The sequence below is a fragment of the Sceloporus occidentalis genome, unplaced genomic scaffold (genome assembly GCF_023333645.1).
Source record: "Sceloporus occidentalis isolate IW3139 unplaced genomic scaffold, rSceOcc1.0.p SCAF_10, whole genome shotgun sequence".
Lineage (NCBI taxonomy): Eukaryota > Metazoa > Chordata > Lepidosauria > Squamata > Phrynosomatidae > Sceloporus > Sceloporus occidentalis.
Window position 1 is genome coordinate 11,400,651 of NW_028316990.1, and position 72,089 is coordinate 11,472,739.

Consider the following 72,089-nt stretch of genomic DNA (forward strand, 5'->3'; position numbering starts at 1 on the left):
AGAGAAGGTCAGAAAGGGCATGCCTCCGGTGCTTTAGCAGGCTTTATGAAAAACACCAACTCATCAAAAACCACCTACACTAAGGAGGGCTGATGATAAAAGCCTGGGAAGGATGCCAGAGCTTTCATCAGAAGTTCTCTGGAGAAAGCACCTTGCTTCCTGACTCATTACTGATTTCTCAGCTTGACCCTTTGGACTACGGACTGACCTGATCAAGCTGCTCATCTGGAACCCTTGACCTGGACTGCTTGACTTCACTCTTAACTTGACCCTTTGGTTTGTGCTCAGACTGATTTCTGACTTCGTCAGCCTTTGCCTGTTCGTCTGCCTTTCGAGACTGATCTTGCTGCATAAATTCTGAATGGAGTCACTTTATAATCATTACATTATGATTCCACTTTAACTGCCATGGCTTCATCTTATGGGATCCTGGGACTGGCAACTTAGGGAGAGGCTTTTAGAATTCCAAGATGGAACATCCCAGTGACTACCAAACTACAAGTCCCAAGATTCAATAGCAGTTAAAGTGGAACACTAGTGCTACAGTAGATCTCTGCTGGATTTCAGTTCTGGAGTTGTCAGGTCTGAAACTCAGGCAAACAATAACAATACCGGACTCAACCAGGGCTATGCTTTCTAAGGATCAGACTAGACATTAAAGAGAATATGTATTCGCTGCAATTAATCACTTTTCCCTACCATAATGGGAATTCCTTAGAGCTGTGTGCTTCTGCAATCATGCTATCAAATGGTTCCCAATTTTACCTTCCAGCAACCAAATCATAAAACAAAAGATATAAATGCAAGATATGTTATGACAGACAAATGTTTGCAATATACAGACATTATGACAAATGTGCATTCCTTACAATTACTGTAATCTGTTTTCCCTACCACAATGGGAATTCCTCAGGACTCTGTGCCTCAGGAATCATGCTAGCAAATGATTTCCATTTTTACCTTCCAATGACCAATCATAAAACAAAGGATATAAATGCAAGATATACAAGTGGGGGAAACTGCATGCTATGACAGACATTTTTCTTTAAAAAAATGTTTGCAGTAAACATGTCAAGTAATTTGAAACTTAGATGAACCCTTTGCTTTTCTCACACATCTGTTTCTTTCAAGAAAGGCTGTAGCCCAAGAAAGGAGGAATGAGTGGTGCAGTGCTAAATAAATGAAGAGGACAAGAGCTTCAAGATCTAAAATAACAACCTAAAAAGGCTCCATTTTCAAAATTCAGTTCAAGGCCAGAAACAGTTTGGAATGGCTGATTTCTTGGACTAAACTCCCAGAAATGCTGGCTATGAGGTTCTGGGAGTTTTTGTCCAAAAAGTAACTTCCAAATGCTGATTCCCCATAACTATCAAGTCTAGTGGCTTTGATCAATCCTCTATCAGTTTGTTCAATTCCCATTTTCTATCTTTTCCCTATGAGAATAAAATGCAAGTGTTTCTAAGAAATCACTTTCTCCACTGGCAGGAGGATTCTGGGAGCTGTAGTCCAAGCAAATAACTTTTCCATCCTCTCTCTCTCCACCCAAAAGCTGCTGGCCAATTTGCTCTTCTGTTTAGCCCTAGAGCTGATGGATTATGAGAGCTTGTCAAATACGTTCTCTGAGCTTCTGTGATTCTGTGCATCTGCAAGAGGGCTGCTAGTTTATTAAAATATAAAAGGAGGGATATACAAGGAAATTAAATATTGAAAGCTCTGTTAAAATAATAGAGTCTTTGCTCATCATCATTTTCTTACTTCCAACACTCAGCCTATCTGTTTCCACATTTGGTTCTGATTTATTACATAATGGGCCCCCTTTTACACTGTAATGCAATTCATATTGCTTTTTAATGTATGCTGTGTTGTAATGAGTACACCATAGAGAGGAGCAGGGAGATTCTGATTGGCTAGTGCCGTAGTAAATATCCTTTAATTATTTCTGGTTCTCCAATCATAGTACAATGGATATGGGACCCTTCTGGAAATTGCAAATCATGTAATACACACACTTGTTTTCTAACCATATGTCACAGTGATAGGTACATATTAAATATCCCTTTGTTCACAGGATATGAGGCTTAAGTCTGAAAAGGGGCTACAGAGCTTCTTTTCAATTATCTAGAGATGTCAGGGTCCCTCTGTGATGTTAAACTTAGCCTTGCTTAATATATGCTGTACAGTGCGGGTGGTACAGACCACAACAGGTGACACCAAAAGGGACGGGTGAGACCACTGCTCCCCAAACATCTGCCTTTGGGCAGAAATGGGCTGTGGCATTTGCCGGCATCCCTTTAAAACATTGAAGAGATGATGTGAGTGGGGTGAGATGCAGTGGGAAAAGAAAGGAGAGGCCCCAGAGTTTAATTTAAAAAAAAAATTAAACGTAAAAATATTTTAATTTTTTTTCTTTAAAAACACCAGGTCTTACCAAATTTTCACTTTAACCACATGAACAAAAATGTACATGTAAATACATTTAGGCTGTGCATACCATATTGTAATTTAAAGGTACAATTTTAATTTTGCTGGTTATTTATGTCACACAACTATTGCAATTACATTCAGTGATATACAGGAATTATGATTTATGAGTTATATGAGTCCAAAAAATATTACAAAAAATCCTGTATGGTGTGATATGGGAGGAGATCAATGGGAGGAGAGTACTGGGTGATGCCAACCCTAGTGATGCCACTGGCCATGTTAGAAAAGGCCTGGTACTGTATGTCGGGAATGGTAGCAGCTACTGAGCGGCACCATGAGATCTAAGGACATTTTTCTAAGGACATTTTGCAAGTGCTTTTAATAGTGAAACTTATTATGCTTTAGTGGAAATTATCTGTTCACAGAGCAGCCATTTCTCTGCATAATGGGAACTTCTGTAATGGCTGCTCCACAAACACTTTAATGATGGGATGCCCCCATGACGATTTAATCACAGGGGACAATCATGACTGGCAATCAATCCTTGTGGACAATTTAGCAATGTTTTAGGGACAGCAAGCCCCTGTGTGATAATCCCCAGTGCCAGTTCTGGAAAAGGAGGTGCTACTGTACTGATCTTCTTTAACAAACTCTTTCTGGTTCATCCATGAAGCATGGTTATTGAGTTAGATAGAGACAAGACATCACAAGAAGTGAATCTGAACTAGGAATGGAAAAGAGTTTTATTGGATTTCACAGTCTTGATAAAAGCAGCCTTTTTGCACCTCTCTAGACTCATTGCACAAAGGAATGCACCTTACTTTAGAAATTCACACATCTGTGAGGCTTCCAGGACATTTATAGAAATAAAGTGCACACCCATCATTGCACATTTTTTTAAGTGAGCAGCTAATGTGTGTAAAGTAAAATATATTATATGAGGACACACTTTGAGGAAGACAAGACCTAAATTAGTTAAATGTTCATATTCCTAAAAATGTGAAAACATGCACACATATTTCAATGCCAATAACCCCACAGAGTCTCACAACATAAAGCAAGGATGGGAATACAATGAATGTGAGATTGTGATAAATAGAATGAAACAAAAGTCTCATCTGCACTACAGAAATAATGCAGTTTGACACTGCTTTAACTGCCACTGCTTAATGTTATGGAATTTTGTGATTTGTAGTTTTGTGAGATATTTAGCTTTCTTTAATAGAGTGTTCTGGTGCCACAACAAATTACAAATGCCAGGATTCCATAGCATTAAGCCATGGCAATTACAGCAGTGTCAAACTGCGTTATTTGTACAGTGCAGATTAGACCCAAGACTCTAATCTGAGTCTCACTTTGGACAGTTGCCTTTAACAAAATCACAATCAGTCTCTCCATCCCCCCTCTCTCTTTTTCTCTCTCATACACACACTCACACTCTCTCACACACAATTAAAAATAAGTAATTCAGATATCAGGTACTTTGGTAATTTTAGAGAGTAATGGTAAGGAATCCAAGAGAAAAACAGAGCCCTTGTTCAGATGTAACAATTGCAATACTGTATAACTAGAGTTTCCATACCACCAGGATGAACAACTTTTACCTGGATTGTAGGCATGCCACCTGATTCCTGTTCAGATCATCATCTGGCCAATATAGCAAGGTTTCTTCTCTCTTTTATAAAACAAGTTTCCATAAACCACATTTTCCCATTTTGGATACCTAGGATAACCTAGGAAGCCAGGATATCTTCCATGTACCAGGGGCACAAAGTACAAAGTGGGGAAAGATGTGGTAAGAAAGAAACATGGAGACAAACCATTCATTCCCAGGATGATAAAACTTATACTCACCATCCTGGATGAATTGGGACCTAGAGCTTAAGATGAAGGGAACATTAACTTTCATTTAACATTTATAGCCTTATCTAGAATGTCCAAAGTAGGATACATTGCATTTTTAAAAAATAATCCTCTTTCCCAAAATGCTTTAATTTCCTTGTCATGTAAATCAAATGAGTAGGAAGGTGCCCCATTGAAGTACAGCCTCATGGTCTCTGGGGTGGTTCTTGTAATAACTTTGCAGGTGTCCAGTGTCAAGTAAATTGTGCTCTGTTAAGGGAAAATGCAAGAAAAAGCAGCCAATATAAATTATTTACAGGCAGATATGGTAGCTGATGCCACACATCCCGGGACCTGATGATGCTTACTCAGGCTAGCACAAGGACAGTATTATTTAGAGATTTTGAAAAGTCAACATTTTCCTAACAAATAAATGACTGTTCATCAGTTTCCAGAGATGGGTAGATATATCAGAATGCTTCTACATACCTGGAATAAGAGGTCTTCTCTTGGAAGCATGCATTTCTGTGAGTGCTGCAGATACAGGTGAACAAGAGTAGCGTCTTTGGGGAGTATTGATCGAGTACTTGTTCCAGTAGCAGGGTCAGTAAGGAAGCAAGATGTCTATAGAGCTATCGGCTAATCCAGAGGAAGGGGATTTTTTTGATCTACAAGTGACATTTTCCTTTAGATAATCTTTCAGGATTATCAACAAGAGGGTAAGGTTATGGAGAAAGTGAACAAGTCCATTCCATAATGTGTTTCATACCAACAGACATAGTTGTATTCTCATACATAGGGTTTCTAGTTCCAGATTATCCCAGGCCCTGATGTTTTCATGACAAAACCTGAGACCTAGGGATGGTTCCTGCTGGTGTCTCTTAGTCATATGACAGTTGTTCATAGTCTGTTATTCAAGAAACACAGTGAAAGAGAGAGATTGAGAAAACATAGAGAATGTGTAACAGCGAAAATTGCATGTCCTCCAAGCAGTCCACCCACTGCCTGAGTTAAAATGCTGCATCACTGAAAGAGCAACAAAAGTGAAGGAACTGAAAATCAAGACTTATGAGGATTGTTTAGCCTAGAGAAGAGACGATGAAGGGAGATAAAACTGTCTTAAAATATCTGAAGGGCTGCCTCATAAAAGATGGAACAAACTTGTTTTCTGTTGCTCCTGAGAGGAGGAATAGAATCCATGGGTGGAAAGAGAAAGGAAGTAGATTTTGGCTAGATCTTAGGAGAAGCTTTCCAACTGTCAAACTTACCTGACAGTAGAACAGAATACAATTGGCCCTCCATATCCAAGGATTCTTTTTCCACGAATGCTACCATACAAGGCATGAAAATATTCCAAAACCAAAGTAAAATAAATTCCAAAAAATAATCCTTTTGTTTGCCATTTTACATAAGGGACACCCTTTTACCATGCCTTTGTATTTAATGGTATTTGGGTATCCATGGATGGTTTTGGGTTACAGGAGGGTAGACATTTGATTGAATATTAAAAGGAATTTCTTGACGGTAAAAGCTGTTCAGCATTGGAACCAATTGCCTAAAAAGATGGTGGAAATCTTCTTCTCTGGACTTCCTCAGATGCTTTAGCTGAAGATCCTGCATTGAGAGGAGTTTTGGGCATGTTGGCCTATGAGGCCCCTTCCAGCGCTATAATTCTACAACCACAGTGGCCATAGAATAGCCCTCAGTGGAAGATACTGTATCTGCCTGGGATTGCAAAATTCCTGTCATTGCAATATTTGGTCTGAGGAGACATCCTCAAAGATCCAGTTCTAGTTTTTATTTTTATTTTATGAGACCATTGACTCTTATCAGGAAGCTTCATTGATTGATAAACAGTTCATCTGCTAGATTTGCACTGGTACCATGAATCGCATCACTAAGGATGTGATGGAATCTCAACATTGCTGAGATTCTAGCTGAGACTGGCAATCTCAGGCTGCATCCCCACTGGAAAATTAATCCAGGCTTAAAGCGCTTTAACTACCACGGCTCAAAGCTATGTAATTCTGGGAACTGTAGTTTTGTGAGAGATTTAGCCTGCCTTGTCAGAGTGTGCTAACAGATCCAAGGATTCTATTGCACTGAGCCATGGAAGTTAAAATGGTGTCCACTTGGATTATTTCTGCAGTGTGGATGCAGACTCAGGAGATTATTGCATTGTTCTTAAATAATGGGATAGAAGCATGATTGAAATTGTAATCCTCGGATTTTATCACACCACATTATGGGTATCCTGTAGTCAATCCATGCTTCTGCCACTGCTTTTAATGAACGGGGAAATCCCACGAATTGTTGGGACCTGACCAAAGCATAATAGAATGGCACTATTGCTTCCCTTTATCTAGGCACTACACTTCTATTGATGCAGCCTAAAATTGCATTGGCCTTTTTATCTGCCTCATTGCACTGTTGACTCATATTCAACTTGTGGTCTACTTGGACTTCTAGATCCCTTTCACATGTAGTCTCCTTAAGCCAGGTGTCCCCCATCCTATAGCTATGCATTTTGTTTTTCTGCCCTTACATTTTCCTGTGCTGAATATCATTTTGTTAGCTTTGGCCCAGCTTTCCAGTTTATTCAGGCCATTTTGAATCAACTCGAAGGATTCTAGTCCAGGAGAGCAGGCAGCCTTGGTCTCACACAGCACTTCCTGGCTGATCAATTAATTAATTAATTTCTTGTAACTCAGTGCACCATTTGGGAATTACTGCCATGAAGCAGCAGGTTGCTCTTAATTTAGGAGTTGCTCCAAATCTCTGTGGCACTTGAATACATACACAAATCTTTCAAGGACTGTTGCCTTCAGTGAATAAGATTTGCTTTGCCTATGCATCTGTGGGGATTCGTCCATCGCTCAGAAAAGAGTAAAGTAATCCCAGGCTGAATTGCAATTCTTGCATGCATCATAGCTTGTATATGTGCAACACAATGATCAGACTGGTAGTCTCTGTGTGAGCACATGCATGAACACAAGCTGTGACGTACAAATGCTTTGTAGAAAATAAAATAAACCAACCAGCCTTTCTGGGGGATGGATGTGTTTTTCATTAAATTCAATCCAGAGTGGTTTGTTCCCAAGGAATAATAAGTTGATGAGAACAATAGAAACTGATTTCATGGTGATGGGCAATAGTAGCAAATCACCCTCATCTCCTGTGGGCAAATGGAATCTCATCGTCCAGCTAAATAACACTTGATTCTCAGAGCGAGCATTTTAAACACATTTATGGGCAATGACCCTCAAAATTGTTGCATACAACAATACAAATACTTCAGTCCAGACATGGAACCCAAGCTTGAAATGTCCTCAAAAATGAGGTGCTTGTCATGCTCAGTTGCACACAGAATGCAGTACTGGGATTTCTCTCCATTTGACAATATTTGTGCTGGATGATGACCATTAACTCCTTGTTGATTAGGACTTGCATGGTACTCTGTTGCTTCTATCATGTTGACCATCTCTTTCTCATTCTTTCACACAACCTCTGCAGCCATCCACTAACAGCTTCTTCAAATGAGGCAGGGTATAATTATTTCTCTCTCTTTAATGGTGATGTATTTACCCCCTTTTAGCAATACGTAACTGGCCACCTTCCTACCACCATCTTCTTTGTTGGGGTTGTCGGCTCCTGCTGAGTAAACTTCCTCCAAAGACTGGTGCCCTGGATCCAATCTGGAACTCTGCGACTCACTCTGCTGAGTGACTCTCACTGAAGGACTGAATGCCAGTGTTTTTGAGTGGGAGAGATGAGAGAAGAAAGAGAGATTTCTTGAGGCAGATAAACGTTTACATACAGAAGCTACAAATGCCATGAGTTTAAAATGTAAAGAAAAATGGATCAAACCAATAAGCTACACAGCTCTTGCCAAACAAACTTTCTTGAAGTTGAATCCTTCTGTCAACAGAACATGATGTGACATCCTTTCATCACTCTTTTGTCACAGAAGCAAGTGCAGGAATAACTGGACTTTGTAGGACAGGGAAGGCCTGCAGAAACTAGTCGGATAAGAGACTATTAACAGATTTTCAATACAAAGCTAATTGATAAAATCATTGCAACCCAGTTTATATCTTTCTCCCCAAACAAAAGGGAATACTTCAGTTTGTTTGTTCCAAATATACTTGACACATTAATTTAACATGAAAAGAACGGTTTAATGAAGTCTGAAGAGAATTGCTATCTGCCCTTTGAATGAGTTATCTAAAATGCCACTTTATTATGCAAAGCTATGTAAAATAAATTGCATTCCAGTCCTTTTTCAAAAAGAAGCTTATCACAGCCTGATGTTTACAGAGAAATGATGTGAAGATCTGGGGACCAATGCTCTACTTTAAAGGAAAGGAAAGGGGGGGAAAATAACACCAATGGTCTTGCATTCAGAAGCAGCTAATTTGACATGCAGATAATTATCGTCTTGCTTTGAAATGCGATTAAGTGCAATTATATTCAGCAAAAAAGGAGGAAGAAAATGAAAAAAAATACACAGAACAATTGAAACCAAATATAAGCAGTGCCTCATGCAGTCATGTTGGGGAAAAGATCCCAAAGTTCATCAGTTTTCAATCCCTAAGCCAGAGGTGGGGAATTTACTGTCCTCCAGATGTTGTTGGACTATAGTTGCCATCACCCACAACAATCAATTGGGACTGATAGCAGTTGTAGCCTAAGAACATCTGGATGACCTACATTTCTCATAACTCACCTAAAACCATAGTCTTTCATCAGTCTTCTGCTCCCTGGATACATATGCATCATTCAAGGCAAGGATGAGGTGGGAAATCTCAGGTCGCAGAGATGAAGATGGCCCTCCAGGGGTCTTAATCTAGCCTTCTGGGACTCTCTAGATGGCCATGTCCATATTCACATGATGCCATCATTTGGTGGATTTCCCAGTTTCTTTTCTTTTCTTTTCTTGAGGTTCCTCTACCCACATTCTAAAGCATTAAAACATTTTTCAAGATCAGTAAGAAACTGAAGCTTAAATATTCTGCTATTTTTGTCCCACCTTCTTACTTTTGACTTTACCAGTGACTACCAACACCATGAACTTCTCTGAAATTGGATCTAGCCCTGAGGCAACAAGAAGTTCTCCACTCTTGGTCTATGCTGACTAGCAGCTGTTAGGCAGGGTTTCAGGCAGGGTTTATTCACAGTCCTCCCTAGAGTTGCTGAGGCTCAAACTTGGATCCTTTCTACCCAGAACAGCATGGTCCTTATAAGAGTACAAAGTTTGCTGAACAAGAGATTCTTCCTTTGTGACTTGGTTCCTTCTTTCTCAGACTGCAGTCTTGCTAGTAGCAATGCTAATGTTATGTGCCTTCAAGTCATTTATGACTTATGGCAACTCTAAAGTGGACCTATCACAGGATTTTCTTGGAGGAATTTATTCAGAGAGGGTTAGCCCCTGCCTTCCTCTGAGGATGAGAGTGTGTGACTTACCCAAGGTCACTTGGTAGCTTTCCATGGCTGAGCAAGGATTCAAACCCTGATCTCCCAGTGTGATCTAGTCCAGCTTTCAGACCACTACACCAGATTGGCTCTTGCCAATAGCGATATGTATTTTAATTTTTCTTGTTTGCCAAAATAGCATTATCTCATTCTATATCACAGGCTCTCATATGTTATACCCCAAAAGCTTTAATAAAAAGCCATGTTTTAAATTGGTTTTAGAAAGAAATGAGGATTGGTACTAAGGAGAGAGCGTTCGACAACTGGGGTCACCACCTCAGGAAAGACCCTCTTCCACATCTTCACATAATGTACTGTTTCCATTGACCCACACACATCTTTTCAGAATGTATGGTCCCCAAAGGCATATTCCTGAGATTTCACATGGATACTGCTGTTGTGTAAAACTGCCCTGTGTGCTTGTTCTTGCTAAATAATTAAAATGTTACACCCTTTTCAATGCTTTCAAAAGCTTTAATTTTATCAGACATTTTTAAACTAGAAAAAATGGAATTGGGTTACTGTTTGATATTCATGGTGGCATTCTCATACATAATTTATTGTTTGATATTTCTTTCCTCCTTTTTCTTTTCTTTTATTTTCTCTCCCCCCCCCCCCCCCCCTTCCTCCTCCTGTTGTACAAAATAACGTGGAACATGGCTTCTGGCGCTAACTGGTTGGTGGAAAGTGATTTTTATCATGCAGAGCCAAATAAAGTGTAGCGAATAAACAATATGTATTCATTGTGATAGTTGCTTTACTCCCAACAAGTTCCCGAGGCACTGTCAATGACAGCGTACCTCCTGTTCTACGTTCTTCCTTTCCCTTCCTTCTGCATGTCATCTCCGATGCAAGGTTTGGGTTGCTGATAACTTAATCATGCCTTAAGGAAGGAGGAAGGTGAAAAGAATAGAAAGAGAAATGAGATGGGGAAGATGAGGAGACTTGAGAAGTCGGGGTAAGTAGGACAAGATCACATAAGGCCTTGCTCTGGGACACAGACAAGGCATTTCCATTTTTTATTCATAGGCAAAATGGAAAAGCCATGTGAGAAAATGGCAGTTGAAAAGGCACACATCAAGAAGGAAGCCAGTGTCATCAAGAAGGTGATGAAGGCTGCAGGATTCCACCAAAACACTATAGTATTTTGGAGGAATATGGAAGTGGAGGTAGTCTTCAAATAGATTTTAACATTAACATATGTTGTATTTTTGATTTCTATGTGTGGTTGTGAAAGCTGGCCTCTGAAGAAAGCTAGCAGGATATCAATTCATTTGAAGCATGGTGTTAGATGAGAATTTTACAGCTACCATTGACCACTAAAAAGAGTAATAAATGGATCCAAGAGCAAATCAGGCCGGAACTCTCACCAGAAGCCAATATAACTAAATTGATGCTGTCATATTTTTTGTTTTATTGTTGTTTGCTACTGGATTTTAGAACTTGAGAGTGCGTTGTAGTGGTTTGAGTCTTGGACTACCACTCTGGAGACCAGGGTTCGATTCCCAGGTCAACCATGAAACCCACTGAGTGAACTTGGGCAAGTCATACACTCTCAGCCTCTGGGGAAAGCAATGGCAAATCTCCTCTGAACAAATCTTGCCAAGAAAACCCTGTTATAGGGTTAAAAATGACTTGAAAGCACACAACAGCAGCAACAACAACAACAACAACAGTGTTTTCATGAGGATGGAAATAAACCAAAGTACAGTGAAACAAAAAGCAGTAATACCAGAAAAGGGACATGACAAAATTGTCCAGTGCACAGGTTCCTATATTCCCACAAATAAATTCAGATTTCGTGGTCAAAATCTAGGAGCCCTGGTGGTGCATTGGTTAAATGCTGGAACTGCAGCCACTCACAGCTACAAGGTTGTGAGTTCGATCCTAGGCAGGGCTCCAGGGTTGACTCAGCCTTGCATCCTTCCATGGGTTGCTATAATGAGTACCCAGCATCTTGGGGGCAATTAGCCTACACATTGTAAACCCCTTAGGGAGTGCTTAAGTGCACTGAGAAATGGTATAGAAATGTAAAGTCTATCAGGAAGCCCACAGACTCCCTAGTCCTGGCATAAGAGAAATCTCAATCCGTCTTTTTGGTGCAAGAGTATTTAACACCTTAGCCAGCCCCTATGGATAAGGGAGTATCTCCAAGCAGCTAATTGAAGATATGAAAGCATGAGAAGCTTGTGATCAAGCAAGCAATGTGTCTCTCAGTAATTACTACAAAATTTGCATATGACAACTCTTTATGGAAAATGGGGGAATTTGAGGATGCTGAATTATTAACTTGCTATAATACTACCGTCAGGAGAGATAATATTTGTTTTTCAAACAGGAAGAGGTGTAGCACAGTGACATTCAAACTGTGATCGGTGTGAAATAGTTCAACAGTCCTACTCACCCAGCACAGCCATGAGGGGAAAAACACAAGAACGGGGTGGAGATGAGGGATACAGACCTCCACACATTCAGCCTAACCTTGACAGATCTTCCATAAAACAGAGCCCAGATGAGTTTAGACCAATGGTCTTCCTCTATGGCCAGTATAAAGTTCTTGTTGGATTGAGCCTAAACAGCATAAAATAGTCATACGCATACAGTGGGCCCTTGGTATCCACTGGGCTTTGGTTCCAGTAACCCCCATGGATATAAAAATCTGTGGATGTTCAGATTGCATTAAATATAATGGTGTAGTAAAATGGTGTCTCTTGTATAAGATGGCAAAATCAAGGTTTGCTTTAGGGAAATATATATATGCGGGCGGGGCAGAAGGGGCGGCGCATCCCATTCAATTGAATGGGCGCGTGCGCCCGTTGCGCCCCACGCCTCGCCACCGCGCACGAGCCCCATTGTTTCCAATGGGGCTCGAGCATAGGTGGAATTCGCCTTACGCAGAGGGATCCGGAACGGATCCCCCACGTAAGGCGAGGACGCACTGTATGCGCAACAAATCTATGAAGGCTTGTAAATCATAACATGCTGCTTCTCTTGTAGCTGGGCTGGAGATTTGCACATGGCTCTTTCCCCCTGTCTGAATCTGAGCCCATCAAAAAAGGGAGAATTTACACCCTCATTGAACCCTGAAAATTTGGCAACTCTGGGCTAGATCCTGAGATCTGGCAACCCCAAATATAAAACATATATTTAAGATAAAAACATGTTTAGATTTCTCAGTAGACAGGTTGCATAAATATGAGGAGTTGCTTTCTAAAAGTCCAAATTTCTCTTTCTCGATTCAAGTGTTGCCCTCCAGAGATTGTTGGATTGCAACTCCCATCCATCTTATCCAGCACACTTTATAGTGTGGAATTCTGGGAATTGTAATCCAACATCTTTTGGAGGGCTGTACTTTGACAAGCTGGATATAGCCTATGACTTTCTACTCTAACTGATGTAGCAGTGCATTTCCAAGGTCTGGAGAAAGCCTCTCAATTTACCTAATGCTTGTAATGGTGATGATAAGGATTGGAGCGGGAGGTGGCGGGGGGGGGGACTTTTGGCATACAAAACTTGTAGTCTGCCACTCAAAGTGAAAAGCATTTTGTTAGTGCCAGAAAGTTTGGGAAAGACTGTGACAGATCATTTAATTCCAGCTTTCATTATAACCATATTAACCATGATGCATTATTTTGATATTTAAGGAATCTGATTGTCAATTAGCATTTATGAGGAATTATGTGTTGTTGTTAGTCATCTATTGATCATTAGTTCTTTCTTTCATCAGGAGCCACATGTTTAAAATGTACAACTGACACTTATTGTGATTGGTCTAACATATCATGCTTTAAATGGAATCAAAGATGGTGCTTTTAGGCATTAGAGGTCATTTAAAAGGAGTTTTTCTCTCCTCCTCCCCCAGTAATGTAGGGTTTCAACTGTTCCTAGCTAATTATTTTCTGTAATTTAAATTTCAGTTAATATGTTATTTACCAAAGCCTAAATAGCAACATTGTTTTTAATTGCTTCAGAAATCATAAGTAGATTTGCAGAATTGAAATAAATAGATAATTACTCTAAAAAGTAGGCCATCTCATTCTATGAGCCATTAGGGGGGAAATATTAAGTAGAATCCACCAAATGTCAGTGGAAGATCATATTGTAGTTGTATATGAGGCTCAGACTTTGGATGTATTACGTTTTTTGAGACTATAACTGCCCAATTTCCCCAGCCATCATGCTGGCTGGGGGATTCTGGGTGTTGTAGTACAAAAAGTAAGCTGTAGTTCCCTCTACCTCTGCTCTGGCCTTCATTCACTTATTTCACATACAAGCAGCTGATCTTTCAGCACTCTAAATCCCTACATTCCTGTATGAAAGAGTTTAGCGGAACATAACATTCAGAAAATGAAAATTTAGAAACTAAGGAGTGCAAATATCAAATAAAAAATATGATAGATTTGTTCAAAAATGACCCCTTTGCCCAAAGAACCCAGGACAGTGAGCACATGGCTTATCCATTTGCTATCCATTTGATTTATGAGTAAGGAAATTGTTGTTCTCCTGATGTTGAGGAATTCCTGCTCCCATTACCATTGAAGGTGATGAAAATCAGGAGTTCCACAATGTTGGGAAGGCCAGCGGTTGTCCAGAACTAGGGTTCCCAAATCTTGACTTGGACGATCTTGGGAAAGAATATGTGTATACACACCCTCCTCATTTGTTAGACTCCATAGGTTTTATTTGAATGGCTTGTCCTATGTAACTATGGTTGATATCTGGGGTATCATGATTAATACCATCATTCCTTGCTTCTCTTTGTAACATTACTCATAATATCATGAGGCCCGATCTCTATGATATCACAAGCTCTTGTCCCTCAGGGGCTGTGCAGACAGTTCTAAAGGTGCAGCCTCCAGCTTCTCCTTTTCCAGCCAGACTAGGGCTGCGGCAACCATTCAGAGGAAATTCCCTCTCCCTGAACTATTCAGTGATGCTGAAGGGGAGCCAACAATTCCTTGATGTTTAGGAAGGGTGCCAGGCTTTCACACACATGCACTTCCTCAACATTTCAGCCGCGATTTACCAGCGCTTATCCCATGGTAAGTGCTGGTGTGATAATCTTCCCACTCTCTTCCATGCCAGCATGGTTTCCCAGCAGACAATGGATCATAATTAAATAGACACCCCGAGACCTTACCATTCAACAATAGACCCCCACACAGATTAACACGCAAATCACTTCCCCTCAATCAACAGTATATATTCCTCACTCTCTTCCATGCCAGCATTTTCTGAAGATGCCAGCCACAGCTGCTGGCGAAATGTCAGGAAAAAACTCTTCTAGAACATGGCCTCATAGCCCGAAAAACCCACAAAAAACTATGGATGCCGGCCATGAAAGCCTTTGACTTCACAATGAAAATATGACTTGCATAATTATAGAAGCTGTATTGTGAAGCAGACTTTCATATCTCATTGTGTATCTTATGATGTCCAGCGAAAAGGTTCTTCTAAAACTCTAGGGGTTGCTGTAGTTACACTAAATTGGATTTCCAAGACATCCGCGTCTGAAGACAAGTGACTGGCAAGCTAATCTTGTCCTAAATAAAACATGAATTGAGAATAATGAAGATTGCTGTAACTTATGTTCTCAAAGTTAAAAAAAAGTTTAAAAAGTGAACAGATGGAAAGAAGTGGGAAGATAAGCAGAAAAAAGCTCTAGAACTGCAATCACTTGTCAAAGCTTTCCTTATTGCCATGACTTTTTTTGTTGTTGTTTAGCTCAAAGACTTCAAAGCAAGTAGTACCCTCCGAAAATTTCCACAACAGTTCAAATAGGCCAGAAAGCTAGAGATAATAAGTCAACCATCTCAAGACTGTGTGGCATTTCTCTTTAGTAATGGTTATGACACTGTCCTCTAGAGAAACCCAAAAAGTTCTTCAAGCGAAGATCACTAATGGCAAGCAAGCTGGAGAAGCAGAGTTACAGTTGGTCTATCCGATTTCATCTTCATGACCTGGTACCTTATCCCACAGTCTACAGGGTTCAAGTCTGTACAGTCGGCCCTCTGTATCTACAGATTCAACCATCCATAACTTAAAATATTCCAAAGATATATATCCTATATACTCAGCTATACGTTGGCCTCATGTATAAATCTAGAGCAGGCTTTGGAGCCAAAATTATGGACTTTGATATGACCTGTAGATACCAAGGGTGAAATTTAGGGACATATAGCAAAGGATCTAAAGGATGAAGCAAAGGAAAACAATGCCAGAAATCTTACAAAATTCCACAGGCATAACTGTTTGTGCTCACACTAAATGCTGGCTGGATGATACAATAGAAAGGGGTCTGTGCTTCTAGGACAGATTATAGTCTTGCCTTTCACCAGGCAATGCTTTCTTTTTCAATAAGAATTAAAGTACAGTACTTATATTGACCTGTGGATAAGTCAATGCACACACTTATGCAGTATATAAAAAAATCAAATTCCAAAAAGCAAACCTTGATTTTGCTATTTTATATAGGAGATACCATTTTACTAACCCACTGTATATAACAGGATTTGAGCATCCACAAATTTTGCTATCCATTGAGGAGCGGTCCTGAAGCCAAATCCCAGTAGATAGCAAGGGCCCACTGTATAGCTAAAGCTGGTGCCTAGGACGGAATAGGAATTCTGTTGGTGTATCACCCACCCTACTGCTCAATGGTCTCCTTTCCTGAGATAGCTGGAGAGCAGAGAATCAGCCCTGCTGCCACAATGTCTAGATGGTAAGAAAGAAGGTAATACAATAAATCCATAGACCTCCTTTGCAACTTGGGCAACCACTCAATGAAATCTGGAAAATGTAGCATGTTGCTGCTTTTCCAGCTGTGCTGGAGATCTGCACACCCAGGGCGACCAGATGTCCTCCTTTTCCAGGACATTTCAACCTTCTCTCCAGGAGGAATTTCAAAATGTCCTCCATTTTGAGCATGACTAAGAAGCATGGATTTATATTAGTGTTTTTTAGCTTTTCTTTTGCAATGTCCTACATTTTTCTTGAATGTCTTACATTTTGCATTGTCTTGCCCTCCTTTGCAGTTATGACATGATCTGATCACCCTGTGCACACAGCCCTTTCCTTTTGCTCAGAGATGAGTCTGCCAAAACTAGAGAATTTTCACCCTCGTCTCCTATCCGGAGAGGACTCACAAAAATTGGAGACTCAGGGCTAGATCTTGAGATCTGGCAACTCTGTTTTCCCCATTATGTTATTGCACTATGATTCAAGTGGACAAGTGGGATCTGGATGCCTGCTCCCAAACCTCCGCCATAGAGGGCTATGTTTCCATCATGGTTCTTATATGTTGAATTTTCTCCAAGCTGATGAACTTCTGTACCATTTGCATTTTGAACTGAGATGTTGCCTGAGACAGAGGTGAAGGGCCTAAGGCTTAACAGATGCCCTTGGAGTGCCAAACCTCACAAGGTGCCACTCACATCAATGACAAAAGTTAATGAAATGGATCTCTATCTCTGAGTGGATGACCTATTGAAATAATTGAAAGTCTATTTGCCTGGGAAATAAAATGGATTGGAAAGGTAGAAGTGAGAACTGAGTTGGAAGATAAATGGCACCTGCAGCTCCAACCTTTATTGACCTCAACAGAGCAATCTGGAAGTGACATAAAATTCACACTTTAAAAAAAAAGCAGAAGAAGATAATTTATAAAGGCATATGTCAGAACGAACAATTGCTATGGATAGGACTCATAAGAAAGTGCAAGTGACATGTCAAGAGGAAAACGTTACTAGGAATACCAGACAGGTTTGAAGCATGATCTGCATGGGGTGACAAGGCCAGAGGAATCCTAGAATCATAGAGTTGGAAGAGACCATAAGGGCCATCTAGTCCAACCCCCCCCCCCCCCGCCATGCAGGAACTGTCAATCAAAGCATACCCAACAGATGGCCACCCAGCCTCTGTTTAAAGATCTCCAAGGAGGGAGACTCCACCAACTGTTTTATAGTTCGTTTGTTTTTCTAGGTTAGTGTTACCATACATTCTCCTTTTCCCAGACATGTCCTCTGTTTTTAAAATATCCAGGTTGTATGTCAGACCTATAAAAGACTACAGCAGGAATTCATGACACTAAAGCAGTTGCAAATGTGTAACCTAGGCTGCAGATTGACACTACTTTAACTTTCATGGCCCAGTGCTATGGAGTTGTAGGAATTGTATTTTGGTGGGGCACCAGAGCTCTCTGACTACAAATCCCCAAATTCCACAGCACTGAGCTGTTAAAATGGTGTCAAACTGCTTTATTTCTGCAGTGTGGATACAGCCTAGTTATGCATTTGTGACTGGTTTGTACAGTCGGCCCATCTTATACACGGATTTTTTACACACTGATTCAAGCATCCATGGTTTGAGAATGTTCAAAAAAAGTATAAATTTCAAATATCGAACCTTGATTTTTCATTTTTTATAAGGGACACCATTTTGCTATGTCATTATATTTAATGGGACTTGAGCATCCACAGATTTTGTTATACACGGGGGATCTTGGAACCAAACCCCAGCGTATAACAAAGGTCCACTGTATATGTAATATAGCTGTAAATAAACCATATGAAATGAATTTATATTAATACTGTTAGCTTTTATTTTATGTTCTACAAATTGCAGTGTTCTATATTTTATGGGGCCTTAAAGGGAAGGTGCATTTTAGCTTTTGGCCCGTCAGGCAATGTTTTCTGCATTTCTGTTTTTCCAAATGTAACTTTTAAAGTGGTGTTTTATGCACAATACAATTATTTTCTTTTGCACAAAAATGTATATTTTTATACAGGATAACTCTAGATTCTCATTCTCTGGGTTTCCTGACACACTAGAAACCATTTTTAACCAGTTTTTACCAGCATGAAACATTTTCAAATGTTCTTCCCATCACTACTAGTGTGGGATTTAGGAGTGGACAGAAGACAGGATATAGATTTCAGGAGAACAGCTTCTATTTGAAACAGTGATAGAGATAAATAATGTTGGCAGAAGAGTGTAGATGAGAGGTGACTAAGGTGAGACAACAAAGAGATAATCCTTGTTAATTAAAAGAAGAGATAATCTGGGTAAAGATCAGTATTGAGAATACATTTGGTTTTCTTTTTATGAACCGAGATTTAGTATGTTATTAAACATCACAATCAGAATAATCCTCAAAGAACTTCAAATATGGTGAACAAAACCTGCCGGTGTGTCACTTTGAAATGTGCTAGCAACAGCTATTTCAGCTACAGAGTGAATAAGCCAAAGATATTTTAAGTCACCAGCTTTTTCTAGTTTTGATAAGAATTTAAAAGCTGCTGTGTACTGGTTTTTTGGGGGGTGGGGGTTAGTAGCCCCAGAAGAAGACCCTAAGTTCTTGTATGCATATGACACAGCAGGGCATGACCAGTTCTATCATTATGTAAAGGCTGTTCCATAGCAGATTAAGTGCTAAATGTCGACATTTGGGTGATTGCACTGATTAACTGTTCATGAAGGATGCCTCCCAGTACAAGCTTATTATGAGGCCAGAAGCAGAATCAAAGATTTTGAACTTCCATTTATATATTTAGTCCTCTTATCCCTGCTGTTAACTTCCTGCTGTGCAGACTTTCTTTCATGGGGAAGAGAGAGAAATTATTTCTGGGGCTGTCATTAGTGCTTTATAGCTACCAAGAAGAAAGCTTTAGATGTGCCGTAACATGTGGCACCAACCAATGGGTTGTTGCATATTTCTAAATCTTGTTCTTTTGTATCACCTCTGCTGGGATCTGCATAACCTTCTCCATCTTAATGCACATGACAAGGAGAACCCATGAGAAGGCTGGGACAGTTGTTTTGCACACTTCACCACAGTAAGCACAGTTCCCCACAAAGTATTTACTGTTGAACACTTGGGATGTGCAAGGAATACAAAGGGCTTTTGGGAGTGGGGGCAATTTCCCAGTACAGATGTTTGCATTCTGGAATCTGCACACTGATTTTCATCTAAGGACCTATCCAAAAAGTGCACATATGGGAAGTGTGCATAGGCAAATGTGCATATTTCAAACACTCAGGGAACCCAGTCAGTGAGGAGGTGAAATATATTCAAGCAAATAATCGAAAAGCCAGCATGGCGTAGTTGTTTAAGCACTGGACTATGACTCTGGAGAGCAGAGTCTGAATCCCTGCTCAGCCATGAAAACCCATTGGGTGACCTTGGGCAAGTCAAAGTCTCTCAGCCCCAGAAGAGGCAATGGCAAACCTTTTCTGAAGACACTTGCCAAGGAGACCCTATAATAGGCTTGCCTTAGGTGTCAGAACTGCCACGAAAGGTATGAGTAAGTTGGAAAAAGGGACTCAAGGCAGGTAGATTTTAGAATTAAAATTAAAGGAAGGAAGGAAGGAAGGAAGGAAGGAAGGAAGGAAGGAAGGAAGGAAAGACTAGGGAAAGTGAAGATATTATAGGAGAAAAGTTTAAATGAGAGAGAAAGGTAGGAGAAAGGAATCAGAGGAATGAGGGATTAAGTAAGAGAAGGAATGTAATAGAGAAGATGGAGGGTCTATAGACCTGAATTACAAGGCACCCGTGTCATACACTGGAAGCTGCACTGGCACGGTGCCCTGGAAAGAATAATGGGGCGCACGCTCATAGCACGCATGCACCGCCGCACCACCACAAGAATGAGTCCCATTGGCTTTAATGGGGCTTAAGCATATGCGGAATTTCTCTTACCGGGGGGGGGGTCCGGAACAAATCCCCTGCGTAAGGGAAGCAACTACTGTAATTAGAAAGAAGATTTAAGCTAATGTGAAGGTACATGTAGTGCTATATCTGTGTATATTTTTGTGTTAGTATTTATATGGTTTTGTGTTTTTAATTTTCAATAAAAACTCATTTTAAAAAGAAAAAAGAAACAACCTGAAGGCAAACACCACCATCACCACCACTAAATAATACAATACAAAACATGCACAAATATTTGCACATGGGGACAAAAATGGGTTGCACCCTATGGCTGAAATTTACAATTGTAGTTATGGATGTGTAACTTATGGCAAAGGTTATTAATGAGGAAGAAGACACAAGCTTGGAGAGGCTGAAGCAGATGGCTTTTGCCAGACCCTACAGAAAAGGACAAGAGTTTGAGTCTCTCCCCTCCTCTCCAAGTTTAGTGCAAACAGCTTTTGAATTTTGAACTCAGTTTGCAGCAAATGAAATAAGTTGAGAATCCAGGGGGGAAAGTGGGAGGAGGATAGAGAAGCTTAGTCATTTTAAGAGTGGTTGAAAAAGTGGGATGTCAGAGAGTTAATTGGCACTGCCCTTGCCAAATCAGGACAGTTGGAGGGTATAGGTTGCAAACACTTTGTACGCCTGCTGCTGGCCTTCTCCATCTTTCATTTATTCAAATCCTCCCTTTTGGCCTGGTCTCACACCCACTCTTACAGCGGCTATGCTTAGAACTATGGGCTATAAAGTAACTTCTGGGAGCTCTGGCCAGGACACAACACCATCAGGCATGTTCCTAAGGCTACACAAAAATAGGGGTGCAAATCTTTGTTTTACTGTCATGCACAAAACCAAAAAATAAAAAATAAAATTAAAAAAAAAGATCTCTAATTTTGGCAAAATAAAGACATTTTCTGATTTATTATTATTATTATTTGCACTTGGGGGTTTATTTTTTTGCAAAAAATATATTTTGTGGGAAAAATGATTTTGATATTATTGCTGCCTTTTGGGAAAATGCTTTTCTGTTTTTCTGTCACACAGGAGTGAAAAATGTCACCCTGGTGGACAGGTTTTTTTCAGTGGCAAGAACATTTGCAAATATTCTGTACATCCCTCCAGGAGGTATAAATAGTCCTTCTGTCTAAAGCAGGTCTTCCAGCATTTCTAATGATATGAAAAAGGTACTATGGCACATGTTTACAGCAACATGGTAATTGTACTGCCACACTGAAACGGCTTATCTTCATGGAGGTAAAGCCTTAGGGTTTCATGGGAAGCAGAAACAAACAGAATTGGGCATCATAGACTCCTCTCCCTGATCGTTAAATGCATTTCCTCCCCAAATTTCTTCAATAATAATAAATTCCAGCATGGCATCTTTTGAGTTGCATGCGACAACAGTTGAAGAAAATACAGCATGGAGAATCCTGCTGCATTGTAACCAGGGGTAGGGATACTACTAAGTCCCTTCAATCACAAAATTCTTCAATTCTGTGCTGTGTACATATACTGTTGTACCAAGCCAGCTTTGCTTTTCTGAGATCCATTGCATATGTAATCTTATTTAGCTAGTAGTACCGTAAACATTGCAGGTCAGCCTCCCTGTAGTGATTGCTTTAAAAATTCCAAACCAAAGGTACAGAGTCCATCTATTGACTTCCATGTGGGGTTTTCTTTGGGCAGGGGGTGTCAAAACATGGGATCACTGAGCTTCAGTTTTGTGTATTACAGCATCTGTACTCTTATCAGCTGGGGAAAAATTGATGCATACAAAAAGTGGTTAGGCAAGGCCGCTTTGAAGGGGAGATCAAAGCACCACCAAAGTCTTTTAAAATAGCTCTCTGCTTGATTCTAAGACCTCAATTGCCTTCAAGCTGTTAGAATCCCCCCCTTTGTCAATGCTGTTTCAATAACATATCCAACACACCCTGCTCAGACATCCAGAGATAGATCACTTACATATTTCATGATAGAGACGTTGCTCTGACATTTTGATGAATAGTTAATTCCTCTTGCTCACTCCCAAGTCCTCTAAGTAACTCCTTTGACTTCAGTCTTGGGCAGACCATTTCAAGGCTCTCATTATCTACTTCCTAAATGGTCTACAGTAACATGAAACCTTTGCAAGTTTCTTCGCAACGTATTTTGTATTTGTCTGTTATCATTATGGTCCATTTCCCAACCCACCTGCTAAATATCCCAAAGCACAATTTCTGTATAATTGCTCATGGAAGTATATAACGGCTTATGATTTGTTAAGGTAAAAGGAGACAGAAGTTGCTTGGTTCTATGTTCCATTACTAATGACAGTAAAGTAAGCAATAATTCAACAGCAGGCTTCCATGGCCTCTTGTTTGACTGATCTGTTATGTGGGCAGTCAAAACATTGCTCAGAAATTTAAGGGATGGTGGCCATTACACAGATTCTTTACGCTAAGGGTGCATCCACCCTTAATGCAGAAATAAAGCAGTTTGACACTTTAAATGCTATGACTCTATCCTAGACAATCCTGGTTTTGTAGTTTGGTGAGGCACCAGAACAGCTGAATACCAAATTACAAACCCCAGGATTCCACAGGATGGAACCATAACAGTTAAAATGGTGTCAAATTGCTTTATTTCTGAGGTGTGGATACAAAAATATTTAATCAGGATTGTTCCTGTTCTCAGGGTTTCTATATGGGAAAAGCAAGGTGGCATTTTTTTCCTAAACATTTCCTTCACGTTTCCTAAAAACATGAACATGATTTTAACTGCACTTTTTTAAAGCTTAGACGTTTAAACAAACTCTAATGAATGCCTCTTTGATATCCAAATTATGCATACAATGAAAAATCATCCTCATACAGTTGGTTTTATTAGAGAAGGGAAATAGAATTATGGTTAGAAGAGTTAGATTTGTGAGGCTAGAACTGCTCTGAACCACACTGTGAACTATTAAAAAACTTCTTTTTCTAACCATTATACATCACACATGAGCCAGTTGAGAAGACAGATTATTCTGTGTCTGATAAAAGAATTAAAACCATACTGCTCCAAGGAAAGATGGCAGAGTATCAATTTAAAAAAGAATCCAATTCTTAGCCCCCAATTAGAATAAAACCATTGACTGAACTCAAGTTTGTTGTTCTTAATTGCCCTTGAGTCGACTTCAACTTATAGCAACCCTGTGGATTAGACATCTCCAAGATTCCTTGTCCTCCACTGCTCTGCTCAGGTCCTACAGGCTTAAGCCTGTGACCTCCCTGATCAAGTCATGCCACCTGGCGTATGGTCTTTCTTCCTACTCCTCCTACCTTCTCCAGCATCAGTCTTTTCTAATATGGTGCACTTTCTCATGATGTAGCCAAAGTATACCAGCCTCAATTTAGTCATCCCAGCTTCCAGGCATAGTTCAGCCTTGATCTGTTTAAAGATCCATTCTTGGCCATCCACAGTATCCTAAGCCATCTCCAGCACATCTCAAATGAGTTTTGTTTTTATCTGTTTTTTTCACTGTTTAGTCTTCACATCCATACATGGTAATGGGGAATATGATGGCTTGACTGTCCTCACTTTAGTGTTCAGAGTTGTATCTTTGCACTTTAAGATTGTGCCTAGTTCTTTCATGGCTGCCCTCCCCAGTCCTAGTCTGGATTTCGTGACTGGTAGGCTGTTCTGGTTAATATTTGATCCAAGGTATAGGAACTCTTTTGACTAATTCAATTTTTTCAATATCTAGGATGAATTCTTGTAGATCTTTGATGGCTATTATTTTTGTTTTCCTAATGTTTTGCATTAAGACTAGCTTTGCGCCTTCCTCCTTAACCATATTAACATGTTCCCATTGATTCTAACTGAGATTAATAACTGGGTTTAGAACACTATATTTAAGAACACAAGTGAATGATAACTAAGGACGTTACCTCTTAAAAGTTAAAGCACAGATGCTACATAACGTATTTATGCTTTTAGCTTTACATTCTGTTTTACCCTGACACTTGTTGTCCAGGTATGAAAAATAAACACTTGCATGTTTGGTAGGCCTGTTAAATCACAAGAAGTATGAGACTGGATTCTAATTAGTTTTCATTATGCTATGACTTTCTTCTTCTGTTCACAAAAATAAATCCTTTTCCAACTATGAGGCTATTTAAATGATCTCCTCCTGTGATATATTGTTTCGATGTTTCCCTCTTTCCACCTAAGTGTTGTTTCATATACATAAGCCCCTTTTTGTCAATGCCTTTTAATGCAGAGTAAGAGGTTCACACACTTTAAAATGAAAGGATAGTGGTTGCTGCATTGCTTTTTCCAGCCAATCAATGAACCTTCAAGAGAGAAAGAACTGACTTCTCATTGAAAAGTAAAATTCGTATTTGTAGTTAATTTCTTTAACACAAGGCATTTTGAGAATTGCTACCAGTTTTGGTTTCAACCTGCTACTTTATTTGCATTCAAAGTTCCTTGGACAAAGGCCAGGCTTGCTTTCAAATCTAAGTTTCATTTACATATGATGACAATCCAAGGAGCAATCTTAACCAATTTGTTATTGATGTTTAAGACCAACCATTTTTGAACTATAAGAAGATTAACCATCCATTATGTAGCCAAGCCCTCCCTCCAGTCCATCTGCTTTGGTCCAGGCCTTGGAGGTAGAGAGGAACTGCTGGACCTCTTACCCTTTCCCTCCACCACTCCCTTCTCCTTCTGTGTCATGTCTTTTTAGATTGTAAGCCCGAGGGCAGGGAATCGTCTAACTAAAAAGATTGTATGTACAGCGCTGTGTAAATTTACAGCACTTCATAAATAAAGGTTAATAATAATAATAATAATAATAATAATAATAGTGAGACTTACAAGATGTATTACTCAATTGACGATTCACAGGTACATACGTAGTTGGAGAAACAGGGCAAGAATGAGACAATGAAAACTCACTGAGTGTATGATCCCTCAAGTGTGACATGGCAAAGCCACTTCCATTTCTGAGAAGGCTGGAAAAGGCACTGATGAAAGACGACAGGCCCTCCTTACCAGGTAGTGGCCTAAAGTCTAGAAAGGTGATCAGAAGGTTTAGATAGTACAGTAAGATTTCAAAAAGTTGATACGTCATCATGCATCTGTTTGAGTGTTTGTGAATTAAATCTTTCCAAGGGCACATAATGAAATAATCAACTGGAACTATGTATGTTAGAATACAGCAAAGAGTGAAAACTGTCATTATGACCAGCTTGCATATTAAGCTTTGACATGTGCTCACATATGCAAGTGAAGTATTGTGCAAATTCACCCATGGTTACTTCAGTTGTCTGACTGACAGCCATTTATAATAGCACAAAAAGCATAAAGCCTACTTACACTTTTAAGCAGTCTTCAATTAGATATTAAAATTGCTCTAGTTATGACAAACAACTACTTACAAGGCATCAGTTTAATCCTTTATTAAAACTGACCAAGTACGCAAACAAATCATTGCCACTGAACAGTGAGCTTTGACAGGTGGCTACATTTTATGACTAGGCTCATTTTTACATTACATTACATTACACCAGCCTCTTTTTCCAATGTGTACAGGAGTATCTAGGTCCATCAATTTAACCCACAATAACTAAATCTTCTGAAGGGAATTCATAGGATGGAACCTCAAGATTGTAAGGAGCAGGGCCTTTACGGATTCTCCCAGATGCATCGTAATGTGAACCATGACAAGGGCAGTAATACCCACCAAAATCTCCAGCATTTGCAATGGGTACACAACCAAGATGGGTGCATACCCCTATCAATATAACCCATTCAGGTTTCTTTACTCTGTCTAAGTCATGCTGAGGATCTCTTAATTCAGTCAAAGCTACTTCAGCTTCTTGATCAATCTCTTTCTGGGTTCTGTGACGCACAAACAGGGGCTTCCCTCTCCACTTGAAAGCCATGTTCTTGCCTTCTGGAATATCAGACAGCTTGATCTCAATCTTTGACATTGCCAACACATCAGCAGAAGCACTCATGCTAGAGACAAACTGAGTAACAACATTCTTAGCAACGTATGCTGAGGCCACACAAGTTGTTGCTGTGAGAAAGTAGGAAAATGCTTTTCTGGTTTCGCTGCTCTCTTGAGATGAAGTCTTGCTATCTAACACATCTTGACGACGGTAGTCAGAGAAGTCAGGCACAGTGACATCATTGTGGAGAAAACGAACGCTAGCAGGAGCTGCAAAAGAGAAGGAATAATTACACAATTTTTGTATTAAAAAGCACTTTTTAAAATATAATAATGATCACCAAAGTACACTGTCCAAATGACAAAACTATTACTTATTTCTTGCTTTTCTTCAAGTAACACAACACCAGTGATAATGCTTATCCATAATCACATGAATATCCTACACAAAGAAAACCAATAACCACTTTTACTTAGGAGCCACTAGAATGTATGTGTTTAATAGATGGCAGCTCAACACATCCTATACATTTCCAGGTTACCATAATAACTATGGTTATTATGGTAATAGTTATAGTTAATAACTATAATCTCATTTTAACACAAAAATTACAGTATGTTTTCTAGGCACAGTCACATGAAAAAGGTTAATTATAACAATGACATTACCCAATTTAGCTGCTATCATATCCTTATGTCACTAACTTTATGAAGCAATGAACATTTAGAAATGGAACACTTTCATGGCAGAAAACTAAGTATTCTCCATTCTGATTAATGACTGAGCCAAGGTATGGAAAATCTTGCACTATTTCAAGCCTTCATCACTTGCTGTAAAATTATATAAATCATCTGTGGCCATTAATTTTTTGTTTTCTTGGTGTCCAACCGTAAACCTCTCTTTGCACTTTCCCCCTTGACTTCCTTTAATCATCATCCCAAGACTTTGCTATTTTCTGATAGTAGCATGGCATCATCTGCTATCTTAAATTGTTGATGTTCCTTTCTCCAATTTTCAGACCTCCTTCCTCCAAGTCAAATTCAGCTTTATGTACGATACATTCAGCATACCAGTTAAACAGAAAGGTGCTAAATTGAAGCCTTGTCACTGGAAACCATTCAGTTTTATTTTATACAGCTGGCCCTCCTTATACACAGATTCAATCCTCCATGGCTTGAAAATACACAAAATAAATATAAATTCCAAAAAGCAAAGCTTTATTTTATCATTTCATACTCTCTCAGCCTCAGAAGATGGCAATGGCAAACCTCCCTCTGAAGAAACTTTCCAAGAAAATCCCATGATAGGCTTGCCTTGGGGTTGCCATAAGTCAGAAATGACTTCAAGGCATATAATAACAAATGAGGGATTCCACTTTACTATACCATTGTATTTAACGAGACCTAAGCATCCACAGATTTTGGTATCCATGGGGGATCCTGGATACCAAACATCAGCAGATACCAAGGGCTTATTGTATTCTGTCCTAATTGTGGCCCCTAGTCCTGAGTGTAGGTTACACATCAAATGTTGTGGCACATACATTTATTTAAGAGTGATTAGAATGGAGACTGTGGTCAAGAAATCAGAAGATTAGGAAGGGAATCTATGGAGAAGCTACGCAAAATCCTTCAATACGAAAGTCAGAATTGTTCATGCCATCTCATTCCCCCTTTCTATGTATGTCTGTATAAGCTGGACAGTGAATGAAGCTGTCAGGGGAAAAAACCCAACTCATTTGAAATTGATGCTGGAAAAGAGCTGTGCAGATATCATGGGTTTCCAAAAAGACAAATAAATGGATCCAAGAGAAAATCAAGCCTAAATTAACCCCAGAAGGCAAGATGACTAAACTGAGACTGTCATACTTTGGACATATCATGAGAAAACATGGCTCACTAGAAAAGACAATCATGTTTGGTAAAGTAGAAGGCTTTAAGGAAAAAGGAAGACCAAAATGAAGGAAGCCACAGGTCTGAGATTGGAAGATCTAAGCAGGGCTGTTGATAACCAAGTGACTCAGAAATTTCACTGAGTGAAGTGAGGATTTCTCCAAAATAACTGTGCACACAAATTATGACAGGTTTTGTTTTCTGTCCAGGAATCAAAGGGCAACAACACTAAGAGTTCTCAGAAACACGCTTTAGGCAATTTAGGATCTCCTGGGACATTGTTTGCAAAGATGATTACAATACAGCGTCTGCAACAAGCTAGAACTAATGAAGGGATAAATAGCATCTCTTTACAATTAGCTTCTTTGAAGACTACTTCCTAAAGAAATTAAATGAAGTTTGGTGTTACGATTTTTAGGACAAAGCTAATACACATTTAATTTCAAGGTCTAAAGTTAAACAGAAGACTATTTGCATCCAATGAAGAATTAATGAAGCAACACAATTTTTAGCAAGTTTAAACCATTTCTGCCATTTCCCCAAGCGGCACATTATCCCCATCTGTTAAACATACATTTGTACACTTGGAACACATTATACAAAGCATATTTACATTTTAACCGTATAACAAACCAGAGTACACCTTGAAAATATCAGCAGTTCCTTTCACTCAACTGTAGTGTGTCTCCCACACAGTCTCATGCCTCAGTACCTGACCTTTTAGGAAGTTCAGTACTACAAATAATACTGTAACCCTATGCCACTGCTTTTCTCTGTACTAGGACAGACAGCAGCTGGAGAGAATCCTACAAAAAAACCATTATTCACAATAGATAAATGGTACTTCCATATTCAAACCATGGTGGTTTTTCCATGTGAAGAAGAGGCTTGCAAATTGGACTGGAGAGGGAAGCAAGCCTTACTGTGACAATGGCCCTATACAGACAGACCAAAATAAAGCTGCTTCAGGTCACTTCGGAGGTATGCTGCTTAAATGATACATGCGTCCCAAGAGTCCAGAAGCCACACCAAAGCCATGATCCTAAAGACTGGAGCACAGCTTTGGAGCAGCTTCCAGACTTTTAGGACGCATGCATCATTGAAACACCTTACCTCCAAAGTGACTTGAAGCAGCTTTATTTTGGCCGGTCTGTATGGGGCCAATGTAAACCCAAAAGAAACACACAACCATCCTTCACCCTTCGATCAGAGCCAGTGGACGCTGTAGTGGTTAAAATGGAACTAGTGATTAATTACTGAGAAGAAAAGTAAAGATATACAAATAAACACTAAAGCTAGAATCATCCAAGCCATCATATTCCCCATCACCATGCCACCATGGCAGGGGGTTGGATGTGAAAAATGGACAGTGAAGGAAGCAGAATAAAAAAGTATCCACCCATCGGAGATGTGATGCTGGAGAAGAGTGCTGAGGATACCATATACAGCCAAAAAGACCAATAAATGGGTCCTTGAACATATCAAACCTGAAATCTCCTTGGAAGCCAAGATGACAAAATTAAGGCTGCCATACTGTGGACACATCATGAGAAGGCAAGACTCACCAAAAAAGACAATAATGGTAGGGAAGGTAGAGGGCGGTAGAAAGAGAGGAAAGCCACAGGCCAGACGAAGAGACTCAAAGAGACCACAGGCCTGAGTTTGCAGGACCTGAGCAGAGCAGCGAATGACAGGGGGTCTTGGAAATGCCTCATCTACCAGGGAAAATGTAAGATACTGCACTTAGGTTGAAAAAATGAAATGCACAGACATAGGATGGGGGACACCTGGCTTAAGGAGACTACATGTGAAAGGGATCTAGGAGTCCTAGTAGACCACAAGTTGAACATGCATCACTAGTGCAATGCCGCAGGTAAAAAGGCCAATGTGATTCTAGGCTGCATCAACAGAAGTATAGTGTCTAGATCAAGAGAAGTAATCGTGCCACTCTATTCTGCCTTGGTCAGACCTCACCTGGAATACTGTGTCTAGTTCTGGGCACCAAAACTCAAAAAGGATGTTGACAAATTAGAGCGTGTCCAAAGGAGGCTGACTAAAATGGTGAAGGGTCTGGAAACCATGAATCCCTATGAGGAACGACTCAGGGAGCTGGGGATGTTTAGCCTGGAAAAGAGACAGTTAAAAGATGTTATGATAGTGCTGGTTAAGTATTTGAAGGGGTGTCACACTGAGGATGGAGCAAGTTTGTTTTCTGCTGCTGCAGACGCTAGAACATGAAAGAGTGGATGCCAGCTACAGGAAAAGAGATTTCAGCGCAACATTAGGAGGAACAACTTCCTGACAGTGGAAGACACTCCTTCCTTGGAGGGCGATGGAGTCTCCTTCTTTGGAGGTCTTTAAACAGAGGCTGGATGGCCATCTGTCAGGTATACTTTGATTGAGAGTTCCTGCATGGCAGGGAGTTGGACTGGATGGCCCTTGCGGTCTCTTCCAACACTCTATGATTAACTGGTGGTTAAAGTGGAACCACTGCAAGGAATCCACAAAGCTGTGGGAAACTCATTTGGTGACCCTGAGACACCCTTAACCTCCCTCTCCTTCCTTCTTATCCTGCCCTACCTCTCAAGAAGGTTGTGAGGACAAAGTTGGGGTGACATATTGAACATGTCGATCGGAAGAATCCAAAGATATAGCCGTGTTAGTCTGCAGAATCAACATGCAGAGAGATCTTGTAGCACCTTTGAGACTAACTGGAAGAAAGGTGTTGGCAGCATGAGCTTTCCTAGACTTCAGTCTACTTCCTCAGATGCATTTGGTGGAGTGCTAAGCCAGGGACAGACATATATATGCCATTGGTATGTGAGAAATTCAACACAAAGGACTTTGAATTCAGATTGACATTCTCAGATACCTAATATGTCTGTCCCTGGCTTCAACTCCACCAAATGCATCTGAGGAAGTAGACATAAGCCTAGGGGAAAGTTCATGCTGCCAACTTTTCTTTCAGTGAGTCTCAAAAGTGTTACAAGGTCTCTCTACATACTGATTCTATAGACTAACACGGCTACATCTCTGAAATAAATGAGATCTATCTCAGCCATATATAGCTCCTTTCTTTCAGTCTCAAGGGGGCTACAATCTCTTTCTATGGCGGATGGAAGTTTGGATCGTATTGAACTGGAAGAGACCCCCCAAAGGGCCATGCAGTCCAACCCCATTCTGCCATGCAGGAACTCTCAATCAAAACAACCCCAAGGGATGGCCACCCAGCCTCTGTTTAGAGACCTCCAGGGAAGGAGACTCTGAGGAAGGAAGGAGTGTCTTCCACTGTCGAACAGCGGAATCTCTTTTCCTGGAGCTTGCATCCATTGCTCCATTGTTTCCTCTTCTCTGGAGCAGCCTCCTCCAGGGGATATCCCTTCAAGTATTGAAACAGGGCTCTCCTATCCCCTCTCAGCCTTCCCCAGCTTCTTAAGGCGTTGCTCATAGGGCTTCGTGGTTCCCAGGCCCTTGACTACTGCCTTCCTCTTCTGCCTGGCTCCGAGCCACTTCGGCCCAATGGCGGGCCTTTCTCGGGAAGGTTCTCCAGAGGGAGGCTGAGAGAGCGTGCCTTCCTTCCCTGGCTCTCCAGCCCAGCGCCCGGGCCCTTCCTCCCGCATATCCCCCTCCGAGGCGCACCGTTGAGGCTGGCAGAGGCAGCCAGGCCTCCCCGCGCCGCCTGGCCCTGCAGCGACTCCCGGCAAAGCAGAGGCCGCTTGGCTTCCAGGGTGGCCGACGGAGCCAAGGCCGGCGCCAAGGGCTTCAGGGGCCCCGGCACGGCATGCGCCACCGCCGCCAAGTAAGGCGCCAAGGGCCCAGAACGACCAGCCAGCGACAACATGGCGGCGCCTCTGCTTCTGGCCGGTCACCTTCCCGTCTGACGTCAAGGGCGCGCCCCGCCCACCGCTACGCACCAACGTACACTGGAAGGGGCGTGGCCAAGGCACGCATGCGCACTCTTCCCCTCCTTATATCGCTCAGCCTAAAGAGGCGTGGCTGGGCGTGTGACGTAAGCGAAGGAGGCGTGGCACTCGAAGAGACAAGTAGCACTGCATCCTTTTTTTTTCTTTAACCCTGTCGTCGCCGGTCCTTTCGCTAAAAGCGGGACTGCGCCTGCGCAGGATGCTCCAGTGCGGCTGACGATTCCTCTGAGCATGTGCAGAGTGCAAAAAGAAAAAAGTACCAGAAAAAATATATTTAAATTTTAAAAATTTTTTTGTATTTACATTATTTAAACTGATGCAAAACCAAGACTCTTGGGAGATAATGAGATAATAATTAATTATATTGTTCAAGTTTGAATAGAAATGAAGAGAATGAAAACCAGAGTTAAATGTCTCTATTATTTTGTTATGTGGACTTTTTATGGCTTATGGAGGTAAGAATGGTTAATATATATATATATATATATATATATATATAAAAGGACCAAATCTCTGAAGGTAGGCAGAATCTATCTATGTATATTTACTGTTTATTTGTTTTAATTTGTAATCCCTATGTTTATGTTAATTTGTAATGTGTATATATATGTATATATATGTATATAAGTGTGCTTACATATATACATTGTTGTATGTGTGTGTGTGTGTGTGTGTGTGTATATATATATATATATACACACACACACTCATATATGTGCTTTGAGGAGCTGAAGCACACACATTCTATTTACAACTACATGTGCTTGGACCACATAGTGGCACATCTGTGCATATAGATGGATGCACCTATACACACACACACACACATGCATAGGTGCACCCATCTATATGTGCAGATATACATGTATAAAGTCCACTGATATATGCCCACCACATCTATATTTCACGTGGAGCCTGCATTCACGCGAAACAAGACGCAGGAAACAGGGGAAGCGTCTCCCTTCTTCACCCCGGAAGCATTAAAGTTCAAGATGTGTTCAGAGCCCCACTGGGCATGTGCAAGGATCCCAGTTCGAACTGGAGAATCTGCATGGTATGTACTGGTCTGATAATTTATTTTGCCCTCGCTCCGCTTTGCACTTGGAACGACCGCAGTGCCGCTCTTCACGGGTGGTAATTAATCACGTAATTTGGCTTATTTTCTAATTGGCCCTGCTTGGCATTTCCTTCAGGATCAGTATGATAACGGCCTTAGAGATGTCTCATCCACAGGGTCACCATGAAGTGAGATCGACTAATGAGTTAAATATTATTCTTTTTAAAAGTTATTTTGATTATTTTAAAATTTACATTTTATAATATGATTTCAACAACACGGATGTCACTCGCTTTATTCAGATTTTAAGAAATAAAGGCACTGAAAGTTGTTAACTTCATTCGTTCATTTCTCTATTTCCATGTCCAAAGCCATGCTGTGCATGTAAATATATGTGCTTCCCAGGGACTGGCACCTGCAAAAACGTTAATCACAACTTCGATGTGGAGTTTGGAATGGAAGTTTATTCCTTCCAACTGCCTTGCATCCCTTCATTATGTTTCCAATTCATTTTGTGAAGCGGTCCATGCCTTATAATGGAAAATTTTCCACTCCATGTCATTGTTTATTTAGGCATGTTGAAGTCTGTGGGAGTAAACTTTTTTCATTGCAAGCAATGGTTATTCAAAATGGCAACCCTCCTCTGAACAAATCTTTCTAAGAAAACCCCATTAGGGTCGCCATAAGTCGGAAACACAACAACAACAACAACCAGTGTGCATGTTTACTTGGATAAAAGTCCCACCGACTGGAACATCGTTCCAGGAACATCAGTATAAGACTGTTGTCTTGGGGTCCTCCAGATGGTATTTGTTGCTGTAGTTTCTTTACAGTAGCAAAACAAGGGGCCAAAACACACTGCAGAACCAATTCACTTTGAGATCGCTTTAACTGCCTTGGCTCAATACTAGGGAATTCTGGGAATTGTAATTTTGTGGGACATTTAGCCTTCTCTGTCAGAGAGCTCTGGTGCCACAACAAACTACAAATCCTAGGGTTTCCTAGCACTGAGCCAAGGCAGTTAAAGCGGTCTCAAACTGGATTATTTCTGCAGTGTCTTTTCTTGTTCCTTTCTTGACACCTACAACATTTCTTTCCTACTCTTGAATGGGTTTCTTTTTAATTCCATGACACATTAGAACAAAAAGGTTTCTTTCCCATTTATTGAAGATGCAGAGAGAAAAAAAATTGCCCTTCAGACTACCTCCGCAAACCACACTTCAACCTTAAAAAAATGTTTGGACGATTCCTAGCGCAGATCCCATAAATTACTGTATTACAAATACCTCCAAAATACAGTGGAATGTGTGGATGCAGATGTAACAACAACCAGCAAAACTCAAGGAGATGACCCAAGGATCATGAGAACTCACACATCTTTAGACCAATGTGTAATTGCCTGTAGTTACAGTAATGTAAATCCTCAATGAGTTGTGGGGACTATGCTGCCCTCCATGTGTCATTGAAATGCAAGTCCCACCACACTTAGTCTAACCAGCAGTCAAGAATGCTAGGAGCTGCAGTCCTAAACATTTGTTGTTGTTAACTGCCACCAGGTTAATTTCGACTATTGGAGACCCCATAAAGCAGAGACCTCCAAGTCACCCTATCACCAAACTCAGGTCTTGCAGATGGTGGTCATGGCTTCCTTGATTGAGTCTATGAATCTGGAATGTGGTCTTCCTCTTTTCCTACTGCCTTCTATCTAACCAAACATTATTCTTTTTCTTGTGAGTCATGTCTTCTCATGATATGTCCGAAATACAACAGTTTATTTGGTCATCTTGGGTTTAAGGGAAAAGTAAGCCTTGATTTTCTCTAGGACCCATTAATTTTTCTTTTGACCATAGAATCATAGAGCTGGAAGAGACCCCAAGGGCCATCCAGTCCAACCCCATTCTGCCATGCAGGAACTCTCATTCAAAGCATCCCTGACAGATGGCCATCCAGCCTCTGTTTAAAGACCTCCAAGGAAGGAGACTCCACTACACTCCGAGGGAGTTTGTTCCACTGTCAAACAGCACTGACTGTCAGGAAGTTCTTCCTAATGTTGAGGTGGAATCTCTTTTCCTGGAGCTTGCATTCATTGCTCTGGGCCCTTGTCTCGGTTTTTATAGAAGTCTTCTTAGAACCATATTTCAAATGAATTGATTTTCTTCCTGTCAGCTTTATTCACTGTCCAGCTTTAACAACCATGCATAGAAACTGGAAATACAATGGCATGGACAGCCCTAACTTTAGTATTCAATGATATATCTTTACACTTCTGGATCTTATTGAGTTCCTTCATAGCTGCCCTTCCAAATCCTAGGGCTCATCTACATGGACCAGATAAAGTAGTCTCATCCAATCCTCATAGCAATGTTTGCCCAATTTGAGTGTGTACCATCTTCACCAAAGCTGCCCTATCCTTCTTTTACCAGTCTAGGGTTTCCTTAGAACTCTTTTCCAGTCTGAGAGGCTGCTGCAGTTGGCTTTTGCTTCTCTCCCCAACACCCCACTGAGTTAATAACATGTCGATTATTTTTCCACATTAAACCCAGTTTGCAGCAATTGAAATAATGGGGAACATGAGCAGAGGAGAGGGAGCACTTTAAGAGCGGCTGGAAAAATGGAGCAACAGAGGATCAATCATGTCCAGAGAAGGGTGACCAAAATGGTGAAAGGTCTGGAAATCATGCCCAATGAGGGGAGATTTAGGGAGCTGGGTATGTTTAGCCAGGAGAAGAGGAGGTTAAAAGGTGATATGATACCACTGTTTAAATATTTGAAGAGGGTGTAATACTGAGGATGGAGCAAGCTTGTTTTCTGCTGCTCCAGAGATTTGGACACAGAGCAATGGATGCAAACTACAGGAAAAGAGATTCCACCTCAACGTTAGGAAGAACTTCCTGATTGTAAGACCTGTTTGATAGCGGAAAACACTCCCTCAGAAAGTGGTGGAGTCTCCTTCTGTGAAGGTTTTTAAACAGAGGCTGGATGACCATCGATTGGGGTGCTTTGATTCTGTGTTCCTGCATGGCAGGGGGTTGGACTGGATAGCCCTTGTGGTCTCTTCCAGCTCTAGGATTCTGTGATTCTAATCAGGCCTGTCATTCCCTGTCAAACTGGAACTGTTTGAGCATATGCCAGCAAAAATCTGGAGGGACACATTATTCCCACCTTGCATACTTCCCTACACATAGATGTAAATCTTACTGAACACAATAAAACTAGCATCAAAGTAGAGACACATGGTGCATGGGGTGGTGACACATGGTGCATGGGGTGGCACTGCCAGGAGTGGCAGCAATGGCCAAAAGGGTGCATTGGAGCCTTCCCTTTGCTGCAAGAGGAATCCACCTCCACAGCAAGCCATGAGGAACACAGCAGGAGAGCCTAACCGAATATCACTCCTCTTCTGGGGTGGTTCACAGTGTGGATTTTATTACCCACACCTCCAAATAACACCACTGAGAATAGTTTTTCTCTTGTCATTTGTATGCATTTCATTCCACACCACTCTGCAAAATGCTCAATTTTTCTGTTCCACAAACCCTTCAGGCTACAGCTAATCCAACCTGTATTTCATAGACTTCAAGATAGTCAGAAATATTACACTAGTAATGATTTGGAATAACAAGCAGTTTTTGGATATTCAAACTTTTTCATAAAGAGAATTCTACCGTAACTGAAAACTCTAGTAGCAGCTGGATTCTTGGTCCAAACAAAGTAATAAATCTCTCCTCCATAATACAACATTTTTGTTTGCTCCAGGTGGACTCTTTTCCCCAAAACAATCATAAAACCCCTCCCTGTCTCCCTCCCTCCCTCTCTCTTATTTTTAGATGCTGCTTTCCAGTAATGGAAAAAGTCAATGATAATCTCCTGATTTATCTTTGTAAAAATAGTTGTAAATCGTATATTGTGCTTCATGTTCAAAACCCACATTTTTACAATGCATCCATTCATCCGATCGCAAAACTCTGATCCTTCCTCCTTCAGTTTTCCCTGGGGTCTCTCTTTCTATCTTCTTTTCAGATTCAACTCGAGGTCAACGAATTCTTAGAAATTCAGCATCCATTGCAATAGAAATGGACAAATTGACCTGTTGATGAAATGGGAAACTGTCAGAAGAAATAGAATCAGAATGGAAGCTAATTATGGAACACAGTAAAAACAAATGGAGAAATTAAACTACACAACAAAGGATATCAAAAGCAGAAAGATTCGATAACAAAGTCAAGAGAATAAATAATCACATAGTATCCTGAAGTGACAAACAGCAATCTGACACTGAAGCAGAAGTGGACAAAGATAAAGGATTAAGTCACACAAACTGGAGAGACACAAGGAAGATCAATTAAAATAATGGATTAATGTCATGAGATCAGTACGTATATAGCAATGAATTAAATTAGAAATGTTAGCAAATGCATAAAGGTTTTGGTAATTGGTATTCCTGTCACTAGTCCCAGCTTCTGCCAACCTAACAGTTTGAAAGCATGCAAATGCAAGTAAATAAATAGGTACCACTTTGGTGGGAAGGTAACAGCCTTTGGTGCGGTCATGCTGGACACATGACCACCAGAGCAGTCTTCAGACAACACTGGCTTCTTGACTTAGAAATGGGGATGAGCACTGCCCCCTACATTTGGTTACGACTAGCCATTCTTGTCAAGGACTACCTTTACCTTTATTATTGTAATAACATAGTGTTTCGTTTTGATACAAATAATTGAATAAATAAATTATGGGCATGATACTTTCTACAGCACATTTTGTGGCAAAATTCAAAATATTGTAAAGCATTTGACCCCTGTGGGGGACTTGGGGTCACTAAAAAAAGCCCCAGGGGTGTATGCTGCCCACAGGGAAACTATGGAGTTTATTACACAAAGGAGATTGGGAGTTTATCCCATGAATATCCCAGAAAAAAATGCGTATTTACAGTACGTGAAATGATTTCACACAAAATCACACAAAACCCGTCATTCAAGTGATCACAAAGAAGCATTAGCATGCATCTTCTTTAGAGATTTCAGCAACAATGCATTTCTGATATCACTTTATTTGCGCAATTGCATGTGATAATCATTTGTGCAATTTCTCGCCATTTTCGCTTTATTTGTGGGATGCTTTATTTGTGGGATGCTTTAAATGCTCTTTAATGCTGAAATTAGCCCCAGTCTACTCCTGTTCTAGATAGTTTTTAAAGTTTGGTCATGATGCTAAACAGTACTCCAAAAGCTATCTGCCTAGTGGCAGAGGCCCAACTCAGTGCAAATGGTCTTACTTACAGCTTCACAACAGCTCAGTGAGGTACATGAGATTGATAGAGTCCAATGAGCTTCACGGTAGGCTTTGGAAAGGATTTGACTGAAAGCCTCGCCGGTGTCTTAGTCCAAGAAACTAGATGGTATAACACACTGTACAAGCTAGCATTATGTATTTTACCTGACTGCACAGAATACAGAAATGAGCACTGTTAACAAGATGCATGTAGTTCAAATGCATTTAGATATTGCAAGCCATATGTCATGAGTCTGTTCCCTTTTTTGTTTTGTTTGTTGGCTTTCCTGCATTCATATTTCATAACTAATGTTTTCTACCAGTCCCAATTACTCTTCTGGATAATGCAAAGAACAGAAGCTAAATTGTTTGATAGATATGTGTCAGTAACGTAGCTGTAGATCAGTGCCAGAGCTTTCACTGGTGAAAGGAAGAAACTTATAAAGGAAATTAAAAAATCCTGACATAAAACACGCCACAGCTCATTTTCATTTTAAGATACTGAACTACAAAAAGAGTTCCAAGGGAAAAAGAAATACAGTTCCTTTTTGCTGCATTCTTCAATTATGGAGCCTACTACTCAGCTGCAACAGTCTGATACCATTCTGAATGCCATGGCTCCAGTTGAAGGAATTCTGGGATATGCAGTTTGGTAAACTATATCTCTCCTAGAGCGCTCTAATAGACTGTGGTAACAAAGGGCCCGAACAGACAGGCCAAAATAAAGCTGTTTTGGGTTTGGAGGTACACTGTTTAAATGATACATGCACCCTAAGAGGCTGGAAGATGCTGCAAAGCCATGCTCCAGTCCTAAGGACCGGAGTGCAGTTTTGGAGCAGCTTCTGGCCTCTTAAGATGTGTGTGTCATTTAAACAGCGTATCTCCAAAGTGACCCAAACCAGTTTTATTTTGGCCTGTCTGTTTGGGGCCAAAGTTACTTCAAATTATCTTGAAAGGAAGGATTCAGAATTAAATCAGGGTGCCTTATGAACTTTAAGTAGACAAGAACTCTCCAGCAGAAAATTATAGTACCTCACCAAACTAGAAATCCTAGGACTTCATGGGATGGCTCCACATCCATTTAGGTGGGATTGACTGATCTCGTTGTATCATGTACAATTTGTGTGTAAACTACAAATTTAATTGGTATTATTGTAACAATGAGATTTGATCCTCCATCTCCAGGAGAACCCAAGACAGAACTTGGAAACGTTGCTTTTTGGACTATAATTCCCAGAATCTCTCAGCAAGCATAGTCACTGGCTGGCATGTTGAGAAGCTATAGTCCAAAAAAGTAACTCGTCCCAGCTCTGCTGTCAGAATGGCAGCTTGCAGGAAAAACTGTAACCCCACTGAAGAAATAATCCAGTTTGTATGTTATTCCTCTTTAATAACGTTTGTCCTCTTGACCATGCTCCGGTGTTACCTGGCCACACATGCCCCAAATTTCAGGCAAGACTCTCTACCCCCATTAGCTGGCAAACTTACTTCCTACCTTTGAGAATTGCACTTGCAATAATCAACAATTAACAGATTCTAGACTAGTGGGAACATTGATATCTTAGTTAATTCACAGTCTAAGGCTTCCCTGAGCTGTAGTCTATGATAATTAAACAATATATCCTATCGCGAGGTGTGTGCTGCTGATTAATAAATTGCTTGCTCTCCAGGTACGAGGAGTACAGCGAGAATCGATAGCTTTGCCTAAAAGCTCCAGCCCTAGAAATGGTGTAATAAAATGTAAATGAAATGTCCTGGGATTTGGTGGTTTTAATTAAAGGGAATGATTAATTGATCATTCAAATCGTATTGATCTACTGCTTTTTTTTAATTCCCAGCAATTTAATTTGTCAAATATAAACATGGATAATTAATGATTTGTATGCCTGGTGTTAAAAAATGGAACCAAAAAGTGCCAAAGAGAGCCTGGTAGCATAGAGAAGGAGGTACATAGGGCACGCGGGCCACTGGTTTTATGAGACAGCATAAAGATAAAGATACTTGCTGTATCACTGATATTCTTTTGCGTATTTCACTTTTATTGTTGCATGTGTTATGAACTCAAATATAGACCTGAAACAAAGAGAACCTGGCATTTATATTGTAACTAATAAAATGCCCACATATATGATGGGTGGTGTGTACAAGGAGGAAAGCATTCCCTAAAGCAGTATTCTTCAGAGCTGTATCCACTCTGCACAGTTATAGTAGTCCAATGCTACTTTAAGTATCATGGCTTCATCCTATGGAATCTTGGGATTTATAGTTTGTTGAGATACTCAGAATTCTCTAGTGCTCACCAAAGAATTCCAGATTGACTTAAACCACAGAACAATTCCAGAAATACCTTTTCCCTTTCTGCATGCCTGCACCATCCTGCTCCATAACTGAACAGCAATTAAATAAATAGATACATTCATATGTAACCAACAAAATACTAAGTACAAAAGACGGCAAAACAAGCATCTTCATATGTGAGAATACATTTTCAGTCTTGAAAATGAAGAAGAAGAAGAAATCAGATATATTGGGAAGGTGAAGCAACATCAACAACCTTTTTCTTCAGGACCATGAAGGGCTTGAAACAATTTCTGCAACTGGATCATTTATATCCCACCCCTGTCATCGAACACCAAATCCTTGAATCCTTTAGGATGGAGCCATTGCTCTTCAGACATATCAAAATGTTAATAACTGTTATTGAAAAGTGTTATAAATAGACAGTTCCTTATTTGAAGGACTTTCCAGAACCAGAAGAGAAGGGTCTTGAAGCCCATCTGGACAGCCAACTGAGCAGGACACAAGATGTCTAGTTACTGCCTTCTCCGCTTTGGTGAGATGATTTGTATTTCTGTTTAAACTATGGATGTTAAATTTAAATTATTGCCCTTGTACATATAAATTAGCATATAAACATTTTATGCAGACCTTTTTTGTCCTCTTTTTTTAAAGTGATGTCTTTCTTCCCACCTTTCTCCCTCTTCTAGAACTGCATAAAAACACAATACATTTTTAAAGAAAAACTCTCTTAATACAAAAAGTTAAAATACAATTAAACTAACTTTTATTTAAAAAAAAAAAACAAGTGAAAAACCCAAGTTAAAACTACATTTAAAAAGACATTTAAAGCAGAACAAAATAAAACACTACACCCCACTTGCCGTTAAAAACTGTATCTTTTGTCACCTAATGCCCCTTAATGAAAAATGTCTTCACTTGCCGGCAGAAAAAGAGGAGAGAAAGGGACAATTGGATTTCCCATAGAAGGGAGTCCCACAGCCTGGGAGCAGCCACAGAGAAGGCCCTCTCCCAAGCCTTCACCATCCACACCTGCAAAAATTGTAGAGCTGAGAGAAAGCCCTCTCCTGCAGATCTTAAAGCATGCACTGCTTTATATAAGGCTGGATCCGGACTGCAGAAATGTTACAGTCTGACACCACTTTAACTGCCATGGCTCCATGCTATGTAATTCTGGGAATTATAGTTTGGTGAGCTACTGCATTTAGCCTTCCCTGACAGAGAGTTCTGCTGCCTCAACAAACTACAATCCCCAGAATTCCATAGCATGGAGCCATGGCAGTTAAAGTGACATCAAACTGGATTATTTCTGCAGTGCGGATCCAACCTCGGTCTTATACAAATTAAGACCATATTGAACAAGTCTGGTGTTACCAGAGAGTACTGTTATTTTTGTTAAAGGGGAGAGAGTGTGTGTACACACACACACACACACGCTTATAAACTGACAAAATGAGATAAAGCTGAATTCCTGACAGGAAGCCAACAGGGAGAAAAAAGCACGCCTCAATGAAATTCTCTGCAAATTGGAACTAGAGTCTCCTATCTGTATCCCAGTCTGGCGATCTAAGTTCAAAAATCATTATTGTGCTTTTTAATGGAGTGTTTGCATTCAAAAAGTTCAAGCTGTTTCAAGTGACTATCACCAAGCACAAGTTAAAAGGTAATTTGCATGAATACAAACAACATAAAAGGATATCAAAGCCACAGTGTTATGAATTAGTTGTGGTTTGTTGTGATAATTTCTTTGGCATAAGAACACGTCCTTTGTATCATCTCTCAGTTGTTGCATCTGTCAAGTTCTATATTTTCATTCATATATATATATATTTATATATATAGTGAGGGATGAGTTGGGGATTGGAAAGGTTAATTGTACCAAGCAATGAAAGGATGCTTTGGGGTTTTTTTTTTATAAAAAAGGACTACACTTTTTGAAGCTACTTGTAATGGTTTATTATACTTACAAAGACTCTGTATCCTGATTTTTATGAGTATTTAAACTAAACAACCGGGAACAGATGAGATATCAGTAGAACTGCTTCTGTCTACAAAGACAGAGTCTACCCTAGTTCTAACTAAAATCTGTCAGCAAATATGGAAAACAAAACAGTGGTTCACAGACTGGAAATGCTCAATATACATTCCTATCCCCCCAAAAAGGACACCAGGGATTGCAGTAACCACACAGCCATCACATTAATTCTCATGCAAGAAAAGTGATGCTTAAAATTTTATGACAAAATTGTTGCCATATATAGAATGAGAAATGCCAGATCTCCAAGAGGAGTTCAGGAAAGGAAGAGGCACTAGGGATCATATTGCAAACATAATTTGTATCACGAAGCACACCTAAGAATTTCAAAAGAAAATCTGCCTATGCTTTATAGATTATAGCAAACCTTTGATTGTATGAGTTGTTCTTAAAGAAATGGGTGTGCCACAACATTTGATTGTCCTGATCTTGTTCTTAAGACAAGATGTAGCTGATAGGACAGAATACGGAGAAATGGAATGCCAACCTATTGGCAAGGGAGTCAGGCAAGGCTACATTTCGCCCACATCCTAGTTCTTTAACTTCTATGCTGAACAAATCATACATAAAGCAAGATAAGACTTGAAGGAGGCATGAAAACTGGAGGATGAAACACCCATAGCGCACATATGGATGGGATACTGCCATTACTACGCTGCTGCGCTGTGCTAAGGTTAGGGACCGTTCGGTTGGTGCACGGTCCCTAACGCTAAAATCAGCGCCTGATAGTCTCTGCCCCTACAATCTAAATGTAAATCACAACACATAAGGAATAAGAGATGGGGAGGGAGGAGGAAACAATAACAAATTCTGGTGCTTTTAATGAACCAACTGGATGAAAATGCTTCAGGCAGCAAAATGGAAAACCTCTCCTCTTCATGTTAATTAACCTTTTGCCTGAAGCAACTGTCACCACAAGTGGTGCATCCCATAATACTTCCAGGGAATTGGAGGAAAAATACCTAGCCCATGAGTGATCTTCAGCTTAAATCAGAATTGCTGTAATAATATATATTTTTTTCTTATTCTAAAAATTTCCTCCTGCAAACATTATGATTCCTAGGAGCCTGTTAATAGTGGTCCATGGCGTGTGCTGCTCCCTGAACCATTGGTTACTATACTCTGGTGTGATGGAGTCTCCCTCCTTGGAAGTCTTTAAACAGAGGCTGGATGGCCACCTGTTGGGTACGCTTTGATTGTGAGTTCCTGCATGGCAGGGGGTTGGATTGGATGGCGCTTGTGGTCTCTTCCAACTCTATGATTCTATGATATTTATTGAGCAACTTGTGAAATAGTAGGTGGTGGCAGCACTGCAGAGCCCAGCAGAGAAGGACTATGAGTGATTAAGAGTGAGAGTGTATGGCTCTGACAGTACTTGTCTCTGGAGCAGCAGAAAACAAGCTTGCTCCATCCTCAATACAACATCCCTTTAAATATGTAAGTATGGTTGTCATGTAACACCTTAACCTTCTCTTGCCCAGCCTAAACCTACCCAGCTTCCTAAGCCACTCCTCATCGGGCATGATTTCCAGACCTTTCACCATTTTGGTCACCCTCCTCCAGAACATGGTTGGTGGTGTCCATGTCAATATAATGGTAAATCTGCTCTGGCTTTTTAGACCAAACTTTAAAGGAGATAACCAAGGGGCCAAATTCTCTCTGAAAATAATTTCAGCACCTTGGATAGCTCTTTTAAACTCAGAGTGGATTATCTGTTCCCACTGACACCAAATGTCTCTGAGCTCTTCCACATCTGTGGAGGTAGGTGGCATTGCCAATGCCCTACTGCAGCCTCTGTCTTGAAGAATGCAGTTGAGATGACTGACGCTCTGGAGAAGAGGGAGAGCAATCAAAGGAATCACTATATAGGTGTTTTTGAAGAGTAAGTTACTTGAGTGTGAGTTAAAATGAGAGGAAAGTGGAACCATTAAAATGGTAAAACTATCACAGACCCAGGCTATAGATCTTACCAAGCCCTCCCAAGAATGGCCAAAGAGACAAAAAGAGTTGGAGATAACAATGAGATACACCGAAGGACCTCATCATATCTTCTTCTTTTTTTATCTGAAAAGCAAAAATGAGAACACTAACAAAAGCTGTCCAACCAAGCAAAAGCCAGAGGCGAGATAATAATTGCCTCCAGCAGCTTCAAAGATTGCTCAGCCAGGCAAACACCAAAGGCTAAACAAAGTTGCCCGGAGCAGCATCAAAGATGACTGTAAGAATGTCAATTGAAAAAGGAAAGGGGAGGGAACGTGATTTAAAAAAGAGAGAGTTAAAAAAAAATACTGAAAAATTCAAGTGCAGACTCTAAATTTAAAGTCTATATCAAAGTTTTTTTGAAGGCTTTTGAATGTTCCATGATTTATGTGGTATCTGTTTGTTTTGAAGAAAGTGCCTTTATTTCTGGAAGATCAAAGACTATATAGACTAGTCACTTCACTTGAACAGTCTCACAGTCAAGAGTTTGGATTGAACTAGTTACATATAACTATCTCTGTGTGTCAACCTATGGTGCACCCCATGAATTTTGTAGGGTTTTCATAGGCAGGGAATACTCAGAGGTGACTTGACATTGTCTTCCTCTGTAATATCACCTACTAGACCTGGTTTCCCTTAGGTAAGTCTCCATCCAAGTACTAACCATGCCTACCCTGCTTAGCTATATGGCAATAGTTATGGTTCAGTAGCACTACCATTGTAAATTAATTGGGGAATTACTTCACCACTGTAATTTCAGTTACTTTTGTGGTTACATGTGGCCTCACACAGTGGTGAAGCAATTGTGGGCGAGTAATCATTTGCTAGTACTTACTATGGGCTACACCCCTTCCAAAAATGTGAATTAGTCTCATTTGTTCAGTGTTGGAAGCAACTAGAAATTCACTTCCAGCTTTGGAGGGAAAAAAACCTAAAGACACTATCGCAAGTAGAAGTAGGGGTCCATGAGTCCTCTAAAGCAGAGTCAATACTCAACTCATATTTTACAAAATGGAGGGGAGGATCCAAAGTATGGAAATAGCCTTGAGGCCACATTAAGACCTTCAAGCTGTATGACTTCCACTCCTGATTTGTGGTGAGTTGGATTGCTCCTCATGGTGCTCCCTTGTATACATTTGTGGCTGTTGAGGAGATGGCATAAGGTGTACCTACACTGTAGAAATAATGCAGTGTGATGACACCACTTTGACTGCCATGGCCCCATCCTAAAGAATCCTGGTATTTGTTGTAGTTTTGTGAGGTGCAGTACTCTTTGATAGAGAACGATTAAGACCTTGTAAAGCTACAAATCATAGTATTATATAGGATGGAGCGACTGCACTCAAAATGGTGTCAAACTGCATTATTTCTCTTTGGTATATGCACCCAAGTGGACAAGATGAGAGTGTGTTTTCTTGGTTTCTGGCATTCAGATGTTTATTGCTTTTTTAAAAGTTTAATTTTAATGTAAGTTTAATACACAGGAAAAGAAGAAAGTGAAAAGTGGGAAAACATGCATACCTAATACATATATAAAGCTAAACCTGAACTAAACTACTCTAAATTTAAATAATACTATAGACCACTATAAATACACCAATCTATTACAAGAAACACTACCTAACTAAATACAGTCTAACTAAAACACAAAAGAATTCTTCCCTGCTCAGACTGTATTGAGCAAGGAAACCAAATAAGTAAAATATATTATTCTAGCATTACAGATCCTACTTAATTCAATTAAGTGTAATTACTTTTAATTATAACCACAAAAATTGCATTGTTAGATGTCTTATTGCTCAGAAAATCTATCAATGGTTTCCAATCCTTCAAAAAAAAAAATCTTCAGTTGATTTATCTTTTAAAATCCATGTCAGTTTGGCAACTTGAGCAAAGTCCACAACCTTCATAACCCGTTCTTCTGTCGCTGGTACTGCAATCCATTTCCAGGTTTATACAAACACTATTCTTCCCACTGTTATGATATATGAAAGAAACAGTCAACATTTCTTGTGCAATTCCTTTATAGTGCCCAACAAAAACATTTCTGGTAACACTATCAAATCTACCTTTATTGCTTTCATTAACATATAAATCTTAAACCAATAGCCTTTCACCTTCTTGCCAGTTCACCACATTGCACTGGCAACCCCAATATTGATTTGAAAACTTCTTTAGACATTTCTGACAACTGATTTGGAGTTAAACACCACCTATACATCATCTTATCTACGCTTTCTTTCAGATTACTGAACAAAGGAGAATTTATATCTGTAGTCTCATATATCAATTTGTACACTATGGCCCAAATTTTCAGCCCGCCTTATCATGCATTCTCTCACAGATTCAACTTCTGTTTCCCATTTCAAAATATATTTATATACTTCTTAAATTATTTGCTCGCCATCTTTATACAATTCAAAATAGAAATCTTTTTCTCCAGCCTCTTTAACTTAGTTGTTGTTAGTTGCCCTCGAGTCTTGCTTTTCATGCGTAAATTTTTCCTTAAGTTGTAAATAAGAAAACCAATTAACATCTGCACCCTACTTTAAAACCATCTCTTGTGACTTAAACTCCCAATTATCTTGTTGCAGATACAGAAGATCTTTATAATATAAAAAATTCTGCTTTTTAACCCATTCTTTAAAGAAAGATTCCTGCGACGAGGAAACTAATAAAATATTAGGAACAAATCAACACACGCACGCACATTAAATTTACATGAGTGCCTTTCCTATACAATGTTTTTTAAATCTAGTGTATGCCCAGATTTTGTAATACCAAAGATATCAATGCTAGTCAAATCTTAAATCATGATCTTCAAGATGCAAGAACCACAACTATTTTAGTTACTTTTGAGGAACTGAAAAGTAAAGAGCCATCTTTAAAAACTGCAGCTTTCAGGGCAACTAACTACTAAAGGGAATGGACCAGAACAAAAGTTACTTCCCAAGCAATGGTGCAATGATTCTACTCTGAGCCTTATTCCATAGTTAGCTTCAGCACTATAGATAGTGCACTTAAAATTTGAAATAAATCCCACAATCAATCCATTGCAATACTGATATAGCATCTACTAGCTGCCTCTGTTGATCACTCGTTCTGCACTTTTTCATTTTTCATTTTTATATTTTAGAAAAATACTGAATTTTCCCACTGTTTATAAAGCAGCACCATCACCTACAACCTTATAAGCAAGAAAGCCCCAGCTTTCCTTTACAACCTTAAATAATAAATGCAATTAAACCAAGTGTACTGGTAACTGCCTCAAGACCTGAAGAGGCAATTAAAAATAAATCAACCACCTCGAACAAAAATAACAACAATTTTCAGGAGCTGTTGTCTCCACAGCTTGACACAGAGGCAATATATTGAAGCAAAATTAATGCAATAAACACTTATCTTCATTAGAAAAAAAAAAGGGCTAGGAAATATTTTCATAGGTCATAAAAGTGAAAGAAAATAGAAACAAGAATGGGTGAGGGGATGTAAATGGAGGGGGGAAATACAGATAGAAAACTCTGTCACTTCTACCTTTTCCTACATTGTTGTATTATGCCTTCAAGACATTTCTGGCTTATGGCAACCCTAAAGTGAACCTATCATGGGGTTTTCTTGGCAAGTTTCTTTTGAGAGGGTTTGCCATTGCCATCTTCTGAGGCTGAGAGGGGTTTCATGGCCAAGGTAGGAATTGAACCCTGGTCTCTAGAGTGGCAGTCCAACACCTAAACCACTATACCATGCTGTCTCTCTAACTTGTCACTGGAGTTTATCGCACAGGCCCTGGAAATGGCCGCGTTACAGGATTCCATTTCCATGTTTCCAAATGGGAAGATCACTAAGTATTGGGTGCCAGTTGTTCTGGGACTGTTGAACTGAAGATGAAGAGGCTCCCAATGTAAGTGCATTATAAAGTTTGAGCAACCAGATCCCATGTTCATTGTCAGGACATCAACCTGTGGAGTGTTGGGATTTTTAGTTTGGTGAAGCAAGTATAACTTTTTGCTAAAAAGTTCTAGCACTGTACAGAGGTGTGCGCTATAGCTTCCTATTGGAAAATTTCATGTACCTTACCAAACTGCAAGTCCCAGAATTCAAAAGTTGGATCCATAGCAGTTAAAGGGGGAGCAGGATGCTCCATCACTCTCTGTTTCAGCCATCACCAAACCAGCACCCCCCAGATACACAGGGATAAAACTACCCTCAGACTCCAGTATCATAACCATTAGCTATGTTGCCTAGGATGATGTGAATTACTGGAAAATACATCTAGAGAGGGGCAGGTTGGCTCAAGCTAATCTGTTTTGAAGATCATTCCCTTAACAAGTGAAATATACTAATATAAAGTCAAGATGGAAATGATGCAGCCTTCTGCATGTTTGTGGGCCGCAGCTCCCAGGAAACCTAGCAAGCACAGATAATGGTGAAGGATGCTGGGAACTGTAGTTCAACAACATCTGGAGGGCCACATGATTTCCACTCCTTTTCTAAATAAACACATATATACACAGTAACTTTCATTGCTTCCAAATGCCTGGAGCAGATTGAGCAACCATTCCTCATGCTTAAATGATGAACTAGTTCACTGAAAAGGCAATATAAGGCAGCTAGTAATTACAGTACCTTCATATTTATTTTAAATATTATGTTTTTCCCCACCCACCCAACCAACCCAAAAGGTAGTTCACTGGTGCTCTTTAAGTTGTGAAATTGCTTCATGCCTATGGATCAATCAGTCCCCAAATAGTTGCTATAATGAGTTCCTTTTAATGGGAAGGAGCTCATTAATTAGCATGCTGATTGGACAAAAACATATTTTAAGCTGACAAAAAGCCTCCTGCCGATTCTGTTCTCTTCCGCCTGCCCATGGGGCGAACATTTCTAATTAAAAATAAAATAAAATAGAATAAAACATTTTTTTTTCCTTTGGTCAGTTGAGGCAAATGAATTTTAGCGCTAAAGAAGCAACACTCAGGAAGGTTGTATCCTCTTCTGACTTTTTGGCCCTTGTTTGCAGAAACAGGGGGTTTGCTGGTACATCCCAAACATAGGTTTATTTCTTTGTCTTTTTGGTGAATGATTCATGAGACTGAATTATCCTCATCCAAAGGTGGGGGGGAGAGAAGAAAGAAAGATCTCAAGGAGGTTTCCAACAAGCCCTTCTCTCACACATTATGGATGGAGACCTTACTCAAGAGGAGGGTAGGCAAGCACTTGCAGCCTAAATACTGATTTATCTCTCTACCAGATGCTTAATACCCTTCATCATTTCACAGATGAAAGCCAGGACACATGTGGCCAAGCAAGTTGAGAGTATGGTTAGGATGGCAAAAGTTATTAATGAGGAAGAAAAACACATAAACTAGGAGAGGCTGCAGCAGTTTGGTTTTTGCCTGAGCCTACTGGGAAAGGTAAGATTCCATCCTCTCCTCTCTTCTCTGCTGAGCTGAGCACAAACCACTTTTGCATTTTGAACTCAGGGCATGAACAGATAGGCCAAAATAAAGCTGCTTTGGGTCACTTTGGAGATATGCTATTTAAATGATTCATGTGTCCTAAGAGTCCAGAAGCCGTGCCAAAGCCATGCTCCAGTCCTAAGGACTGGACCACAGCTTTGGTGCAGCTTCTGGACTCCTAAGATCCACGTGTCATTTAAACAGCATACCTCCAAAGTGACCTGAAGTAGCTTTATTTTGGCATGTTTGCTCAGGCCCTCAGTTTGCAGCAATTGTAGTAAGCTGAGGACAGAGTCAAAATCGGAGGAGGAGGGAGAAACCAATTGATTAAGTGAGATGGCAGAGGATAAATCGGGACTGTCAAAACAGGACAGTTGGATGGTTTGTGACAGCGAGGACTGGGGATCACACTTCCACTTATGTATTGCCAAAAAGGGAGGAAAGCATTACCAAAGGAAGTAGATAAGAGAAAGCACAGATATGCATACAAATTGCATATATTGATTTCCATGGAAATGTAGAAACAGAGGCTAAAGCTATCATAAAGCTACAATTCACTACAGCTGTATATTCCCTCTAGTCTTGAGGCCATATGCCTCTGTAGTCTAGGAGGGTGTGCTTGTGTTCATATCTTGCCTGTAGGCATCCCAGGAGCATATGGTTGGCCACTGTGCAAACAGAATGCTGGACTAGATAGGGCTTGGGTTTGATGTGCCATGGTGTCTTTGTTTGTTTTGTTTCCATGTGCTACAATTTAAATACAAATACAGGATGCCACACACAAGGAGTTGGTGCCAGCAGGCTTTAGGGTAAGCCTGCATTTTACAGAGATACAAATCTTTACCAATATATTTTGAAGGGAGGAGGGGGCTGGAGGACTATGTATGCTATCTCAGAGCTAGTCTACACAATCAAAATACTCTTCATACTAGTCGGATAAGAGCCAGCATGGTGTAGTAGTTCAAGTGTTGGACTATGACTCTGGAGATTGGGGCCTGAATACCCATTGAGCCATGAAACCCACTGAATGACCTTGGGCAAGTCACACTCTTTCAGTCTCGGAGGATGGCAATGGCAAACCATTGTCTAAAGAAACTAGCCAAGAAAACTCTGTGATAGGATCACCTTAGGGTAACAATAAGTTGGAAATAACATCAAGGCACACAGCAACAACTAGTCAAATGGAATGTGATCCGGCCACACATGATTCGCAGGAGCTTGGGCTTTTTGGGAGCCAGGGACTCCTTAAACTCTGGGCGGGGGGAGGGACCCAGCCTTTGCTGTTTTTACTGGAATATCTGCAGAAATGCACATTGTTGCATGTGAGACTGTCTGTCCACTTCATAGGAAACTGGGTGGCTGCACATTATTGGCAGTGGGAGGTGAATAGATGTAACTATGCTCAGGAAAGTGGAAGCAATTAACCATCTATGCAAATGTGCAAAAATCCACAGCAATGCGCATAATATACTTACGTGTAGATTAGCCCTCAGTGTTGAAGGAAGGAAGGAAGGAAAGAAAGAAAGAAAGAAAGAAAGAAAGAAAGAAAGAAAGAAAGAGAAATCAGGGGAAAGAGGGATGAAATGGCACATCCTGATATGTACCACAGTTTGAGAAAGCTGCTATTTGGACTACATCTACCAGAATCCATCAATGGCCATACTGGCTGGGGGATTCTGGGAGTTGTAGTCCAAGGCCTTTGTAAAGGGCATGAGTAACTGGCTAAAGTCCTGAACCAAAGTACTCTGAATTTCAGCATTTTTCACCCCCCCTCCCCAATAACACTGGTTAAATATTAAGTGTACTTTAAATCAGAAAGAAAACCAGTGACTGTGTTTTCCCATCAAAAAAGCAAGTGGTGATGATGGTGATAGTGACAGGTCAGTAATAAAATATATATGTAGAGTAATGATAACGTCATTTAGTTTTAGTGTAAACTCCTAAAGAAGCTAAGTGTGAAAGTGTGTACATGTGTGTGTAAATTGCATGTGTTTTCTTCCCCCACTGATTAAATTGTTTGTTTAGACACCAGAAGGGCACGCAATGTTCGTATTATTACAGTACAAAGAAAATTGGGTGAGGATGGAATTATTGTACATTTTATTTAATTCACTCCCCCTGCAGGTACCAATTTAATTCATTTTAATTGGTTCGAGGAATGTCTTTGAGCAAAAATATTATGCTCAAAGGCATCAGCTGGAAACAGAATGGGAATGCACCTGTAGTCAAAATCAAAAGATAAAAGAAGAGGGTGGGAGAAACAGCTACTTGGTGAGAATAATTGAAAAAGGGGTGGGTGAAAAAAAGACGCCTTTTAAAGGTGGTACATTTCCTTCCTCTTTATCCAGCAAAGTGATAAAAAAAGAAAATAAAGGCTTGATCCAAATCTCAACTGTATCTTGAGATCATTATATAAGGATGTAATCTTTTCAAGGAAATTTGTTTTGTAAGATATTGTTGTAAGAAAAAAACAACAAATGTTTGATTATAATATCACAAGGAGAGGGAGGTGATGGAAAAAAAGGAAGGTAGGTGGGAAATGTCAGGATGGAACCAACCTGCGTACTTATTTTCCAATTTTCGTCTCAACGTGAAACCCCAGTATGGTGTTAAGTTTTGACACAAAAGAAATAGAACGTACTGGTCAGGCACTGTCAGGGAGGGAAACAGATTTTAGAAAGTTCGCATGGGGTTCTTTAATACAGTAGGTATGTTGTCACTTTGGTGCTATATATTGACATGTGTGGATATACTGGCTGGATGAGGACCCAAACACACGACAGGTTTCTGGGAAGATATGGACTTCCTCAGTGTCAGTAATGTAGTTCTGAATGTTAAGATATATATTCTAGAGACCAGGGTTCGATACCTTGCTTAGCAATGAAACTCACTTAGTGACTGTGGGCAAGTTGCATGTTCTCAGCTTCAGGGAAAGGCAATGGCAAACCTTCTCGGAACAAATCTTGCCAAGAAAACCCATGATAGGTTCACCTTAGTGTCACCATAAATCAGAGACAACTTGAAAACACACAGCAACAACAAATACAGTGGGCCCTTGGTAACCACTAGGGTTTGGTTCCAGGATCCCCCATGGAAAACAAAGTCTCTGGATCCTCACGTTCCATTAAATGCAGTGACATAGTGAAATGTTGTTCGTATATAAAGTGGCAAAACAAAGGTTAAGTTTTTGGAATGTAGATATTTTTAAAATATTTTCAAGCCATGAATGCTTGAATTTGTGGGGGGAAATCCATGGATATGAAGGGCTGATGTACACTGGTTATGACAGTCCTCATATTCACATAATGAACAGTTCCCATTCTGATGGATCTGAATGCAATGGTGATAGTGGTGACTAATGTATTTGAGACATAACTTTCAGCACATTGGATACCTTTTTTTACAGTGGGACTAAAACCCAGAGCAAATTCACCACCCTCTGAACATGGGAGTCAGTAGCAGCACTGTTCCAAGGAGAGTCCAAAATAGCAGGCAGCTGTGTTGGTCCATGTCATCCAAACAGTTCTAGCCATTCTCATCTCACCCAGCAGAAGGTCTTTTGTACAGCTGAAGGATCTAAATTGCCAGTGCAAGACCAAACTACACCAGATGATTTTGAAACTCAGCAAAGATGGTTCAGAAAAATATGCAGTTGCTTGAGGAACCTATCCACTCCCAGCTCCTACAGAGATTGCTGATAAACTCAGCAGGAGCTGGGGAGACTGAGAGAGGTTGCAGATGGCATGATCAGTCCTGCTATCAAAATCCCAGCATGTGGACCCTGCTAATCTAGCTTCACTGCATCACTGCTCAGTGTTCAGGAATAAGATTCAGTTCTCCTTCTGGATGTGATCCCTCTGGTGCCAGCCTCTGTACATTTATTCTCAGGTCTGCTTTAAGCAAAATCTGGGTTTCAGCTCTCCTGAAACTAATGGTAAAGGTCAATGACCACTTCTGATGTTACACTAAAGATATAAAAAGATGTGACAGCTGCAAGATTCAGTATGAGTCATGTGCAATTAATATGAAACATGAAAGTTGATAAGGGTCGAAAAGAAATGTGCTGTTACAGTATTTACATTTCGCTGTGAAAATATCCATTCTACACCTCCCAAGACTGTCAAAAGGATAAAGCACACCTTCCTTAGGCAATCTATACATTTCCAAGGTTTGCAATGCATTTTGAGAAACCACAAGACTCTTTCACATGTGTACATGACTGAAAAATGCACACACAGGATTAAAATGACCTGAACAGACAAAAAGCTGAGTCAAAGCTAACAAAATGAAATTCAACACGGAGAAATGTAAGGTACTGCACTTAGGGCAGAAGAATGAAATAAGCCAAAATTATGGTAATAAGCAAGACTCCATCTCATTGTTCTGCCTCTGTTTTTGGAGGAAATAAAACAATATCATTCAAACAGCAGTTTCCAATGCAGAGTTGTTCATGCAGGTTAGGGAGAAAGAAACATTTTGGATGCATTTATGCTGATGAGGATTGCCTTTCTTTTCTTTTTTACACTAACAGTGTAGCCATTTTAGCCACTTCTGTTATAGCGCATAAATTCTTAACACCACGATATTACAGCATGCACCCCATCATTTTCCAAGATACATTGAGACCAAGGCTCCCAGGCTGATGGCACAATCTCCTACATTCAATTCCATTTGCTCCTCTCCCTCTCCCTTCCTTTTCATGACTGTAGCTAGCAAACTCTTATCTCTCCTGAAAAGAAAAGTATTATCACCTCTGAATGGTAGACACCTTCTTCTGCTAATGAGATGTCATGAACTGTCATCATGGCTTGTCATATACATTTCCCATTTGCCACCTCCCAGTATGATCACACAGTTCCCCACACCCCTTTTAAAAAAAAACCACTTTGGAAGTTAATAAGCTATTTAAATAGTGAATATTCTGTACTAGACAGCTTAGAAATGATAAACGGAGCAAATCAGGACCGAAAGGAAACGAAGAGCGAGTGCTTTGGTGAAGTTCAGGAAATTGGCTTGTTTTTACACCTCTTTCGGCATTGTCACATATATATTTTCCCGTTGCTGCCTTTTTTAATGTAACGGTGCGTTCTGTAAATATTGTTGCAGCTGACAAGAACATCAGTTCATGTTATTCATAAAGCTACTCAGGATTCTTGCCATGAACAGCAAGCAGAAGCAACAATTACTTGCATTTTCTACTTATTTATTTATTTGTTACAAAAAGAGAGACACCCCCCCCCCCCTTTGCATAAAGAGAATGCTCATGCAACTGAGTTTTACCAATGCATAATACACAGGGGGAACAGAAATCTCTTTAGCAGTTATTTTGTATGCAAGCAGAAAGACAGGCCCTTAAAAGTGGTTTTATTTTTATTATTTTTTATTTTTTGTCTTCTTCAGTTGCCATTCAAAATGTTAAAATATACTGAAGGAATGAGGCGTAGCTTCTTTTGAAACAGAATTATCAAATGAATAGCCAGAGAGGATGATGTGGGAGTAGTAAAACTCTGCCCACAAAAGGCCTGGAAATGTGCCAGTTGAATGGATCTAGAAATCAGAGATTGGGCATAGTGAGAGAATAAATAAATCTATTTATTTATTATGATTGTTAATTCTTTTTTCCACATATCTCACACAATTATCTTCGATCAGAAAGCATCTGAAGACATGGGTTCCAATCCCCAAAATCTTATGATGCAATAAATTGGTTAGTCTTTAAGATGTTCCTTGACTTCTTTTTTCCCTCCCTCTATTCTTTATACTGAACCAGACTCTAAGATTTTCTACACCGGTAGGAAACCCTGTACTCACTCCATAGCAGCTGCAACCCAGGCTTTGGCATTCCTCAGGATTTGTAGGCAATGCAAGGTTTTTCTCTGAAAATCTAGAGAAATAAGAACTGCTTTTTACTTTGCATTCCCCTAGAACATCCAAATTGAAGCAGAGACACAGCCACATGGCCAAAAATACTCCTCAGTATAGGACATGTCATAGCTCAGTGATGGTGAACCTTTTACAGACCGAGTGCCCAAACTGCAACCCGGACCCCACTTATTTATTGCAAAGTGCCACGTCCCTCTGGCTTTCTAGTAAGAAACTCTGGCAAACTCTGTGCTACGGCAACAGCATGTGTGCCCACAGAGAGGGCTCTGAGTGCCACCTCTGGCACACGTGCCATAGGTTTGCCATCACTGTCATAGCTGTAGCTATGTCAACCTGCAGCAGAGTCGGTTTGGAGGACCTAGAGATTCCTAGAGATAATGTATCAACTAAGTCTGCAAATAATCAAGTCAAAGCTGCAAATGTGGATGGTCGGCTATACATCAATGTTGCTTCTTTTAACCGTGTGTTAATGAGTTATGTAACAAATTATGTTTTAAAATTTACTTTCTTAGCTGTGATCTTTACTCCTCCATAGTGCAGATGGTTGGCTTTTGGCTGGTTGGCCAAAGAACTAACTGGTGTGAAAAGCAAAGTCAAAGGCCTATCTGATTCTGGAAAGCAACAGCACAGACCAACCCACCTAGCATAGCTCACAAAATGAGGATGGTTACAAATGCCAGATTCTCTCGGTATCACCTCTACTGACATCTGGTCTCTAGGCCCAGAACCTGTGAGGATTCCTGACACCGTGTTGGTAATTGTGTGAAAACTGCAAAGCTGTCAAAAAGTTGTAAGACAGAGGAAGAAAAAAGACGGCGTGCATAGCTTTGGCGAGATTGCGCTGAATAATGTTCTCATTCTTGGGAACATCTTTGGTTGTTAAACAGAGCATTATCACTGTTTCAGAGAAGAGCTGGGCAAAAAGGACATGGCTTGTTCCAGCTTAGGAGAATCAGATTCCTATCCACTAATTCAATAATAATAAAAAATAGTTGTTCCAATGTTTTTTGGAAAAACAATGCTAGCAAACAAGGGACCCATTGAGACCAGTACAACTGCAGGTAACTCATCTGTTTCAGTGAGACAGTGTTATAAGGTGAAAATGGCCTGTGACTCCTAACTTAACTAAGGGTCTGAACAGAGAGACCAAAATAAAGCTGTTTTGTGTCACTTTGGAGGTATGCTGTTTAAGTGACACATGCATCTTAAGAGGCCAAGAGCTGCACCAAAGCTGTGCTCCAGTTCTTAGAACTGGATCGTGGCTTTGGTGCAGCTTCCGGCCTTTTAGGATGCTTTCATCATTTAAACAGCATACCTCCAAAGTGACTGGAAGCAGTTTTATTTTGGCCTGTCTGTTTGGGCCCTAAGATAAACATCTTTAGTTGTCATGACTTGAATTCCACATTATCTATTTCACTTATATCCTGCTTTTCTTCCAAAAGGTGTGAGGTGGCATACACGGCTCTCCAAACCCACCCTCACATTATCCTCACAACCACCCTGTGAGGTAGGTCAGGCTAGGAGAAAATGACTACTCATTCAGATTTTTAACTATGGACTTTATCACACTATATGAATCCTGCACAGAAATGGAATTTTAAAAGTAGAAAAACACGCAAATGCAGGTTGTTTTTCAGATGCATTTGAACCAAACAGCAATAACACAAAAATAAAGTGAACAGAAAGTGGACAAAAATGACACCTTCTTACTTTCAGGAAGTTCCAAAAATATTTGTCTTGTGTGATAAAGTCCTAGTGTGATTCGTCTAGTGTGATAAGGTCCTATGACTCTGTAGACCAGGGAAACCCACTGAATAACTTTGGGCAAGTCACATTCTTTCAGTCAGAGAGGAATGGAAAAGCAGCCCCACTCTGAACAAATCTTTCCAAGAAAACCCCATAAGAAATTCACATTAGGATTGCCATAAGTTAGAAATGATGTGAAGGCACACAACAAAAAAAATATATATGCTTCATGTATTTGTTGAGAAAAAAATGCCCTGTACATGTGTAAACATCTTATATCTTATAATACCCATTTTGAAATGCATTTGGAGTTGTCATTGGATAACTGCATTGCAAAATTTGGAGAAATGCAAAATCTGAAAGAAAGTTGTGTGCTAACCCAATGCTTCTCAGGCTATTTGATGCTGAGGATGCGTGATGATGATGATGATGATGATGATGTTGATGATGATTGTTTGATGAGCCATGGATTGGAATCATTTGGGGGCCCCATTGGCTACAATTGTGTTTTTTCTTTCCTTTCCTAGAAATTCACCACAGAATCATAGAATCGTAGAGTTGGAAGAGATCCCCAGGGCCATCCAGTCCAACCCCATTCTACCATGCAGGAACTCTCAATCAAAGCATACCCAACTGGTGGCCATCCAGCCTCTGTTTAAAGACTTCCAAGGAGGGAGACTCCACCACACCAGTGTATAGTAACCAATGGTTCAGGGAGCAGCACACTCCATGGACTACTACTTTGGGTAGCACGTTCTTCCAACTCTTTAATTCTATGATTAAGAAAATGAAAATAATGACCAAAATGCTTATTAGTCTGTCAGGTGTGGGTTAGGCTACTTTGTACTGGAATATACAAAGATCAAATTCTTCAAGTATCCCTGTTTTGCACCACATGGAGCAGCTAGTTGGAGCCACAGCTCTTGATACCACTGAGTTGTGATCAAAACAATTCCAGTTTGGTTGGGAAGATGTTCTCTTTTCCTTTTCCAAACTGTTCAGGCTAGATCAAGAGAAAAGCAAATAAGCAGCCTCTGTGACGCAAGACACTTCAGGGCACCCCCAGGTATTATTTACCCGTGTTAATTTGTGTCAGTACAGGATTCAAAGGAACCATTTTCTTCAAGGCAAGGAAGGAAGATGTTTTCTCCAGCAACCATCGTCTTCTATTAGATCAAGGTAGCTGAACTGACAACTTCAAATCGTTTAGTTCCTTACAGCAAGCAGAATAAACAACCAACTCCTACAACAAAAAAACACTGGAAAGTCAAGAGAGGAAACACAAATTAAACATGCTTTAGTGTATTCTCACCCAAAAAAACCCTCCCCACCAGGTGGCAGTAGGACACCCTTGTTACTCAAGATTTCTATTAATAGTTCCAGCAATGGTGGGGTGTAGAGGAGGGGGTGCACATCACTAGCATTATGCTTTAGCTATGTATTCTAGTAGTAGTAATAGGAAATCTAGTGGAGTCTAGCTAGTTTGAAAATAAAATCATATGAAATATCCAAAGAAATGTCAGGATTGTTGATAGATTCTGCAGGACAGTACACACAGGAGCTAGCATTATTGCCTTTGTACCATTAACGTGCCACCTTTGATGCCTGGAAAGATTTCAGAGGTGAGGAGAATGCAGACTACAGGATGCAAGTACTTCCTGGTCCCAATTCTGTGATCCTTCAGATTCTAGGCAGGGACGTAGCCAGGATTTTGGTAAGGGGGGGGGGGGTCCAGACTAAGTGCCACCATTATAATGGGGCTTGGGTGCGGCAGCGTGGCAGCACACACCATTCATTTTATCTAATGGAAGGGGGGGTCCGGACCCCAAGAACTCCCCCCCCTTGGCTACGTCCCTGTTCTAGGACATAGCTAATTTGCTCAAACTACCCCACATTAAAAAAAAAATCTGCCAATGTTCAAACTATAGATGCCTCCAAACTGCCCTAAAATAGGTTCCTTTGCCTCTTTCTGCACTCTCCCCATGCACCCCAAACTCCAAAGGGAAACAAAACAGTAAAATAATGAGCCAAAACAAAATGGGAAGTGGGAGGACATCACTTCCACTATGGGAAGTAAATTATAGGGAGATGATGAGCATGTACTTCTTGTTTCTGATATGAAAATGCAATAACTGGGAAAGTACATGTGAGATAGCCAATGAGTTGCAGCCCACCCCCCATAACTTTTTTCCCAGCTTCGGCACCACATTTTTACCCTAAGCAGGATAACCTCATTATTTAGCCTTTTCTTGTGAATCCCCATTTACAATAAATACACAACTATGCAAGTATGTCATGTGATGATAGTGTATGATGAAGGCCTGCATCAACCTGACTGTGTATAACTAAAGTAGATCCAATAAACCAATTGACAAATGGTAACACATAGCTAAAACCCATTCAATCAACTGGTTAGTTGAGACTAACAGTAGAGCTTAAGGTCCTATTTCTATATCATTTCTCATCTGCACAGTTCTCAATTTGCACATTAATATTGCTACACACATACAAAAAAGGTAGCAGTTCCAAATATTCCCCAACAGACAACAGGATACCTGGGAACCTTGATGCCCCAATTTGTTCCTCTTGTCCTCCTTCCCCTCCATTTTGACCCCTCTTAACCATTCATGTCAGATTTTGCTAGCGTAGATGTTCACTGCTGTTTGTGATATTTCCCTCCTGCTTTTCAGACCCCAAATCATCTCCCAGAGCAGCTCATGGCAATTTAAAATTCAGTCCACAATGCTAGAGGCAAGCTCTGTACATAAAGTAAGACACAGGCCTTGCCCTCAGGCTTACAGAATAGAAGGACAAAATACACAAAGCCAGGGAAGGGGAGAGGAGGACAAAAGTAAAGGTTGAAGAGGAGATCCACTTGACAACACTAGAATGGAGTGGTGACTTGTAAACAGGCAGTTGTATCACTTGGGGTCAGGCTGGTCTCCCTTTGCTGGCTTTCGTGTTGTGATGGACATGGCGTCACAGATCTCACTTATTTCTTATTTGATTTCTTTTTAGATTTATATTCTGCCTTTCTTCCAGTCAGCTCACAGTAGTGTAAGGAGCTCTTAAGCTCTCCACGTTAATCTTTACAGAAACTCAGGGCGTGCAGAAAACACTGGGCTGAAAGAGAGCAACTGGGCCACAATTATCTTGAGATCCTTGTGACTGATTGGAAACTTTTGGATCTCCCAGTTCTCTGTGCAGTACTGTAACCACTATGCCACATGGACTGATAGTCTAGCCAGGGACCAGAGTGTCCTCCTTTTCACCACTGAAATCATAGGGATTTGTAAACTGAAGCTTAGGATGCTTTTGAACTTTTTCCTAAGATGGCTACATGCTTCACTTCACAGGCAATGCTCCCCTCTGTGAAGGAAGCCTATGTCTTGAAGGTGGGAATGTTTGTGTGTACATGCCTTCAAACTGCCTGTTGACTTATGGTGATGCCATGAATTTCACAGGGTGTTCTTAGTCAAGTAATACTCAGATGGGCTTTTTTTGCCAGTTTCTTCCTCTGTAATATAGCTTATACCACCAAGTACTAACCAGAGCTGACCCTGTTTGGCTTTCATGTTCAGATGGGATCTTGTGCCTTTATTAAGATCTTAGAAGAGTGGAAGACTTGTCCAAAATTCTGTTCATGAACTGTGTTGTGTGCAATTATGCCAGCATACCTATAGAGTTACTGGACTGTACTATTGCATAACTGATCCCACAACATGTGCTTTCCCTTAGGACAACAATTGGCCCAGTCTCTGTAGACTACAAAGACTACAACAGCTTACATCAGTGCAATAGGGCTTACACAGCTATAAATAGGGCACCATCATTGCACAATCTCTGAGAAAAAAACACCACTTACATAGCAGCATTTACCCTAGATAGAGCCACAACAAGATTCTGGCCCCTGTGTTCCTTTGGGTGTTCCTTTGAGTATTCCCATCACTCCAAACAATTGCTGCCTGGCTAGAAATGATGGGAGTCAGAATGCAACAACAAATAGAGGGCACAGGTTTCCCACCCCTGGTTTAATTTACTAACTCATTGAAGCCTAGCAAAATGGTAAGACTCCTAAGAAGGAAGATCAGCAGGGACTTTGAAGTTAGCCATCAAAAGTTAGCAGGAACGGGAGAGCAAACTAAGCAGGCACACAATTTGCCTGAGGAATGGCTGAGAATAGGAACAGATTTACTTCTCCACACCATATTAGAAACTATCCCTTAGAAGAAGTTACATGCATCAGAGTGTGCAAAAGTACTTTAGAAATAGGGTTCTCTAGTGTGCCACGAATTCTTGAAACTCCTATTGATTTCAAACAGAATCTTTTAAAGAATGATTTTTCTATTCATGCTGGTTTCTGCAGGAACAATTTTCCTATACTTTGGTTCTTTTCATAATCTAGGACTGAAACAACAACAATAGTAATAACAAAAATGGCAATAGTGCTTATTCCATAATGTTCATTCATAGCCAGCAGCTATCACTGTGTATGCTTGCAGCCCTATTCATCACCATGAATACCAGGTGAAGAAAATTGATCTGTCTGGTTCTGATTAGGTGGTTTCATAATGCAATCTGTTAGTTTAATTAGTTAACTTATTTAGTTTGATTATATCACAGTCATCTGTTGAAACCTTGGCTCGTTTTATTTATTTATTGCTCTGTGTTGCATTGCGTTGTGTTGCATTGCAGTCCAGTCCATTGATCTTGCACGGCTTGGTGGAAATACTGGGCCATAAACAATCCTAATGTGAACGGCTTCATAAGCATGCTAGAGGGAAAACGTCATTTATTAAAGGCCATCATGATAATACTCCACTTCTCTTGAAAAACAAATTGGCTTACTGTAGCAGATTTTCTGCTTAGAATCACATATTTTTACTGAGATCTTGATGCCAAGAGAGGGCAAAGGTAGATGTGATGGAACAAGGTGGGGAGAGTGTGACCCATGGGACACCTCCAGCCCCACCTCCTTTCAGCATCCTCTCTATCCCAACAATGCCCTCAAAAAATCAGACAAAAATCACCCCTCTAAGGCCTTCAGATGGACTAGAATGTGCATTGAAACACCTCCCACAACTCACTTAGAATACTTTAAAAACAGGTAGGAAAAAACAACAACAACCCCATAAGTGCAAACTGAAAGTGACTTCTAGGTCACTGTTTCAGTCATTTGGGGAATGTGTGTGAAAATACAGTACTGGTGGCAAAAGGTCAGTGCTGAGCTCTGTATCCATTTCCTGAACCTTCTTTTAGAAAATCTGGGTCTTCTGCTGAAAATGCAGATCTTAGAAAAGTTTAAAAAGCTTTTAAAATGACAGTTTGCAGAATCCCCCAGCCAGTATGGCCAATGACCATGCTACCTGACAGAGGCGTGGTGGCGCAGTGGTTAAATGCCAGTACTGCAAGCCACAAGGTTGTGAGTTCAATCCCAGCTGCCCCAAGGTCCATTCAGCCTTGCATCCTTCAGGTTGCTAATGAGTACCCAGCTTGTTAGAGGCAAATAGATTACACATTGTAAACCACTTAGGGAGTGCTTAGTTCACTGATAAGTGGTATAGAAATGTATTTGCTATTGCTATTGCTACCTAGAGTGTTGGACTAACACTCTGGAGACCAGGGTTTGAATACTTGCTTGGCCATGAAAACCCTCTGGGTGACCTTGGGCAAGTCACACACTCTCAGCCCTAAGAAAACCCTATGATAGGTCTCCCTTAGGCTCACTAGAAGTCTGAAATAACTTGAAGGCACATAACAACAACAACAACAAGTTCAAAAGAATAAATTTTCAAAGCTGTGCAGCACATCCCTTCATTTAGACCTGCCTATTCTTCTCTTGGTCATGGGATTGCACAGATTTTCTCCATTCTCCATTTCTGTCAGAGCCAGTGTGGTGTACTGATTTAGTTGTAGGATAAGGATTCTGGAGAACAGGGTTCAATTCCACTGGGTGACCTTGGGTGAGCCATACCCTCGCATCCCCAGAAAACCCCATGATAGGTTCACCTTAGGGTCACCATAAGTTGGAAATGATGTGAAAGCTCACAACAGCAACAGTGGTGGTGGCGGCGGCGGCGGCGCCATGCTATTTTAGCAGTTTGATACCACTTTTGCTCTTATTGCTCCATCCTACAGGATTCCCACATGTGCCATTTGGTGAGATACTTGGAATTCTCTGCTAGAAATCTCTAGTGCACTCTCCAAAATTATGACACTAGAGCTCTCTGACAAAGAATTCTAAGTATCTCCCAAAACTATAAATTACAGGATTCATATGAAGATAGGATGAAGCCAAGACAGTCAAAGTGGCACCAGACTGCTATAACAATGCAGTGTAGATACATTAGATACACTTAGGATCTAGCCCATTCTTTGTGTGTGTTCTCTCTGCATGAAAAAACCTTCTGTCTTGTTTTGTTTGTGTCTCTGTGTCTGTGTTTCATTTTGAAAAGTGCATTTTTTGTCAGCATTTTTAATTTTTTTGCCTTATTTTCAGATAGCAATCCTTTCAGGAAGTGAGTATGTATGCAATTTTAATTGTTTTTATTTTTCAAAATCCTTGAAGGTTTAAGTTTCCCAGTCCCAATATGCATCCAATCCACATCCATTTCTGGATGCTGCAGACCTGGGAGATCCACACCGATACAATGGATTCCTTTCACATCCCAAATCAGTGGCTCTATCTAGAGAGTGGTGGGATGAAGACTAAGGTCCTGTACAGACCAGCACTTTGTGCTGGCCTGGGAGCAGAGTCAGGGCATCGCGTCCAGATGACACATACCCTTGATGATGCCACCACGGTGTCATGACACCGCACACTGCTCCAGACAGCGTGCAGTGTCATGACGCCCCTCCAGCACTTTGTCCAGATGATGCAGCACCAAAGGGGCACCATACAGCTGCACCACCATGTCTATGGCACTCTTTGGAGGGTGCAAAAAGCAGCTGCTTTTTGCGACTCCCTTTTGCACCCTCCAGAAGCCAGATTGGGGCCACGGCATAAGGTTGCCACAGTCCTGATCCGGCCAGGAAAGGGGTAACTGCATGCCGTCCCGTAGGGACTGTTGTGCAACCCCTATGTTTTGTTGAACTCCAAGGAAGAACTTTTGTCAGGTACAGAATGCTTCTCTATAGCAGTTGCTGGGGAATATGTGTAGGAAGTGCTATTGCTCTCATGTTCTGTTTCCAATTTATATAGACTGCAGATGGGAGATCATAAATGCTATTTATTTATTTATTTATTTATTTATTTATTTATTTAATTAATTTATTTAAAAATCCTTGCACTTAGAAATCTGCATGCACACTTTCACCCTAACTCTTCTACCAGATCTGCTAGTTTTGTTTCTTCATAGTTTCCTGCATCCTTGCAATCAGGAAACACTAAGGTCTGCAATTCCTTACCTTGGGTCTAAATGCAATTTAGGGGGGGGGGGAAATCATTGCTTCCCTCAGTTTGAATTAGTTCTTAATTATCACCCCATGCAAACTCTTCAGTTTCATGCTACAGCTGCTGTTGTCTCAATGGAACAAGACTGATTTAGTAAATTCAAGACAAAATACTCTCTGTTAATGTTGGCATTTTCTATAGCTTTATAAATGTATTTGCATATGCTCTCTCTCTCTCTCTCTCTCTCTCTCTGTCTCATTCTTTCTCTGTATACATTTGTCCCATGCAATGAAGCAATGAAGCATGTGATCTGGGATGATGGTGTTACAAACTAGTTCCTCGCTCCCATTGTACAAGCAATTATGAGCATGACAAATTGTCAAGTCAAAACGCCAAGCAAAACACAAGGGAAAGGGGAAATATTTGAATGCCCATAAACAGTTCTATTTTGTTTTTGCGCACAGGAAGAAGCAGGGTTATTTGAAGCTGGAGGGAAGAAAAGTTAGAATAAGCTGCAAGCTGAGATTTGACAGATGAGCAATATATTTATAATACTTCTGTTTGAATGGACAAGGCAGCCCCAGAACTGATGATCCATTGTTCTTCGGGGGCAGCAGAAGAGTAATACACATGCAAAACCATTCCCTCCTTGTCATACAGAATGTGTTTTATATCTTGTGGCTGTTGGTAAAAAGAGGCCTAGAGTGGATCTGTCTTCTGTGATTAGATGACTTAGCCACTATGGATGGTTTCATGGGACAGATCCATAAGGAGTCTGAAGCAGAGAGCTGATATACTGAATGAAAGGTGGTATAATGTACCAGCTATAAATATTGTAGCGGCAGGATTTGAGGTGGGAAGTCCCCAGTGGAAATCTCAGCAAGTGGGCAGAGGCCAGTCTCATGTCAGCCTACCCAACCCATCCACCTACTTACTACTTCTGCAAAGTTCGGGAAATCACATCTTTTCCCTTACTAAAGAGTCATGAACTTGAAATCTTGCTTCTCAAGGTAAGTAGTGTCATGGCTTCTGTGTAGTGAAACCTCTAAGGAAATGTCAAAAATACAGGCAACTGTGTTGACCCTCCCCTCCCTTGTGTGTGTGTTTGGTTGCCAGCTCCAAATATTTTTCATTACAACAGGATAGTTTGCACAAATTTGATGCTGCTTTGCAAATTCAGAGCTTGTAAGGGCACTCAAAATAAGTAATATGTTTCATAAGTCATTTGTATATAGCAAGACCCAATTCATTACTGTTACTTTCCCCTCAATGCTACCTGTAACTCATTAGACTCAATCCTATTATAAGAGTAGTGGGATCTAGCAATGAATTCAATGGGTCTACTCAAGTTGGGATGAATCAGTAAAATTCAGACCATTATGTTACACATTCTAGAACTGCTAACAGTAAGATACCATTTTTTAAAAGGTTAGACTACCTCCCAGCCCTCCTTTCTGAAACTGATATTCCCATTCTCTCTATTGAATGCCAGCATGGTATAGTGTTTTGAGTGTGGGAGTATAACTCTGGAGGCCAAGGTTTGAATCCCCACTCAGCCATGGAAACCCACCAGGTGAACTTGAGCAAGTAACACTCTTACAGCATCAGAGAAAGGCAAAAGCAAACCCTCTTTGAGGAAACCTTTTAGGTTTGCCATAAATCCAAAATAACTTGAAGGCACACAACAACAACAATCTCTCTTCCTTCCTTCTTTTTATCAAACTCCAAGCCACATGAGATACACAAACGTCTCTGAAAGACTACAAGTGTTCTGGGAAATCTTCCAGAAGCTCTAATGGTGTAATTTTCCCTAGGGCGCTCTATAGTAGTGATGTACAAATCAAATGTAATCTGCTCCATACACCTTCCATCAAAGGAACATTGTTCTGTCCACTGTCTGTGCTATATTGCAAATATGATTCTTCTTTACTTACTCAAACTATACACATATCACTCCACTCAACTGTTCACATAATCAATAGAAAATACACGAAAGCAGTGCTGTATGCATGCTGAAATATCCACATGCCCTTACACTTTCTACACACTGCTTTCCTTCTTTTTCTCCCCCAGCTCTGTGCTGAATACTCTTTCTTACTTTCCCTATCTTGAAATTCCATAATAACACAAAGGAGAGGTGTGCAATTGTGATGGAAGCAAGAGCCCCATCCAGTTCCTTTGGATACTTAAACCGCATTTCCAAATGTTCTGCTGAGGTTTTAGGTTACAGCAATACCAGAAATGTGGGGACTCACATAAAATTTCATTGGAGGGGCAGAATTCTTAGGTGAGAGCAATGCCCTAATTCCTTCTTTCCATAGTTACATTTCTACTTTTCATCTACATAGAGCACACACTTCTTAAAATGAACATGAAGTTGGGTGATCCAGTCACATTTTTCCATGTTGCATTCTTATCCTTACTTGATTTAAGATGAGATGGCCTTCACGATATTTCTTTTCCTTTAAAATTTAACATACAGGAGAAGAGGAGAGAGCGGCATAAAATAAGACCCTTAGGATCAATTGCAGTCTTACAGAAAGTCTCAATCATTGTGTTTGAGGTATTGGGGAATAATCTCAAAGTGAATTCAAAAGCTCCTAGTGAATGCCCTCAAATTCTTTGACTCTCGTAATGTTATATGCAGAGACTGATCAGTAAGGGACCCATTGTATTCCCTTCTGACACAATGCTCTTTACACACTCACCTCTGTGCACTTTACCCAAGCTAAACTTTGCAAAAGGTCAAAATAACAGATGAGGACTACATTTCTCCTGCTTCACCTGAGTTCTGCCTGCTGCATCTTGGGAACATCTATTCATTTGTGAGTGGATTGATGTATCAGGCTCAGCCATTTTGTTCTCCCCTGGGAGTCATGCTTAAAAATAAAATAAAATCTATCAGGCTTCCAGAAAGAACCCCTACTAGCAGATATTGAATTTGTGAACTTGTTGTTGTTGACTTCTATGTTTCACACAATTGGCTCAACGTGGGATATTGCAGGGGGCTGACACTGTGGGGGGAATCTGACCACAGGCATTAATACATATTGCTGCATTGCTCCCTTCTTCCCTGCACAATGAGAAAATCTTATTAGAGTGGTGTGCTACTGGGTTTAGTTTGCTTTTTTGAAGAGTGCACTGAAGATCAGCAGAAGAACATTTCAGCTTCTCAGGATCCTCTGCAGCTAACCTTCACAAGCAGGGATTAGCACAAAACCAGTGAATTTCAGTATAGCATTATTCCATTACCTATGGACACAATCAGGATTATGGGCCTTTTCCTTCTAGAAGCGCTAATTGGTTCCCTAAGGCTGGGAGGTCTGTGTTAGAGTTGCTTGCCAACTTCCAAGGTGCCAGCTGAAATCTGCCCATTTCAGATTTCAAGTTCTGAAATCTCCAGGTCTATAGGGAGAGATATCTCAAGGCACAAGAAAGGGGAAACTATTGATTTTTATGTGTGGCTTTAAAGCCTTGTCACTCACTTCTTCGCATTTCCAATTGATGCCAAGGAACACCGGCTTAACCTGAAGGTGTTTGTTTGAGTTTTATGTTGGCTCATGGTCAGAATACCAAAAAAGCCAGGAATGAATGAAGGGGAATGAACCAGTGGGTACAAAAGCAATGCCTTACCAGTGGGGACAATATGGGAGTGGATATAAAAGAGGGCCTTCTTGACTGTGGCTCCCCATTTGGAATCAAATAATCCTAGAATTGGGGGAGACCTCAAGGGCCATCCAGTCCAATCCCCTGCCATATAGGAAGACACAATCAAAACACTCCTGACATATGGCATCCAGCTTCTATTTAAAAACTTCCAAAAAAGGAGACTCCACCACACTGCAAGGCAGTCTGTTCCACTGTTGAACAACTCTTACCTTCCAGAAATTCTCTTAATGTTTAGGTGGAATCTCTTTCTCTGTAGCTTGAATCCATTGCACTGTGTCCTAGTCTCTGGAGTGGCAGAAACAAGTTTGCTGCATCCCCAATATGACATGTTTAAACATGATTATCATGCCACCTTTAACCTTATCTTCTCCAGACTACATACACCCAGCTCCCTAAGCTGCTCTTCATAGGGCATAGATCTTTCACCACTTTGGTTGCTCTTCTCTGGACATGCTCCAGCTTGTCAACATCCTTCTTCAGTTGTGGTGACCAGAACTGTAAAATTGTCCTTTGCTTGTGAAATGCCCTTCTCTTGGAAGCCCAGCTGGCGCCAACACTGGTTCCTTTTTGGCAGCAGGTCAAGACATGACTTTTAAATACAGCCTTTGTGGCCTAATTTACTTTTAAGCAGGCATGTGGATTAAAAAAGCAACAACAACCTCTTCTAACCCTTTAAAGCTGTTTCAACTTGTTTGGATTCGTTAATATGCTTTTTTCTCATTTAAATTATTTTAATCTGGAATTGTTGAAATCATTTATATTGTTTTATCTGTTTTCCATGCTGACATCTCACAATAAAAGAGGTGGGTAAAAATATTTTAATAAATGCATGCATCAGTTTGGGCCACTGTCATGTGAGCTTTCTTGCTGTGCAAGTCCCAGAAGCAGCAGCCTTTTGCTCTTGTTACAAGCCTTCAAGTTTCCAACTTATGATCACCTTAAGGCAATCATGGGGTTTCTTCAGAGGTGGTGTTGCCATTGCCATGCTGGAGGCTGAGAGGGTGTGACATGCCCAAGGTCACTCAATGAGTTTCCATGGCAAAGCCAGGATTTGAACCCTGGTCTTCAGAGTCATAATCCAAAACTCAAACCACTACACCACACTGGCTCTCAATTTCCCAATAATACTTCCCAAAGTAAAAAAACCTGGGTGGTTTTAAAAATTACAGTAGATCTAACAAACAATCAATAGTCCATATATAATAAATACATAGGCTGGAATCTTTAATGGGAGTTACACTTTCATAAGTGGAGTTATACCTTCATAAGTACTTATGCAGCAATTACAAGTGGTCAGTTTCATAACATCCATGTCCAGTAGAGGGCTGCTGTTACATTACTACCTAACAGAGCCAGCCAAGTGTCCAATGCACATTGTGTACATTGCACAACAAAGCACATCATGCACTGATGCACATGATGCACTCTTGCCACTGTTCCAATATGCATCTTCACAATTCACTAACAGGTTTTCTTAGCACCTGTGCTAGTTAGTAAGTATATGTAAAGTCACATTAAGTTAAAAGTGAAAGTCTATTAGTCTTGAATTTTTAACTGGAAGAAGATTGATGATCAATCTGAATGAGCCTTCAGTAAAGTTGCACTCCAACAACATCTTCAGGCCCCATGATTCCGACCCATTTTCGTCAATGGCAAAACTATGTACAACGAGGGAATGAACAAATAAATGTGCACCTTAGGAAAAATAAGTTTCAATATGTGGCTGAATGTCCATGAAGGGAGAAGGTTTCATAATCCAATATGACACAAAGAGAGAGGAGAAGGGGGAATTCAGATAAATGTAATGACATTGAGAAAGAGAGATGTTTGTATCCCTAATCTCATAGCAAACTGAGTGTTTCAGATAGAGGGATGGAGGGAGAGCTTCCCCCCACCCAGCTAAGAGAGAGAAAAGGAAGGAATATAACTGCAAATGGAACTGTAGCTCAGTCTTACATGCAGATATTTGCAAGTTCACTCCTTGGTATCTCTGGAAAAGGAGACAAAAGAAAAAAGATTAAGTCACAGAAGGTGGGGAAAGCTCTGCCTTGGACCTCAGAGAGCTGGTGCCAGTAAGAATAACTGATAACTGGGGCAACTGGGACATAGACGAACTGGGTAAATCCCCAAGGGCTTGGAGTGTTACTTTAAAAAAGCAATTAGTTCCAGCACCAAGGCCCCCGAAGTAGTTAGTGGCTGATATATACACATATTATATATAAGCAACAAATATTTAAAAGAACAAATAAGCTGCTCTTCTTATAAATTTGTTCTGGATCCCAGAAGGAGGCAGTTAATCACTAAAAATACATATTTATTAGAGTGATTAACAAACAGAATTTAATAAATAAATCAGGAAAATATTCTGCCTTCTTCAGTTGCTGAAAACTAAAGTGAGCACAGTGTTCCAAACTTCACCTTGGATACAACTGTTTTTTATTCTCAACAACTGAAGAAGGCAGAAATGGAAATGTTTTCCTAATTTAGTTAGCAGACATGCACACACATATAGATAGTAACTCTTACTTTCTCATTATTTGAAACTAACTAAAGTAGTTACTCTTTTTTAAATCACAAGGTAACTATCCTATGGTATAAAGCACACCTACAGTAACTGGTGAAGGGCTGCACAATAAAAGTAACAAAAATTGTTACAAAAACAAATACAAAAATAATATTATCAGTGAGCCCACTAACATTTCAGAAAAGTGGCAAGATTTGGGGTTTTGCAGAGCTCTTCATTCTGAAGAACTTGAAAGTTTGCCACTTCAGAGAAATTTTAGTGGTTTTTTTGCTTGTCTGTTTTTGTTCATGAACCACATAGTTTTTTTAAATCCAGTAATGCTGCAAAAGAAAGGATCCTGTAGTACTTTGCCATCGTAATGAATGGCCAGCATGGGGGCAGAGTCAGGGCATAACATCCTCACGATGCAGCCTGACTCTGCCCCTCCAAGGGTGCCTTGATGCCATGTGCCGCTCCATACAGTGTGTGGTGTCATGGTGCACCTCCAGCGCTGGAAGGAGTGCTATATAGCCATGCTGCCATCGCTATAGTGCCCTTTTGAGGGTGCAAAAAGGCTCCTTTTTGTGACCTTGAAAGGCTGGATTAGGGCTGCAGCGTGAGGTTGCCGTGGCCC

General features: G+C 40.4%; 1 protein-coding gene across 1 annotated transcript; it reads right to left on the minus strand.

Annotated features, from left to right (window-relative positions):
- Nucleotides 1–25,839: 25,839 nt before the first annotated feature.
- On the minus strand, nt 25,840–32,134 carry LOC149305895 (cytochrome b-c1 complex subunit Rieske, mitochondrial-like). Its single transcript, XM_089540567.1, has 2 exons — nt 31,881–32,134; nt 25,840–26,618 (listed from the first exon to the last, which is right to left on the minus strand). The coding sequence occupies exons 1-2, from the start codon at nt 32,080–32,082 to the stop codon at nt 26,008–26,010; spliced, it is 813 nt and encodes a 270-aa protein (XP_089396693.1). The 5' UTR covers nt 32,083–32,134; the 3' UTR covers nt 25,840–26,007.
- Between the last annotated feature and the right edge of the window lie 39,955 nt (nt 32,135–72,089).

Bases quoted from the DNA above. Each gene is read 5' to 3' on its own strand.
- LOC149305895 (XM_089540567.1), bottom strand. From the start codon at position 32,082: ATGTTGTCGCTGGCTGGTCGTTCTGGGCCCTTGGCGCCTTACTTGGCG. The intron at 26,619-31,880 runs GTGCGCCTCGGA...TCTCTTTTGCAG, and splicing joins TGCCTCTGCCAGCCTCAACG to CTCCTGCTAGCGTTCGTTTT.